The 60,948-nt window shown below is 41.1% G+C and overlaps 2 protein-coding genes across 4 annotated transcripts in view; one reads left to right on the top strand and one right to left on the bottom strand.

Moving 5' to 3' along the window:
- Positions 1-16,851: 16,851 nt before the first annotated feature.
- On the bottom strand, positions 16,852-44,537 carry gnaz (guanine nucleotide binding protein (G protein), alpha z polypeptide). 2 transcript variants are annotated; one of them, XM_034547489.1, is made up of 4 exons: positions 44,280-44,537; positions 41,026-41,206; positions 26,545-27,878; positions 16,852-18,299 (listed from the first exon to the last, which is right to left on the bottom strand). In XM_034547489.1, the coding sequence occupies exons 3-4, from the start codon at positions 27,265-27,267 to the stop codon at positions 17,955-17,957; spliced, it is 1,068 nt and encodes a 355-aa protein (XP_034403380.1). In that variant the 5' UTR covers positions 27,268-27,878; positions 41,026-41,206; positions 44,280-44,537; the 3' UTR covers positions 16,852-17,954. The 2 variants fall into 2 exon arrangements, with proteins under 2 accessions (XP_034403380.1, XP_034403379.1); XM_034547488.1 differs by lacking the exon at positions 41,026-41,206.
- Positions 44,538-51,711: 7,174 nt separating this feature from the next.
- Positions 51,712-60,948, top strand: part of sppl3 (signal peptide peptidase 3) — a 20,737-nt gene continuing 11,500 nt past the window's right edge. For both annotated transcript variants that reach the window (XM_034547462.1, XM_034547461.1), the window contains exon 1: positions 51,712-52,260. In XM_034547462.1, coding sequence (XP_034403353.1) covers positions 52,235-52,260 — 26 coding nt within the window. In that variant the 5' untranslated portion in view covers positions 51,712-52,234. The remainder of the gene's footprint in view (positions 52,261-60,948) is intronic.

Here is a 60,948-nt window from a genome sequence, read left to right as displayed (position 1 = left end):
GGCGGTTAAAAGTAATTGTTAAAAATTTGCTTAAAATAAAGTTTTTTTCCCATTGATTTGGTTGAAACGCAGGAGAAGCCTGTATAAGCGTAGAACAGAGTTCCGTTTATACCAATGGGCCCCTGTTAAATAATTTGCTTATTAAAAGTACACAGGAGAAGCCTGTATAAAATGTTGGACAGAGTCCCACTTATACTGATTGAGCCCCTAGTGATTCATTAGCATAAAATAACAAGTTTTTCCCATTTTTGACAGCTGAAGGCTGTATCATTTGCTTTGTGCTTGGCTGTGTGGACTGTACGTAATCGTTGTTCCATTTGCATAAAGTAACACATTTTTCCCATTTTTGTCTAAATTTACATTGTCCTAATTGCAGTGTACAACCTTATTCCCTCTAACCTATTATTGTCCAATTGCAGTGTATAACTTTTTTCCCTTCCTAACTTGAATATTTTTCCCAATCGCATCACACTTGCACGTTAGACACATAGTGTGAAAATATTTTATTTTTTAATTTATTCAAAAAAAAATAATTTTTAATTTTTTGGATAAATTTTAATCTGAAATTTTATTTTTCCTTCTACATTTACATTTCCTTATATAAAGCCAGTCAGTACCCATTCTCGGAAAATGTCGAGCCAACTTCAATCAAGACTCAGGTCGCTTGGATTGAAGACATCCTCTATGCTGCTATGAACCTGATAGTTCAAGCCAAAAGACTGAATAAGAAGCTGAGGAAATATGTTCAGCAATGTCATGCCGAGGGTTTACTTGACGTAACAACCCTGGAGGGGCCCACAGAAGACCAGAAGTTACTCTGATGAGAGTGCTTAAGCTGAAAGACAAACAGAAAGGAAAATTGGTTCACGTCCCGATCAGCAGACGTCACCAGAACCAATGAAGCCATTGTGTAGGCAAGACTGCCACGACATGGCATAGCAGTGAATGAAGACAACACTGCCCGGAGGTGCCAGGAAGAAGCAACACCCCGAAAGACCCCAAAGAAGAAACAAACAGGAATAAAGAGCTGTCAATGGAGACAGCCCCTGTACTTCTGCCATCAGCCCAGTTCCCACCCCTTCCATCTATCCCATAATATGTTAATACCCTCCCCCGTACGCCCACAGCCCACTTAAAAGAGAAGCTCCACACACCATGGCCCCAGTAGAGAGACTATTAGGAGGCAGTGTGGAGTTTGACTCCACAGAAAGCAGAACAGTCGCAGACCTGATGAACAAGGTCGCACAGCTGCAGAGGGCATTAGCTGGCCGAGAAAAGGGCAGAGAAAGGGATGCTAGACAAAGTCAGCAAAGAGAGGAGGAAGACAGGGACCTAATGAGAAGAGAATTATGGTGGAAGAAAGAGAGGGAAAGAAAGGCAGAGGAAGGTGAACTGTCACATGCAGAGCTGTCAGAACAGGGTAAAGACAACGTCAGTCCATCACATTACCATTAAGAAAGGCAGAGGAGGAAGCCCGGGAGAGGCGCCAAGTCATGACCTCCCCAATTCAGAGCGTCCCAATAGATACAAATAGGAGATAGGTCCCACCCAGATACCACTCCCTCGCTCATTAACGCCATCCCTAACCGAACAACAGGCGATGGACGCATATGGACTGCGTCCTGGTGGCACCCCACCTCCAGCTCAGAGCCCCCACCTCCAGCTCAGAGCCTCCATTCTAATCGCATGGCCAACTGCGACACCTCAGTGAAGAGGAGCCAAATCAAGGCCCCAGCCCCCTCCACCCCCATCTCAGAAGAAGAGGAGCCCTGCTTGACCTTTCCGGTCAATTAACTGTGCCTTGCAACTGGCGCAGAGGAGGAGACAGCCTCCAAGACAGCAGAGGAGGAGACAGCCTCCAGGGATCACGACAACACCTCCCGAGGAGAGCAAAGGAAGGCATAAGCTACAAGCCTCCACCACGACAGTCAGATGTCAGTGGCAGCAACAAGCCCAGTGTGCTGTGAAGAAGAAGAGGGAAATGCCAGATTCAGGCACCTATCATGACATTGAGCAATGGCACACCTCAATACAAGCCATATAATCCCAGAGATACTCCCAACATGGCCAACCTAGCCAGCATCAAGCTAAAGTCAGATGAAGAAGCCATGGTGTACCTGAAGACAGCAGCTGACGCCTGGGAATCAGCTACAGGCACCAGACATGACAGGAACCTGACATACCTGAACATGTGGAAGGCTGCTGTAATAGCAGGTCTCCCGGACAAGTTGAGTCGTGAGCAACATACGATGGGCATACAGATGCCACCTTTGAAGTGTGGAAGAAACACATCACACACCACATCACTCAGCACCACGAGGATGATGAAGAAGAAAAGGCAACCAAAGATGAGCTGTCAATGAGACTCCTGAAGCTACAGATAGCAAAAGAGGACACAGAGGCTGCTAAGCACGGCCCACAAGCGCGAAAGCAGATGGCTGCTGTTAGCAACCTCGTCGTCCAGATCCAGGAAGCAGTGGGCAAAGCCCTGGACCAATATAAAGAAGAGGAGAAAGACAGAGACAAGTCCAGAGGATCCAGAAGAGACAGGTGGCGAGAACCTTGTCGTATCTGTGACAGACTTGGGCACAGGGCTGAGGAATGTTACAGTCGCTCTGATGCAGCTAGAGGCAGAAGAAGCCCACAAAGAGGAGGATTTGGACGACACATTCCAAACCAGAACCAGATGCCTGCAAGAATAGTGCAGGATGAAGATTATGTGGATCTTCTATGAAGAGGCCCAGAGGGCCCGGCGCAGTGAATAATGGTTCCAAATGGGCGAGAACCTATCATCACCTGTGCCATAGTTGCCATGGATTATGACACAACATCCATATGTCATGCCAGAAGATCCCTACCGTTGCACCTACAACTACGCCGCCGCCTAAGAAGAAAAGGAGGGTGAAGCTGAAGTCATCAGAACAGAAGCCATAATTGTAGGAAAAGAAGGAGTTGCAGCTGAATGTTTACTGTCTGCAGACCAAAGAGACTGGTATGCACTGCGACCTGACTCTGCCCCTCACATCACACTACTGATCAGAGCAGGTCATGAAGCAAGAAACCTTGGCCCAATGATGGAGAGTCTCAAAAGAAAGGTGGATTCCAACCAAATCCCCATATCTGTCCCACACCCCCAATGGTGACTATTGGAGGATACAGCAACACTCGTATTCCAAGGGACAACTCCAACAACAACTTGACAGAAATCATGGAAGGGGACACTCAAATCATCCCTCCACTGATGAAATGTTGGAAGAAGTGCCACCACAAATATGGTCGAGAGGAGACTATGATGTTGGCCACACCACTCAACATAACGTGGTAATGACTTTGAAACCAGATCAAGACACGGTCTGGCGCTATCAATATCCGCTGCAACAAGAACAAAGAGATGGCATTCGAGAGACAATATGAAGCAGGCTTACTCATCGACGCAGAGTCCAACCGGAATACACAGATATTACCAGTCCAAAAATCCGGTAACAGAGGCTGGAGAATGGTTCATGACCTAAGAACCATCAACAAAGCCACAATTGCACAGAACATTCAAGTGCCAAACCCGTAATGCCACAAGGCTACAGAGATAGCCCGGGTTTGTTTAATGCAGCCCTGAAGCAAGACCTCAAAGACTTCATATTACCGGAAGACACAGTACTTGTACAGTACATGGATGATCTGCTGTTAAGCTGCACCAACTGCAGCAATTTGTCTTAGGGTGACGAAAGACCTTCTAACGCTGTTAACCAAAGCAGGTTATGAGGTGAAGCGCTCAAAGACTCAGATTGCAAAAATGCAGTGTCATTCCTGGGACAACTGATCTCAGCATACTCGTGCGCTCTGTCTGCGGGACAGAGGTCGGCCATTTTGAGTGCAGCTAAACCAAAGACAGTACAAGAGATGCTGTCATTCCTGGGCCTAACAGGCTACAGTCGACACTACGTTCCTGACTTCACGTCTCTCACACAGCCATTCAGAGACATAACTGAAGCAGGAAGCTGAAACATGGAAGCTCTGCTCACATGGACAAATGATGCAGAAGAGGCATTCGCAAAGTCCAAACAAGAAGTTGGCTAAGCCTCAAAGCTGTCTACACCTGACCACAACAGGCCCTTCCACCTTGATGTTTCTGAATCAAGCGGGATAGTGTCCGCTGTTTTGTTTCAGAAAAAGGAGGGAGGAGAGAGACCTGATGTACGACAGCTCGAAGTTAGACCACATCGAAAAGGTCAAAACAGGTTGCACAAGATTTGGCAGTCCTGAAAAGAGCAATTGAGAAAACTGCTCATGTTGTGATGTGTCTCGAGCTCAAGGTCAACACAGAACATGGAGTTCTTGCCTAGTTGACCTCAAGTGCATTCTCGATGACAAGATAAGATTTCAAAAGTCTTACAACAGCTACATATCAGTCTCATACGAGCCAAACGACATGGCCGATGGACTTAATGTGAAGATGGAAATATTGCCGCATACTCAGTCGTGCAGCAACAAGAGAAAAGACATTCAACCATTTCTGCGGAAATCATCGCACAGCCAGCATCTGCACAGCTAGCAGAAGTAGTGGCATTGACAAAAGCACAAAAGTCAATTGAAGCAATTACTGAGAGCCATCCTGCTACCACGACACGTAGCAGTGATGAAGTGTAAAGGACACCAGACCACAAAGACAAAAGTGGCAAAAGGCAACGAAGCCGCTGACCTCGCAGCAAAGAAGGAAGCAGGCTATGTGAAACAAAGGACAGACATAGCCGCACCGGAACTACCAAAACTCGGAATAGAAGACATCAAGCTCATGCAGAAAGAAGCAGAGCAGAGCAGAATCAGTGGGACACAATGGAGCCGTCCAAAAGAAAGGACTCTGGAGATCACACGATGGACATAGTGGCACCTGCAAGGATGTGTCAAGGACTCATCAGACAGGCACATGGTCCCTCTCACGTGAATCCCAAAAGAACAGAGGAGGAAGTTTCCATCCTCTGGTGGCATCCCCATATGACTGAGATGGTGAAACTCATCACCATGAATGTCCCACCTGCAATGATTTTAGTATGAAAAGACCATACAGATGTCCACAAGGAGAGTTCCTAGTGCCAGATGCTCCATTCAAAGAAATATGCATCGACTACACCGATATGGGTGCAGAAAACAGGAAGAGAGGTTTCAGATACCTACTCGTGATGATCGACAGATACACCAGATGGGTGGAAGCGATCCCCTGCAAGAAAGAAGACTCAAAGACAGTCTTAAAATGGCCGAAGAAGGAACTCATCCCGAGATATGAAGTTCCAAGGAGAATAGGGTCTGACCACGGCACACACTTTGCACACAAACACTTACAAGAGGTGGAAAGACACCTAGGAATTACACACGCACACGGAGCAGTCTATCACCCACAATCACAGGGTATAGTCGAGAGAGCTAATCGGACGATTAAGTCAAAGATAGCTGAAATATGTCATGGCACAAAATACCTAACTGCAAATATTTTTGAGAAGAAATGAGAGATTTCATTTTCTCTTTCAGTAGGTGTTCGAGCAAGAGAGGAGAGCCAGACTAATACCAGCTCGCAATCAGATCCTAGCAGGATTTGAAATAGTTAAAAGAACATAGAGTTGATCAATTACATATAATATAATCCGCAGAGATAAATAAATTAAGAGATAAATAATTTAAAATAGATGGGATTGGACGAGTAATTAAGACTCCGTTGGACAACAGAAGCGCATTTAATAGTTGATTCCTCCCACGGGTGAGAAGCTGTTCCTCACACGGAGTTCGAGATTGCTAATCTGATCCTTGATAATTTAGTTTAATGATTGCTAATCTGATCCTTGATAATTTAGTTCGAGATTGCTAATCTGATCCTTGATAATTTAGTTTGAGATTGCTAGTCCGAACCTGGATAATTCAGTTCCTTAAGAAATCATTTTTGAGATAATTTTTTAGAAGATTAAAAGAAACATAGAAATAGAATGACTACTTCTCAGACATGTTGGAGAATTGGTTCGGGAAATATGAAAATTATTTCCAAATATATTTCAGATATCCAACTTTAGTTAGAGCCGGCGCAGAAAGCCGCTCTGTGTGTTTTAATTCTCTCCCACAGCTACACTCTCCATCGTCGACCTTCATTGTGTACCTGGCTGCCTGCTGTGATGGACCTCACCAACAGATGTGCTGCCCACAGAGGAGTATCGTGCACCTTTAACACATTGATTCAAATTAAAAAAATCACAGAAGTATGATGATAATAAAATAAATATAGTGTTTGAACTTGCTGTTTTCCTTTTACTCGAGGAAATCGAGGAGATGAGCATGCAGAGAAAGGAGACCATGGAGGAGATGAGCATGCAGAGAAAGGAGACCATCAAGAAGATGAGAGTGCAGAGAAAGAAGATGCACATAGACATACGCACAGATAGACACGTATCTGATCACAACACTCCTAGACTTTAGTTACTTTGCAGAGCAGGGTCAAAAGGAGGGAGTGATATTGTTTTTTCTTCCACAGGTATTGATAATAAAGATTGTATTACAGTGATGTTTACAGTGCGGTGAAATAAAATCCAATACAAGTTGTTTATACTATGGAATAGTATAAAAGGAGGGACTGTTAGGTTGTAGTGGATTTTATACATATTTGCACATGTAGATAAGAGAAGTTTATGTTTTAAATTAATACATAAAGAAAGAGATGATAATTAATTTTAATTTTAATTTTATGAGGAATATTCTGGAGGAATGTATTATGAAACATAAGAGAGGATCACTGTTTTATTATTCTGTTTTAATGACAAATGTAATGATTAACTGTATGATGCATGAGAATGAATGAATGTTTTATTGTTTAGACAATAGTTAAAATGGATGCCGATTGAAACCTAATGTGTTGCTTTTATTCAGAAGGCAGGATAATAGGGTTTTATTGTGAAGGGGAACTTCCTGTCCTTGACCGGAAGAGTGAGCTTTGACCTCGCCTGTTTACTAATTGGCGTAGCGAGTAGAACTGCGGCATCCTTTGAACTGACCAATGGAACTAACCTTTAAGTGTGAATTCATTTGCATGACCATACTAACGACCGAGCATTTGTTCTGGGGACATGGTTCTACTGGTCTGGAGACTCGAGACAGCCCCGGTCTGTGGCTCCCTGGGAGCTGCACTCCGTCTGTGGAGAGTTCCTCCTTTCTGGCCCCACGATCGTGAACGCTACATGAGTATTATCTTTGCCATTAAATATTGTTAAACTTTAACTCGAATCCTGAATTTCCTGCGGCCACGGGACCCGGAGCTTTGAACACGAATCTTACAATGTGTATGCTGAGAGAATATGAAGAGTGTCCTCATATTCCATTTTGAGTAGTAATGAGAAATATTCAGAGTAGATCAGAAAGGGTTCCAAACAGTACCTCGCCCCTCTTAAACGCGAGAGAAACAATAATACATCCGTCTTTGACTTTGAAGCACTTCGTGATATTCTAAAGTTTTCTTCCTGTCAACAAATGACATGAAAGGAAGAGAAGCGCATCTATTAACAAATGTATTTTTCTGATATAACTTACAATGCTCTTATTGTTGTTAAATCTACTTGTTTTGATCCACTGCTGAAAATAGTCCCAAGAAATGCACTATTTACTGTTGTTTGAGCATCATTTACTAAATACTACACTGGCCAGCTGTTTAATTATTGAGCCTTTTTTAATCATGACTCGTTAAAAAACAATATTTACAAAATGAACGTCTTCGGTAGGAACCAGTGTGTTTATGGCTTATTGAGGAAACATATTGCTTGTGTGGGTCTTTATTTCCCGTGGGACTTGAATAGCAACCATACCATATCGTTAAAAATGGCAGCTGGTTGGAGTGAAGCACTGAGTCAGTTATTTTCAAATTGCAGGAAAGCACAGTTACCCAAACAGAAAGTAGAAGTAAGAAAAATTCATTTGATGATATCATTTCGAACAAGGCAATAACTCAAGGAAAACCATTATTTTGACAAGGACACCCATTATTAATGCAGAGCAACTTTTGCTTCGCAGCCTTAATTAACCCCTCCTTGAGCTTTTATTAGTAATACAAGGACTGCTTTTATGCACATGTTCCATATGTCAGTCATGAGAATGATTTACTAGGGGACCATAGCAAATCAGGGTCATGCCCATGGAAAAATGACACACCTGTTCACTCACTGAACAGCAGATGCATAGAGCCCCGCAGTCAGAAAGAGAAATGCAGAGTCGGTTTGTGCATAGCAGGCAGCACCGGAAATGACTCGTGGAGTTACTGAAGTCAGTATATTTTTACTCACTCTAATAATGCTACATTTCTGCCAACATTCAAGAAGTTACAGTAATTTCTACAGACTAATTACAAATGATGGCACGAAAGCCGCTATTAAAGAGCAGAATAAGTATTGCACTTAAATTCAGAGATAGCTGTTCATAAAATCACTTTGCCAACATTTTTTTTTCTTTTTACAGCATTCATTTATCAGAAGAAATGACTGGACTAAAATAAGCGTCAGAGTGAGGCTGAGAAGACACGGTACACCCATAGACTGTGGGTAAACCCAGTGGAAGTTGTGTGCTTTTTATTTGTACAACTACAGGTTAGAAAACAGCAAAAAGGACATTCAGCATCAGATACTGAACTGCCAACAACAAGGCCATGATGGGCAGATGACTTGACCAGAGATAACCACAGAAACTACTACGTACCCATTATCTTCTAACTTTATTGCAGAACATTACTAGGATTACATAACTTCATTTCATCAGGTTGTCTTTTTCAAAAGAGTCCTGGTAAAAAAAATAGATGACAACCATATAATCAAACGGGAGCATTTGCAATCAGAGACATTGCAATATCGTTCTAACTTAAATTTTTTAACGTGTTGTCGTCCCGGAAAGACACAGCCACAAACATGAGTGTGAGGTCACCTCTAAAGCTGCTCGTGTCTCAACCAAGGGGATGAAGTACAGGCGGGCCCCGGTTCTGGACCGCTTCTTGAATGTTGAGGCAGGAGATGTTGGTCGGTCACCAATAAGTAATGTTAATACCGACGTTCTTTAGGACTCTCAGCCCACACAATCTGTGAATAGCTCCAAATCAAAAAGCAGACTTTCAAATCATGATTGGAGCTTGGTTAACTTCATCAATTAAAGCCTAGAATAAAACACACCGGGATCTTACTCTGCTAGGGTTTTACCGTAAGTCATAGTTCTGGACCACCAACAAAGGCCACGTTTCTTATGAATGCAAATCAGTTTATGAGAATAACTATGAAATTTGAGAGCGGAGACAAATAAATGAATTTAAGAGAGACTTAATTTACTGTGAACTTACTGTGGAGAGTCTTTGACTACGAGGCCTCATCGTCACGTAATCGTATTTCAGGGGTTGGCTAGTGATGCCGAATATCCCCCCCGCAGTCTAGACACTGGTGGTGGTTGACGGATGAAGGGATGTGGAGCGGGACGTCTGCTGAGCTCAGCAGAAGGAACCTCGAGCGCTGGATGTGATGAAGATATGTTCGTACTGAAATGACCAAACTGGCAGCAGGGAGGAGAACAACTCTTTCCAGTTTGACAGCGGCGATAAGATTGGCTTTAGGGAGCAGAAGCGAGAGACTGAAAAGGGACTGAACTTCATTTTATTGTTCAGTAATTGCATTAAAAGTTAATCAATTTGCAGCATAATAGCTGTGATATAAAACATACTACTACCATAACGTTTAAAAATTACATTTATTTTATTTTAACATAGCATAGTGTGGCTTGGGGCCACCGCTGGTATTGTCATCACGTAGAAGGGCCACTTCAACGTTCAAGTCCGACTAGAAAGTGCAATATTTGTGAAAATGTACTTTTTTATTTTTACATTTCAAACATATCATCATCATACTTTAAAAAAAAATGCAACCAGCAGTTTCTATACATTTTATATTAGTTTTTAACAGTGCAAATATATTTCCCATTAATTATTTTTAATAACTTATTGAAACTAGCGAATCCCTGAATACATTTGTACTTTATTCTATTTCTTGCCACCTGGCAGCGCCTCTGCTCACACAGCTGAGCCTCATTGGCCCTCATCTAGGCCACAGTGGAAACCCAGAGCTTCAAGATGGGCATCACTAAGCCTGGACCTGTACTTGCATTTATTGAAGTGCAAAGTCGAGAACAGTTTCTCACAGATATGTGCTTCCAAAAAAGACACCTTTTTTGTCAGCTCAGGGAAGGATGGAGGTAATTCTCTCATAAATGGTCCAGTCATTTCTCCTTGTGCCGCTCTGAGTTTAGCTCTTAGATCGCGGTTGCACTGCAAGTCAATGAGTTCCATTTGCAACATACTTGGGACACTTTCCACATCCGCTGAGAAGGGGTCTGCAAACAGCTGGAAAGTGTCATGGCGTGCCTTGAAGTCAGCAAGACGCTAATCAAACTCCTGCAGTAGGTTTTCAATAGCACATAATCATCACCACTGAAGGCCGTGGGATCTGCATGTTGTGAAATAGCTGAGATGTTTTTGCAGAAATCTGAATTTTCCACAATTTCAGTTTCGTGGAGAAGGTTTTCACATTTTCATAAGCTGCTGTGATTATCTGACCAGGGCCCTGGAGCTTCACGTTAAGGATGTTTACTGTGTTATGTCCACTCGGAATGCAACGTCCATAACCCATCTTGGATCATCAAATTCAGAAACATCAGTTCTGCCATCTCCCATGAATTTATTAATTTCTGCTCTTAACTAAAGAAAATCCTTCAAGAATATCCCTTAAAGTGCACCACCATAAGTTGACTCAACTTCTTCTAAAAAGGCCCTGAACTGTCGGTGCTGTAAACTCCTGGACCTGATTGTAATTGATACATTTCAGGACAACAGACATGACGTGTTCATATTTCAAGCATTTGCTGCACAGTGCCTGTTGGTGTCTGATGCAGTGCAGAACGACTGCTGGAACTGCATTTTGCTCCTCTAACTTTCCAGCGCTATCAGTCTGGTTTTGTTTGCACCGGTCATAGAAGGGGCTCCATCCGTGGTAATGGCCACCAGTCTGTTCCACGGTCAACCAGTGGAATATATTCTTGTGTGGTGCGACCGTGCATTGGACACAAATTCTTCTGTCACTTTGAATTGCTCATTAATACCCCTTATGAATATGGCTAGCTGAGCATTGTCGGTATTGTCTGTGCTTTCGTCGAGTGCCACAGAGTATGCAGTGAAACCTCGGGCTCCATTTGTGGTAACTGATCATAAATGCTGCCCTCCGGTGAACGGCTTTCCTGCTTTGGCGATGAACTCACTCACCACATATAACTTGGCACAACTGCAGCCATCCTTCTTGGCCTTATGAAAAATACTTTGCTGAGACGTGAGTCCTTTCTGAAGCTGCGTGGCTCTCCTCTCGGTGCTTCTCATACTGTTCTCCATGTTTAGTCGAGTAATGGCGCTCGAGATTATAGTCCTTTAAGAAAAGCTACCTTTTCTTTGCATATCAGGCAAGTAACATTTCTATTAAACTCCACAAGTTCCATCTATCTTGAAACTGTCTGTGTTCATCATCCACTTTTTGGTTTGGAAAGAGAAATTTGTTGTTGTTCGAAGCCAAACAACCTACAAAGCCCAGCGTAACCTGCTCTCTACTTATCCAAAACTGCCCGATCATGTCTGGTCATCTTTGACCTTTGACATTATTTTGAGCCAATGGGTAGTTTTAAGGGGTAGTTTGAATTTATATGAAACAACAAAAATGTGCAGGCCATATAATATGATAATTTTGGTATTATGTAGCAGGCCATAGGTAGGGAGAGGGGGGCCGTAAATGGCCCGGGCACCGCCAGTTTGAGACCCCTGGTTTAGGGTGTTAGTTCATGTATTTGCATGGATCTGTATATTAAAGGTGTTTCTTAGTCGTCCACATTTGTATGTGTTTTTTTAAGTTACTATCAAAACATTGTGACTAGATGCACCAAGTGTTGGTCTGGGATGCTGTTGCAACATTAAGGGAATTGGCACACATTTGCGTTTTGTTGAACTTGAACCCTGATGATCATGTGGCTACCACTGAAATAAATAGATTTCTGACTGAAGTATATAAAGCCTGGTAAGACCGAGCCATAACCCTCTGCCTTATCTTTATATTTCTGGCTACATTTGCCGGCCATGTGCTATCACGTTCAACCTCTGCTGTTAAATAGTCACATGTATTTGCTTGCTTCAGCGCAGGAATGTTGGCCCAAAAGCACTGTGAGATGGAGTTGATCAATGCTAGGCCTCTCCAAAGGCCGGGTAAGGTAATCCCATGTTTTTATTACATCCAGGCCACAGCAGAGAGTACTGGTTCTAGTCTTTATAGCGGCGCAACAGTTACCTTGCAAGGCCTGCTGTTTATAATATGAAAAGAGCTTCTTGACCATAGAACCATAAGAGATCAAGAGGCACGAGGACTCGATGGAGAGGTGGTGGAGAAAGAGGTTATGTTCACTGTATATAGTAAACCCACCGAGGAAGGCTGGCACAAGAGAAGGGCTAACACGATGACAACAGATTTATGTACATTTAAACTGGCAGGGAACAGCAATAATAAGTTCATGTGGCCATTGATGTGAGCTGTTTATCCTCAAAGAAAATCACAAGCATAACATGCTTTCCTGTGGATTGTTAGATATCTTTATTATCCATGCTGCATATTGAATTGTATGTTGTTTAGTCAAATAATCAGTCCAGACAACTATAACTGGATTGCCACAACATTTTGTGCTGACATTTCTCGTCTTCAACCAACTCACTGGTTATGTTTTATTGCATTTTTAGCAAAGGCTTGTTGTACAGCTTCCTTTTATTAAACCACTAATCTGGACTCTCACATAACTTGCTTTAAAATAATTAGAATTAATTAGGGAGAGCCTAAGAAAGGCGTGACAGCAGTCGATGTCCAATGGGTCAGTTTAAGGTTGTGTGAGAAGAACAGTGGCTCTAAAGACAGATGGTTGTCAGCCAGATGTCCATTAAAGGGGTTGGCGATATCAGTCGAAAAGTAGAGCAGATCAACAGTGATAGTCCATGAGGGGGAGGTGGGGGGGAGGAGTGGGTTCAAGAGTGCAGGAGTTAAGTCTGATCATGGGACTTTTCTAAGACTAACCACTGACCACCGCTTCACCAGACTTTATCTTAAATAAGGAAGTATCAAAAAGCTCAAACTGGTAGAATAGATATCTGCACACTTAAATCTATGCAGAGCTCACTGTACTTTTAGCTTTCAGTCTACACAACCTTCTTCAGAGAGTACATAGTTCCCATGTGTTGAGGGAGACATTAAGCGCATGTTAAAGGGGTCAGAGGATGTCCCGGAGGATGAGCCTCGGCTGTAATCACTCTTTTTGTGAAGAGAAAAGAGGAGGAAGTAGTGCTGACACGAGAGGAGAGGATGGAGACAAGCTTCTGTGGGTCAGAAGCAGGAGGCTGGAAGTTACACATGGCAAGTTGTCCAGCAGGGAGAGGTGATGAGATTTAAAAACTCTGTTAAGAAAGCCAGACTTGTGAAATTTAGCTCCAGCTGCGCCTGGAGGCTTGACCATTTACTTCAACCAGGTGGTTTACAACCAAGGAGCAGGTGGGGGCAGATAGACAAGCTGAGAGGACAGGGGAGAAGGTCCAGAGCAGATAAGAGGGCAGGTATACATGCAGAGGACACTGAGGAGACAAAGGAAAGAGTCAGCTGGGAGGAGTAATAAGGGGGGAGCTGAGGACAGGTGGGAGCAGATAAATCACTTGATACACTTAGTGGTGTTGGAAAACCAGTTAAGGAGAAATGCTTAAGGAGGGGAGTGGAGAGGGAAATACAGTAAGTGATGGTCAGCAAGACACCAAGGGTCAAGAGAGGCTAGTGGCAAGGGCGTGTTCCTTTCGCTCTCTTTTTCTCCGAAATGTCTGAACGATTCAGGAGGCCTAGAAATAGACAGGGCCGTGGAACATGCCAGGGATATATATATATATATATATATATATATATATATATATATATATGTATTGTTTCAGATCTGTCATCATAGGGCCAAGCATTTCTATTTGTACCTTAGGTTGTTTGTGAACTACTTACATTTTTAGAAATGCCCTCAATCCCTTTTCCTCATTAGATATCAGATGTCTCAATACAGTTGACAAATCTGAATTTGGCATGGCCCCAGCTTCAATCTTACATCTATGGACAAAGCTCCTTTGACGTTTCCAAAATCTAAAAGTAAAGACAGAAGCATTTCTGTTCAGGGTTCTTAAATCTTATAGCAAACTCTCTGAGAAATGCTGATATTAAATTTGGCTCAATAGACCTGTCCATAGATCTGCTTGTGATTTGTAAAATGAACTTGACACAATCTTGTCACTTGGATCCCATGTCAGGACACATTGCATCATGCAGTATGACCAACAGTCTCATGTATCTTCTCTCCATTTCACCCAATTCCTCCATACAATATCTTATCACATCTGTCTGTCTGTTCGATCCATTTGAACAATTGATTGGCTGATTTACTCTCTTCGTCTCTCATGGAGCATTCTCAGTCTTATTCCTTCACCTCCCTTTAACTTAATATGTTACTATGGTTACTTTTATGCAATTTATGCTGGTCGAGTGCTTTTTTTTCTTATACTACAGCAAATCTCAATGAAACTCAGTTAATCTGTGTTGATTATACAAACTTCTTTGCATTGATAGGGTTTAGCCATTAGTGCCACAGTTTTATGGTATTCCAGTCGTATACATCGGAGTATATGTGTGCGCTTGGTCTCCATGATGTCCTCTCTATTCTGCATGTGAACAAGTTTTCAGCTGGTTTTCAGTGTATGTCTCTTTCACATGTAAAATGTTTTGTCAATACATTTGTATAATATGTATTCTGCAGGAAATACTGAGACTCTGAGGTATTTTAGTAAAATATAGTCATATTGCTCTTAGGAGGTCTTCCAGAGGATGTTAATATGTATTTGGTTCCCTTTTATTGTAGCTGTTTAATTTTAAAATATGACTTTAATCCCTCCCTAAGGAAGAGTTCTATACCTCCTTTGATTATTTTTTTTGCAGCTGTTCAGCCATTGAGTATCTTGTTTTTTATTGTTGGCACAGACTTCATCCACATGACAGTCACAAGGCATGATTTCATCTCCCTTCTCAATAGTGGATTTTATTTATGGTCATCTCTAAAACAGATTCCCACTGTTGCTTAAATCAATCCTTCAATGAAGACCATCATGACTCGAAGATGTTGTTCCCTCAGTGATGTACAGTATATATAAGATAAATACAAATAATTTAAAAAACCATCAGCCACACAGTACTTTAATGTTTTATGTATGGACCCCATAGTACTGACAGACTGAAAAACATCATCAACACTAAAATGGTGTTTAAAAATGAAAAAGATATTCATACCACATGAGTGTAACAAATAGATAACAGAGTGGCCTGCTTAGTAGAAACATCATCCTGTTACAGGCTTGTATTATTATATCGTTGTTATGCAGTGGTTGAGGTTTACCAAAACTTATCTGCATGAAGATTGCATTAAATGGAATCAAAATGGTTGGATAAGTGGGATATTTAACTTTTTAAAGATTAAAGATGGCAAAACCAAACTTTTATTTGGGGAAAGACTCATTAGTTGGGTCAGCTGAGGTTCATACACTAATTAGAGTGGAATCCGTCCGCTGTCACCTCATCACACATAGTCCGAGTTCATTCAGGAGTAATTTAATTGCATACTTTATGTCCGAATTATACTTGCCCCAGCGGCTTCATTGTATGGCGAGGACAATCACTTTTTACGTCATGATTTTGTACACTGATGATGTAAGCCAGGACTTTGGACAGTATGTCCTCTTCCAGGTTGCAAATCATTTGATGCAGTACAATTATGAAAGAATAAGAAAGATGAACAATCCCATCCCAAACACAATTAAAGCACTTTTGACACCACCCAAAAACACATTTACTACACCATGGAAATTTGCATAAGTTGTTTTATTCATAGTTATTGTCCTCTTTATACTTCTTTTTTAATTGTTTTGTCTTTTGTTGAAGTGGACATCCCATCAAGTCAAGCCCGAAGCCCTTAGCTGAGTTGTTTGCACATCACCCTCGGAACTGAAAAGAAAGGGTAAGAGGAGGAGTGGAGTGGGGTTTTCCTCCTTCTCTTTCTCTCGCGCTCTCTTTCTCTCATTTATAGCCCAACTCAACTTTTATTTTCATTTGTTTGAACAAAGAGTGTAACTTACAGTATATTTACACATCATACTCACTGGCTGTTTAACAATTTCCACTTAGATAATGCAAGGAAGATTGAACTTTCAAGATTTGCTTCTTAGATTTCATGTTTTTCTACAGTCTTGTTCTCCTTTGATCCACTTATTCCTCTGCTAACTTTGCATTTAGACTTTCTTTGACATTATTGTAATCATCATCACCACTACCATCATCAATCATATTTTTCATCATCATCATAACATCATATTTACCATTATTATATTGATATAACTCTTTTTTTATAGATTCCTCTCTGACAACTGTACAATCGTACACAGTGTTTGACTTATGTATATGTATATATGTATGTATATATATATAAGTATATATATATATACATATATATATACATACATATATACTTATATATGTATATATATATATATATATGTGTGTGTATATATATATATATATATATATATATATATATATATTTATATATTTGTATATAGATATATACATACAGTATATATGTATCCATATATTGTGTATATATATTTATATATACTTTTGGGAATATATTACTTAAACCTAAGAAAAGAGGAACATAATCCCAAAGAAAATATATTAGTATCCCAAAGTAACAAAATCATGCAAGTTTTAATGTATTTGTCCATAAAAAATAAACAAAAATGAACATAATCAATGGGATCTGGTTTTATTTACAAATTGATCTTGGCACTGTTTTTGTTGTCTCTTTGCTGAAAACTGGAATGATCATAAAGAATACTTTTGACTACCGAGCATAACACCCTCTTGGTATTTTAGTTCAGTGACCTGCTATAAAAGGCAGGTTTGAGAGACATATTCTTTTTTAAAACCACAAAATGAACGATAAAAGATAGAGAGGAAAGAACAACATTAGAGAGTTGACCAAGAGGGGAAAACAGAAATAGTGTATAGAAAATGTATTTCACTTCAGATTTACACTGTGGCAGTTTCCTCTTTTAGGCAGAAACCCTGTGACATCATGTCTACTGACATTTGTTTCCCCCCTCAGATATACAGGCTCTCCCCACGTCTCATCAGGTGCACTCACTGGTTATTGTTAGGGTGAAAACCCAATAGAGAACATTGATTCTGTCAAAAAATCTTCTTATAAAGCAGCATTAATTGACTGTCGCAAATAAAATGAAGGAGACAAAAGTAACTGAAAACCACCAGTACATACCTACTACCTCGGGTTTTGGCAGGCAGGGGCAGCTGACTAAAATTTCCAGTGTTGCCTTGTCAATCAAGTGCTTGATTGTTGATCAAAAGATCTTTTGTGTGAGCAAACATAAAGATGTGTGTGTGTGTGTGTGTGTGTGTGTGTGTGTGTGTGAGTGTGTGTGTGTGTGTGTGTGTGTGTGTATGTGTGTGCGTGTGTGTGTGTGTGTTTTTTGGGTGTCTCTGCATACTCATAATCAGTGCAAACACATTGGGTAAAAATCCCATCTCGACCATGGCCCATCAGCTCTTTTGTTTCAACTGAAACACATAAATCTACAGTATCGTCCATCCCTGACCATCTTACTACCTCCTTTCTTTTGCAGGTCTCTGTTACACCTCTTCAAAGCGATAAACTGTCAGGCAGACGGACACGCCTTTTTGTTTATCCAGCCTGGTGGCGGGCCGACTGCTGCCATGCGGCCCCCACCTCCCTACCAGAATCCGGTCCTAGCACAGCCCAATGTACTTGAGATTGTTCTGGATGATCACGTCCGTGACGGCGTCGAACACAAACTGGATGTTGCTGGTGTCAGTGGCACAGGTGAAGTGCGAATAAATCTCCTTGGTCTCCTTGTTGCGGTTGAGGTCCTCAAACTGCCGTTGCACATAGACAGCTGCCTCCTCATAGGTGTTCTGACCTTTGTAGTCAGGGAAGCACACTGTCAGAGGAATGCGTTTGATCTTCTCAGCCAACAGGTCCTTCTTGTTGAGGAAGAGGATGAGCGACGTGTTGGTGAACCAGTTGTTGTTGCAGATGGAGTCGAACAGGCGCAAGCTCTCGGCCATGCGGCTCTGTGTGGATGTGGAGAGAAAAGGGAAATAAAAAGAAGATCAGACCATTATTTCAGAAAAAGGAGGTATTTACTTTGAAGCATCAACCCCAACTCGCCCGGTCTATCACACAAGAAGGGTCCAAGAGAGAAAAGTAGACCCCCGTATGGCAAGAGTTGAGGGTGAAAACTGACTCACTGGCCAACGGTACGACTTCTCTGTGATGTCGACAGAGACTTGAGATGCAGACACATGAAGTCCTGCGTTTCAATTGTGATCAATCACAGAAAATGTGTGGCTTTACTCATTACAGATCAATCTTGATATTGGGAATAACTGAAAATGTGACAATAACTGTCTTATGTGAACATCTGAATGAATCACATGGAGGAAGATACTTATGTGTGTTCACCCTCAGGACAGACCGCCGTAACGTTCTCTTCCAGTGCACCGTAACTGCTCCGGCTCTATGATATTGTTTTATTCTTCATGAATTCATCTCAACAAAGGTCCTCCAAATTTCGATGCAGTATCATTTAAAGTCTGCGGGAACACATTAGGTGTTGCATTTTTGGGGGTTTTGTTTCACGATAATGGAAATCACCGAAGCGCACAGCTGCAAGAATGTGAAGCAAAACTCAAATATGAACCATGTGATTCCCACGAGGATTAAATCACACCCGTAACACTTTACCAGACTTGTATTAATTTTGTTATGGTATGTAACGTGTTGATCATTAATCTTTTTTTCATTTGATTCCACCGCAAGCAGAACAAGACATAACAAAAATGTATGGTTTTGGTATTGGTGCAATCTGTTGATTTTGGTTCCGAAGTGTGTGTTTGTATGTGTTGATTTGCATATATACGCTCATGTGACGGTGCCGGTATAAGAGGAAAATAAAGTTGATGGCATGTGGCTACTGGCCAGTAGCTTGTGACTGGGAGGTTGTCAGATGGAAGACTGCTGCTTGAAAGGTTACTGAAACAACGTGGTGCTCTGAGCAAATCACAAGATCTGCACAGCGTGAAAACAGATACTGAGGGAGTAGTGAAGGATTAGACCATCATAGTGTCAATTCTAAGTTATTCAGCGTTGTAAGTGCACTATTTTTTGGAAAATGAAGCCTACAGTTATGAGAAACCAAAGTTGCTCAAGTTAAAAACTCTATATTATTGGATTATTTATGTCCATTAAAACTTCCTCATTATAATAGATTGCACACAAACATGTTCTGCAGTCCCATTAAACACAATGACACAACACAGAAGGAACAAACTAAGGCTTTGTTCAATACAAATTGTACAAGAATGTGCTTGCAGATCCTCGTTCTGCACTAATATTTCTTCATTCATGTGTCTTTCTTTCTCTCACATGTTATTACCCTCACACTGAAACATAAGCTCTCCTTTCTGTATAAGTATGTTTGCCCGTTGACTATAGACTGGCCCCTAAACATTGAACACTACAGTCATGTCTGGCCGTTTGACCTCACTCCTCCTCTCTCCAGGGTGTGAAAACAAGCGCTCAGCTGCTACGGGAGTACGGCAGGAGACGGCAAGCTGCGCCCGGGAGTAGATGGTCTTTTCAGCAGGTTACTATGGCGCTCCTCCATTAAGACTTTCTTAATGGGGAGCAGGGAAGAGGGGGAGGGCGCCATCTAGGAGCACTAAAGCATGCAGACGCTTCTAACACAGACTTCTTTCCCCCTCACCTCTTCCTGTCAGAGTAGACCAGAGGCGCAGGCTTTAATTAAGCTTAAGTATTAATGAAGAAGTCATTGCTTTGTTTCCCATAAATACAAATCACTTAAGTGTATAGCCACCCCTTTGTAATTCATTAAGGCTCATTTTAAATGCCACAGTCTCACAAGAAGGAGTGCTTTGCTCTTTCTCTAGCGAGATGATCTTCTTCGTCATCCTGAAAATTATATTTTTCTCTCATTCTGTTTTCCATCTCTGTTTAATTATTAATATCTATGTGGCAGCAACACTGCTGGGTTTACGATTTCAAAGCAAACATTAAACACAGTTGTACACAATTGTACAAAATATTATTCTTGCACTAGAATCTCATCAAAATCACACTTTTGATGATCAGCACTGCACATTTGTCTGTTGTGGATGAAGGTAAATGTGAAAATACTGTTGCTGATTCTTAATTAATTTGTAATGTTGTGGAAAATACAATATCAGTTTCTATATCCGCTATCATCCAAACCTAAAAGGGTGACAAATAGCTTTGTTCTACTACCAGGCTAACATGTAGCATGCTGAGCATGAAGCACTAAATCTTCAGACTCAAGGTCATCTGAGAGCATTTTCATTATTATTGTTAGTAACATTTCAGGTCAATTGAATCTGGACAACATAGAATAAATAAATACAATAAACAACCTTTTGCTAATGTGAAAATATTGGCAAACGTTTTTTTCACAATCTCAATCCGTTTCCTGGAAAACTCTTTTTCAAAACGCCGTCATGCCATATGAAGCAATTCAGTTACATGATAGTAATACCTTTTGATAAGCCATTAGGCGGTTAAGATGCTGTAGCTGAGTGAGGGAGAGTGTTCCTGAATACATTTTGAGACACCAGTCTGACACCGCCCTCTGTTTCTGAAAGGACCTGATGTGATTTAAAGTCAGCCGGCGATCAGGGAAACTGTCATTTCACGTTCAGATCAGTTCATCAGTCGTCTTTGCTGAGGCTTTAAAGGATAAGTGCACATGACGTAAAATCACGTAACACTTGTGATTCATTTCCATTCGTCTTTCATGTGATGGGTAAATAATTCCTGTTTGGAGAGATTAATACAAAGATCATTGCGACAATAGTAATAGAGCTGACACTGCAGTCAGTGTCTGCCTTGATGTCTGGCTAACACCATCTTAAACAAGCGCTGTAACGCCACATCTCGGCTTTTCATTTTCAACTCACAAACACAGGACCCGCTGCAGTTGCTCAGCCTCAGCCACTGCATATAAATCTGCACTACACATTCATGATATTGCACCCACAAACACTCACGCAGGCACACAATACAAGCAAGCACATATACACCTCATATCTATTCTTTCCAGCGCCAATGTTTGTTGCAACCCCCCCACCCCCCTTCTCTCTCCTTCTTCCCTGCTCTCCCCTTCTCATCCTCCCTTCCCTAGTCACAGCTCACTGTCAACAGTGCAGGATTAGGAGCGTTTGACTGGCCTGTTGCTAAGCAACAGTAGCCAAGGCAACCGATTCATTGTGAAGACAGGGATGGGACAGGGAAAATGCATCAGGGAATGGGGTTGATGGGTAAATGTTATACTGTAATTATTATGGTGTGTCGTGTGAGCTGGTGCATTGAAACTGAAACGGCGTCGATCTCGTCCGATTGAGTTTGTTTTCTGCTCGCATGGCATTTTCTGGTCAGCTTTAAAGGGTTACATCACTAAGATGGTCACTGGACAGGCCGTCTTTAAAAAAATGACACCTTTTCCATCAAAGCAACGGTTTTCTATATATGTGACTGTTAATTTGTGATCACAGTACATATGCATGCAGATTAAAACTGATGAACCCTCAAAATTTGAGCTTTGCCTCTTTCCGGCGTGCCATTCAACGTCTATAATCGCTGTTCTCCTATTTTTCATTCAAACACAGCATTCTGCTACTGTGGCTCTTGCACTTGAATTAAAATTGATGAGTCACCTTTGTTCCAGAAAGTTGAATCGGTGACTTTTTTTTTTTACCGTTTCATCTCACCAAGGTTGTGCCATTGAACATTATTGGCTCAGTTGGGTTATGAGAGGTAAAGTAAAGTAAATCATACATATCTTTTCTGACAGGTTCATGTCAATCAATGTCTATGCTGTTCAACAGCTTCATTTAAAATGTATTCAACATGTCTACGTTTCTTCATGGAAGGTTTGAAGAAGGAAAACATTTTTTAGAAATGAGTACACATTTACACATAGATCAGCCTGCCTACTATTTAGCTCTAATTATCATTCTTGCTCTACGTTATTGTCAGTATCTGTTTTCTGGTACATTGAGAAACGTCTGTGTTTGGATCATGGTGGCTGAAATGTTTTTTTCCTATTCAGATAACTGTGTTAGAAGCATGTTTTATGCCTAAGAATTGTATTTTGTAAGTATTGTATAATAGTGTGTTTATTCCAAAGGAATAATATTATGTCTGTATATTTTTCTTTAATTTACTATACCACTGTAGCTTGTTAGTGTTCTTCTCTCTCTGCACCAGAATCAGGGTCAGTCCTTTGCCCTCACATTGCACTGGCCTTCATTCCTCTACTATTAACAGATTTTTAGCCCAATTTAATAGAAACCAAATTGGGTTTCACTGCTGTTATTTTCCCATGTTATATCATGTATATCATGTATATCATGTACAGTACACAGATACAAACACTCTTTTCTTCCTCACGTTGCAGATGTATTGAGCATGTAGAGGCTAGACATTGTGTAACAGCTGTTCAGCAGTGTGGTGTCAGCTGACGTGGTTATAGAAGCAGGAATTCACTGAGGAGCCTTCTGTAGATGTTGAAGGAACCACAGCAACATAACTGCACTTAATCCAGTAGCATTCAGATTAGGAGTACACTGGAAGTGAGATTTAGAGTTGCTGCTGCATTATGCGTCTGCCTGATGGTCCTGTAGTTGTATGAAGGTGTCCTTTCAAAGCGGATGCTAGTACAGCCTCTCTTTCACTGCTGTGGTGTGACTGCATTAGACTAAATACACACCCCATTCCCAGTGTGATATTCAATTTAAAATGTGAGTAGATCATCTCTCCAGGTCATACTTTAATAAGCTGTGCATCCTGATACACGTCTGCATATTTTCTCCCATATGCATGTTATATCCATCCATTGTATATTGTATATAACTGTAATTGTACTTGGGGGCATTAGGACACACACACCACAATGTAATTGCAAGTTATATAAGATATAGCCTACTATGTACAATTATTTCACATGTACCCTACAAAATGTTGATTTTTCCTCCATTATTGTCTTGATTATTTCAGGATGTGAGGTCAGGTGAGGCAGAGCCTTGTCATCATGAAAAGTAAAAAACAAATAATGATGAAATAAAATAAATAACTATTAATCCTTCTGTCCTGTTCAAACAGAGAGGAGAGAGTGAGGGCAGGCAGAGCTGTGCCTCACCTCAGATTGTGCAATCCCTCACAAACTGGGTTGAGCGCATGCCTTTTGCTTTCTCATTGTTTGTCACCAGTGTAATATTTTTAGACACTTTTATTGTATCCGTCCTTTCTTTCCATATAATAGGTTGTGTATATTACCTATGTTTAGAACATATTTAGTCTTGCTGATTGACATGAAACCGCAGTGAAAAAGCACAGAGGGGAGGCAGACAGTACCTCTGCCTCCATGAAGGGGGCGTGCGAGAGCCCACAAATCGGGTTTATGCTTGTTCTGCTGGAGCCCTTCTTCTTCTTCTTCTTCTTCTTCTTCTTCTTCTTCTTCTTCTTCTTCTTCTTCTTCTTCTTCTTCTTCTTCTTCTTCTTATATTTAGCTTTGACCGCAAAGATTCTATATCTAAGCTTAAAAGCACACAAAACATTTTCTTTATACATCCGCAGTCCACATCCGTAATTTTCGAGGGCTCCGCTTCTGAAACTCTCCCGGTGGTGGAGGACAGCGCAAAGCTGCGTTGGAGCCGGATCGTGGCGCACACGTTCCCGGTGGAATCAAATATGTACCTTACATATGTGAAGAATGCTGATGTGAAATATTAAAAAACAACCGGTAGTCAAAGTGCAAGCTGCCAATTGAATGGGGATTTAAGTTCCTCTATTGGGTTATTTGTAAATCTGAGTCTGAAAGTCAGTGCCTCATCAGCCACAAACCTCACCGCACGTCACTGTATTATTTAACAACACGTGTTTCTTTTAGTCTTGAAAGTCATGAATATTAGATTTGGCCTATATTGTGCTATTGCCATGGTGTCGAATCTGCACTTATTGATTTAGCATTTTATCTCATTGCTAAAAATACAAAAGCTAATAACAATATTAAGAAATTATAGAATAGGAAACAAGGTAGCCTTCCCCAGTGCCCATGCGTTGAAGAAAAACATTTTGGAAATGCAAAACCATCACTAGATTAACTCATAATATATTATTAGTTGCATATTTTCATCAATAATCTTGACAAGTACAACCATTCGATGTGGCTCAGTGTCCCCTCAGTCCTGGATTGGACGAATGCACTGAATAACATCAATTTAGTGATGAAGAATAACGCTTTGTGTGCTCATCGCGGTAGCCGTTGCAACAAAATACAAAATGCAACAATGTGATATCTAGAACACATCTAAATCTAAAATGTACAATATGTATTTGGATGGGAACACAAAGGCTTTTCTGTCAACGGGGTTCACTTGAATCAGATAGGGCAACATGTTACAGTCTGGCCTACAAAAATCATAGCTGGTATTAATGTTACTATGTCACAAGTTTGCCATCGTCCAACTGAAGAAAGCTCTGGTGTGTTCAAAGAGATATTTCGCTTCACGTGTTCAAACACATAAACTTGTTAAGGCAGTCATTAATTCAACCACAATCCAACTATTAACATTGTGTTCATAGTTGGTTCTACAGATGTATTTCTTTCTGGCACTTTTGATCCATTGCTTAATATTCTTCTCCAGTCTTAGAATAATTAGTTGTTTTTTTCTCTCACCTGTGAACTCCCATTGCTTCACAGTGCCTTCACAATCTGCTAATTCTCACAGGTACAGCCTCACACTTTATTCTGTGAACTCAATTAACACCATGCTGCATTTTTCTCCTCAGACTTTATTTTTAACGTGTAAAACTAATTGATTTCATGTTATAACCCAGCATGGTTGACTCCCTGTTTTATCCGGGTAACCCATGAGTTATCAGGCTCGTTCAGTTACAGGAATGACAAAGTTTCCTCTGTTCTCAAGGTATTTATTGTGTATAAAGAGGCTTACATAGATATTGGACTCTCTTCAGGAAAGAAATGAGATCATGCCTTTGAAGAAATAGGAAATAGCTGACCCCTCATAGCTGGTGTAGCTTAAATAAGTAAAATAGTATCTATTGTTGACCTTCCCTTATCAAAAAGGCAGTTAAACAAGCAATATATACCCAACTATTCCAAAACACTCAGATAACAAAACAGATATGTTAATCGTTAAAATTCCGCAACCATGAAGGGGAGATAAAAAATGTCCATTCATGCCCCGAGCCAAAAAACTTTGGATGAAGACCATCACATTTGGATAAGGCTTTCTAAATTGTTTATTAAAACAAAACTGAATGAACTGTAAAGGGATAGCATTAATGTTTTTTTAGGATGAGATGGACATGATGAAAACGGTGCAGAGTGGAACTAAATAGGGATTTTAGGAAAACTATCCTTTGCATTTATACCTTTTGCCTGTTACATTAGGAACGAGTAGCTGCTCAGCACTTATCGTAGCACTTACAGCAGTTAGTCTTTGCCGTAATGAATATCTACCCAACATGTTGAGAAGGTTTTTCTGGATTCTGTGGCAAATCAGGTAGCCCTCTCTCAAAAAGAAAATATTAACTCATGCAACCTTTGATCCCCAACTTTGGGTATATATTTCATTGAACGTTTTACGTAGTTGCATTCTGTAGCTGTAGACCTGAACTCAAAGTCCACTAAGTTTCTGTTTGTTTAGGTCTTTTTTTTTCTTTGAATGATAAGCTGTTCCGCAGTTTGGTGCTTTAGGAATCTTTCAGTCAGCGAAAGATTGTGCATTTGTTCCCACTAAAGTAAACATACGGTCATTTAAAATGAAAATGCAATGTACTTGACCTACTTAAAGAAACAATCATATTTTTTATTGCTAATTGGTGCATCTAAAATTGTGGAAGTTCTTTCCTTAAATGTGATTATGTTAATTAGAAGTAATCAAAGTAATTAAAATTGCCACTACCTGGAAAACCTGCAGGATTCAATCATTATCTTAATTAATTAATTGCTTTGACAGAAATCTAGAAACCAAGGTTATTGGTATCACATTTTTGAGAAATAATGGCTACCCTTCTACTCACGAATACTATGAAAGGTTAATAAGAGAGAGAATTTGTATAATTTGTGCTAATTGGGTTGATATCTGACCTCTGTGTTAGGGAGAGGGGCTGCAGTGTGCAAGCATGTGTTAGTACACGTGTGCATTAACATACATTTACTGTAAGAATGTGGGCCCTTTAAAAAAAGATTGTTCTTACCGTCTGGTTGTCCTCGTAGAGTTTGAGGTCATAGCCACTTAGCTCGACACAGAAAATGATTGCAGTCACGCCCTCAAAGCAGTGGATCCACTTCTTTCTCTCCGAACGCTGTCCGCCCACATCTACCATCTTGAAGGTGAGCTCCTTGAAGGTGAACTTGTTCTCCACAATGCCAGTGGTCATGTCGCGGGACCGTAGGATGTCCTCTACAGTTGGGATGAACTCAAGCGCAGAGATGCGGTCCAGATCATTCAGGTAGTAGGCAGTGTTGTCCTCTAAGTGGTACTCATTGGATCGTTGAAAGCACTCCTGGACCCCTGAGTCAGCCCACAGGCGCTTCATGACCCCCTGCAACTCTGTGGTGATCTCCCCTTTGCTCTCGGCTGGCCCTGTGAGGGCAAAGAGCTGCACAGCATCGTAGGCGCGATCAGCATTGTGAAACTCGATCTTGAGGGTGGTGAGCGCGCGGATGATGCGGGTGAGCGAGTCGATGGCATTGTACAGGATGAGGGGCTTGTATTCCTTGCAGGCCTCCAGGTTGAAGCCTCCACTGTGGATGATCTTCATCTGCTTGACAATGGTGCTCTTGCCCGAGTTGCTGGTTCCCAGCAACAGTAGCTTTATCTCACGCCGCTGCCGCTGACTCTCTGAGCGCAAGTGGCGATCGATTCGCCGTGAGCGCCGGGCCGCTTCCTTCTCCTCCGAGCTCTGACGGCATCCCATGGTCCTCCACCACGTGGTGAGCGCAAAGGAACTCGTGCTGCTGCTTGATGGGAAAGCAAATTATAACGAAGTGGTGACCTAAAAGGAGCTGGTGGAAGAGTTGGAGAGGGTTTTTACTAAAGTTAGGAACTTGCCAGTGGAGACAGAACTTCACAACAGACCAATTTAACACGAGACAGGAGAGCCACCACACTGAGGAGTGGCTCAGGAGTATTTCATTCTTTTTGTTCAGGGGCAGTCGCTGAGTCCTGCGTGGGCAGAACCCAGACTTGTGGGATGCCCACACAGCGCCTGGCACTGAGGGTTGGACTGCCTGCTGAAGCCAATGGAGCCGGGGTGCATAGCAGGGGCTCCCCCTGAGGAAAAGCTCTGGGAAATAGCTTGGGAAGGTTACGTATATCAGTACACAAATTGTTTGGGCTTGATGCGTGAGAATAGCAAAACCCCCTCACTCTCCTCCCACATGGCTCTTGTGGTACGTTGACTTTGTTTGGCTTCTGCAACCATCCACCTTAGTTCGATATTGGCCTGTTTTGTTTGATGTTCCTGTTCAAATCTTTTCTGCTTCTTCTCTGGTGTGATATCTCCCGAGCAACTGAAGGGCTGCGGTTCTGCCAACACATAAGACAAAAAAGAGAAGAGAAATGAATTGCACGTTCAAGTCAAGTAAGAGCTGTTTCAACACTTTCCATCACATAAATAATATATGTACATATTCAAAATATATTTCCAAGGTTTTGGAAAATATTCTTATTGGCTTTCTCTTATGCATTCGATTAATAGATGGAGCCAGGAGGCAGTTAGCCTAGCTTGGCATAGAAGCAGGAGGAAACAGTAAGCTTGGCTCCCTCCAATGATTAGTAATATCTTGACCTTCATCTTGAAACCAAAATCTGGGCCCACCGACTGAATCCAGCAACCCACACTCTGCATAGAAGTGCTTGCTGGATGGATAAACCAAAAAAATATTGTTTTTTCAATTGTGCCATTCAAACAAGTGAGCATTGGTGGTTCCAGTCTTTATGCTAATTGCCTCCTGGCTCTAGCTCAACATTATCACACTGACAAGACAGTAACACCATTTTTCAATTTCATGTCAAACAAAAGAAAACATATCACATGTAATCCTTTATCCATAAAATGTAAATTGACTGATTAGGAATGAAAGCCCATACAGTCACATGCATACGGACCTGCTCACTTCCCATTCAGCCATTGCCATGCTACCCTTGTTCCATGTACAATGCCTCTTGAGATTTCTGCTTCTAATAGTTACACCTCAACTCTCCCTCAGCAGTCCTGTGTAACCATGGACCCTGAGCCAAAGTAGATTTCAGCTCACCATGCCCATCCATTTAACACCACAGCACACACACAGACACCCATTATATACACAATCAAGGTCAAACAAACGCATATCAACAGAAGGAGAAAAACAAACTCCCCTATTTCAAAGGGAACGGGTGCAGGATTAACATGACACACGTGTTTCCTTGTAACCAATGGCATCTTCCTCTATTCACCCTACAATGCAGTGCTCCCAAAGCTGCTCAGCGCAACAGATCAGGTGAAATGCTTATTTACTACCGCAGTGGAAAAAAACAGTCTTGAGCCAGCAGGTGCCTCTCATGCTTTCATTCCCCGTAAAGCCCTCTTCTTCCTAATATCTGTGTTGTTATATTTACGATTCTATGCAGTTATCAGAAAAAGAGAAAATGTGGGTTTCACTCTGCTCCTACTTTGATATATACCCTGTTCACAAGGCCAAGTATTTCCTTTAATTGAACAAATACTGAATTTGAATTCAAAGAAAATACTGTCTGATAGGATATGATACATGTAAAGCAAAAACTAATTTAAGAGCAGTGAAAATCTGTGAGAATCTGTGATAAATAGATGCACATTGAAACAAGCTGCATCCTATTGGCTGAGTAACAAATGTGAAATCATACTGTGGCCTAGTTTGGTTGGCGAAACTATACTCTGCAGACCTGAGAGAGAGAGAGAGAGAGAGAGAGAGAGAGAGAGAGAGAGAGAGAGAGAGAGAGAGAGAGAGAGAGAGAGAGAGAGAGAGAGAGAAAGAATATTTCTCGGTGCTCAGTGAGTGAGGTCCACTCTTCAAATGACGGAGAGGACAAACAGAGCAGAACAAAGCCATAACAAAGCATCACAACACAAACAGAGTGCAGAGCATTGTTTCCTGGCTCCAGGCACCTGACTACCCTCTCAAAATGGCATAGCCAGCCAAACCGGTTAATGCACATCACTGATTTTGCCTATGAAAGACATTAATGTTGCGTGTGAAGTATTTTCAATTTGCTATTTCAGAAATATGCAACACTTGCATTTCCGCACTTTTTGAAGTCACACCACTTAGATAATTGCTAAGGAAGTAGTGTACCGGCAGTGCTAAATCAGTGTATACTATTATCAAATGAAATGTGTATTAATGATATTCCCCATGTTTTTACACTGGATAGAATAAAGCATGGTCTGTTGCTGACTGACACCCTAATAACTGGAGCATACCACATCAGGACAAAATGCCTGGAACTTCGAATAATAATTTTAAAAAGAGCAACAATTTATTAAGAAAGGGCCTACAGGATAAAAACATGCTTACTCTTTGTAACAAATTACATGTTTGAAGTTGAAATAGCTCTGAATGAAAGCAACGACAAATAATGTATCGTCTCGTTTGCACATGATGCCTACAGTTTTCATCATCTTTACTCATTAGGGTTTCATTTCCAGTAACCTGTGCTACGTTGGCTCCGGTACGAAGAAGAGGCGTTCCACTTTAAGAGTAAGTGAGTGGAGGTAGAGCCATGGGGGACACAGAGAGAGACCAGCATCTCAATGTATCATGAGGGCTGAGGTAATGTGATAGCCAAGATTAGACGGAGCTTGGTCACTCTCCTTCACAGCCTCTGCTGCACACGGTCCATCAGCTCTCCCTCCATCACTCTCCAGGTGCTTACCTCCTATTGTTAATTCTCCATGCTGCAAATAATTGCAATCCGGCTCTTTATTAGAGATGAGTACATGTAGTCACAGTGTATTTCTATTGCATAACTCTCTTCTTACCTGCTGTGGTTGTTGAGTCCACAGAAATCAAATTAAAATTGGGGTCAATCACATTAGGTTGAGTGGTGATTTTAATCCGTCAGACCCTTATTGTAATTGCTCACACACAAAATGTGTTTGAAGAAAAATGTAATATGTGGTATGGCATCGACAGATGCCAATAATTCACTCACAAAGATATACATCTTCCATTGATGATTAAACACATATGGAGGTACCAGTGTGTTTAAATGCTGTGGATATTTGTAGCCGCCTAACACCTGAGAGGATAAGAAAACCAGGTGGTTGAATATATTCAAACAACCACAAAAAAACAACGTTCAAAAAGAGGAAATGAAAGAGAAGGCAGGTACACCCTCATCTGTTTGCAGGCTCAGTGAACACATCACCAGGTAAATGGTGACAATAAACTTGGTTTTCCAGGTCAGTAGACATTGTTAAACATATATAGAGCATTCAATTGTATCTCATATCAGCTTTTTTAAAGAGCTACACAAGCATGTTAAATCCATGTGTTGTTGTTGAAAAGATTCGTGCTACTGGACGTCTCGGGCTCAAGGAACTTCAGGATTCGATGGGTTAAAGTTAACAATATTTAATGGCAAAAGTTAATAGACAATGAAACAAATGTCCACAGTCTAATACACTCACTCCAAAACTCCTCTGTGTGCATTAGTTTCTGTCTAGTCCGTTCAAGCCGAAAAGAAAAAGAGAACGTTCAACCCCAGTACAACTCCCTTTCTTTAGTCGCCAGTCACGGCTTTAACACCTTAAATGTTAGTAATTCGCTGGTCCTAAACAAAGCATCACTTTGGTTGGCTTAAGGCCATCTTCAAAGATGACGGGGTCAAACGCCACACTTCGGGTCAAGACGGAGAAGTTCCCCTTCAGAATAAAACCTCTTATCTTGCCTTCAGAATAAATGTGTTGGGTTCCCACCCCGTCTAAGCAATAAACTAGCATTCATTCTCATGCATCATACAGTTATCAATACATACAGTTACAATAATAAAACAGTGATCGTCTCTTATGCTTTATAATACATTCCTCTTAATATTCTTCATAATATTCCCTATTAATTATCATAACTTTCTTTATGTATTAATTTAAAACTTTACACTGTGAAATCAATCTCACCGTGTGCCACTGAAGACACATCATTTAAATCAATCAGACCACATATGATTTCAGAGAAGAAATGGAAAAAAAATGCATGTGAAGCTGTGGCGCAGTGGTGTTAAGCACTATGAGTCCCACTTGTGCTTAGGTGTGTTGAAGATGAGCAAATGCAGAAAGAATATTTTTTGTCTGAGAAAAGAAAGGGGGAAGGCACATGTCTCTTTTAGTCATGGGCAGGTGTGTGGTCAGCAGGCTTGCATTTCAAAAGGGATCAGATGAGGTGTTCAAGGGAGAATAACCCTTCCGTCGTCAGGCAGTAGGAGGCACTTCACAACATCTGCCGTCATAAATAACTGTTGTCTTCAGCAGGGGACCAGCAAGCGGTCATGTTTCTCATTTATTAACCAATTACCAATTTATATCAAGACCAATTTAAGCCAAATTGCCGATTAATCACAGCTAAGCAGGCCACGGTCTTGCCACGCATGTTGGGAAAGTGACTGAACATGACTCGGTTGAAACCTGTATGGCCGTGAATGTGTTACATTTTGGGCAAAATGGTCTGCAAGGCCTTATGACTCAACCCATACACAGTCATGGATGTTAAAACAAAAAAGGGCATTACACATTAAGGGGGAAAAAATGCTTTAAAGATAGTACACGTGGCAGCATATTCTTTCAATTTCAGGGTTTCCCAATAGCATTTCTGGGGGGCTTCTGGTGAAATGTATGCTCACACTGCAAGCCCTGTTTTTTCAAGACGGGACAGTAATAGGTGAGTACTACTGAGCAATCACAAGTCGTGGTACAAACTTACAAACTCCTAAACAAATAAACGAAAATGGCTAAGAAAAAGACCATAATTCCCGCCACTGCTAGTGTTCTGAATGCAACCTACGTTCAACTTTAAAGGTGAACATGATCAACTGAATGTGAAGAGGTTACAATGTTCCCCTTAATTCACATACATATATGTATTGTGTTGCAGATATATCTACTGTAATGAGCATGCTATAACCAAACAGCCCTGGCCCGTCCCGTCTGGTAATGCCACTTGTTCCTTCGAGAGACAATGGTGAGTCCAATCTGCCCTCAGTACAACGTGAGAGGACGAGGAAAAAGAGCTTCCCAGAGGACTTGTCCACAACACGTCCATGTTCCGTGTACATTTTGATATCATGCAGGCCGTGTCCGAACCACCGCAGCCGCCAACTCATCCTCCGTCCACCAGAGGCGCCGCAGTCCCCGGGTGGTGGGAAAGACGAAACAAAAAGACTCCCTCGTCCCTGCCACCCCGGGCTGAAGGTAAAAAACAAACTGCCAAAGTGTACTGTACAGCCTCGGTTAGTGCCACTAAGCACACCGATGACTCACGTAAACTAGAGGCCAATGCCACAAGTGAAAATGATAAGATAGCAGTGTTACTTTAAAGCACTCTCAGAGTTTGGCCAAATTTGGCCTATTCTTGCCTATTCTTGTCTTGCTGTTAGTAGTTGTTCGTTTTTATACCTGATGACTAAACTTAGATCGTATGGACCCAGTAGTAGAAGGGAAGAGCTGCATCTACGGTTAACTCCTGGTTCTACAGAGAAATTACAGAACGTTGTTCTTCTTCTGTGTCGCCAGTTAACTTTGCGTGTGTTTTCACAAACACTTCTTCTGTGACCAACAACGCTCTCTTCTTCAACATTGTTGGGAACAAAATGCAGACAAAAAGGGACAATTTGCATTGTGCAATATCTTGAGTGTCTTTGTCCTCATAATGTTTCTTGCCGTCTACTGGCAAAGCGCAGCAGCCAATGGCTCCATCACTCACTCACCTGGTAAGTAAGGGACAGACTTTCACATTTGTAGTCCTGACCCAGCCGATTCAGCATTGCCATTTAGATTATACAGAAAGGCATTTGTATTTATGGACAATTCATCTTTGACTATTCAGAACAGTACAGTGTTCCAGAAATGTGACCCTTGATGACTGAATGGTAATTCATATCCATATGTCCCATGGGTTAGCAGACCTACTGAACCGTATGTGTGCATCAACAGGCCAACAATTGTCTCGTAAACATATTATTATATAAATACGAATAATAAGCGCAATGTATCTCTAGCCTACTGTTGGATATTGGCATTGTTGGCACCCAGCAGTTAGGCTCCCTCCAGCAAACAAACATACAGTGCATGCACAGAAAACAAAACAGCTCACATGCTTTACAATCAGCTCATCCTTTCTCCTCCAAAGGCTGTTTTAGAGACTGGAAGGTTGCTACCTGCTTCTGACTAGCTTCCCCCTGATAGCCCAACAAAATGAGGTTACTGAAAGGCCTTAAGGCTGTCTGGTCGGTGTCCATATACAGTCATTTTTACTGGGATATAAGAGAGTGATTCTTACAATAATATCCAAAACCCCAGGAGTGAAACAGTAGCTAATCCCCTGATCTGCAATAAATCATGCTATTGTGTCAAGATTAAGCAGTTAGAGTAAAACTGCCATACTGAGTCATAGTCTTTTACAAATTGTATAAAAAACAAAGAGGCAAAGAAATCAGCACATAAAAAAAAGGGGACGAACAGTTGCCCAGCCGAACTAAGATGGCCTCTGAACGAGACAAAGGGTTCTGCTGAAACGTCATCAATCTATTTATGGCACGGAGGTAGTGAATAAGCAATGCATTAGTGATAAAGTCTGAGATGATCAATAGGAATGCTTTCCTCAACTACTGATGTATTCAACAGCTTATACAACCACCTCAAGAGCACACAGATAAGTAAGACTAGTATGGACAGATCTGACAGACTTTTACAGAAGTCAAGAATGGGAATGTAACAGTTGATGATTGAGTTGAAAAGGACGAAAATGAATACATGAAAAGATGTAACTCCGAAAGAGAGTATAACAGAAAATCGGGTCAACGGCTGTTGGGGAAGAAACTCTTTCAGATAGACATGGTTGTTGGTTTTATTTCCACACAGGGCAGTGATTTGTGTATGTTGTATGTATGTTTGTGTGTGTGTAGCATGGCCACTGTTTAACAAAAATATGTGCACAAAGTACGATGGTCGCCTGTTAGTGTTCCTTTTTCAGTGCCCACACTTCATGAACTCTCCATGAACTCTACTCATGTAAATCAAACTGTGCTCCTAACTTGATTAATAACTTAAAATCGAAAACTTTTTCATGCATTAATTAGCCACTGTAAACACTTGTTTAGCGGAAATGTGAAAAGTAGTGATGTTCATACAACAAAGTAAAAAGTGAGTGCATAAAGTCATGGACGTATTGCAGAATATTTGGCAATTTTTGGAAATGTTTAGAGGACTTGCATTAATTGCGGAAATAAAAACTGAATATAATTTCCTAAAACATCACCAGCCATATCCTCTCATGTAGCAATTCAAGATGTGCGCTGTCAGAGTCAGTGGACAGAAATGAAAAGGAGAACAGGGTGTTATCAGCATAGTGCCGGTGGGTGAAGTTATGGGACATTCAACCGTAAAGTTCAGGTTGTGATAACACAAGGGAATGAACATTTCATGAAAACACTGCCACATAGAATATTTTTGTTTATACGTGGTATGTTAGGTAGGAGGGCATGTGTTGGAAAGAATAATATTCCTTATCGTGTCAACTGAGGTCAGCACATTTTAGAATACGATTACATGTAAGAAGCCTCCATTAAAATGCCATTTCCATAAGACTGGATTTCTGGTCACCGTGAACATGTGTGAAAAGGATAAAGGAAAGCATCCTTTATCATCTCTGAGCAACGGAGGTGATGAGCCGCCTCCGTAATATGGTGTGACTGTAACGGCGAGATTGGAAGGGAAGTTGATGTATTATAAATGGCGAAATGAATACATAATGCATCCACGACATCTTATCAAGTCATTGGATTTTTGTCATAATCTGACAGGATGAAGGAGATAATTGTTTTACAACAGATGGTTTAAAATGTCACATATTGATCTCTAAATTGCCCATAGGTGTGAATGTGAGAGTGAATGGTTGTATGTCCCTACATGTGCCCTCGATGGACTGGCGGCCTGTCCAGGGTGTCCCCTGCCTTCGCCCTATGTCAGCTGGGATAGGCTCCAGCGCCCCGCGACCCTAATGAGGATAAGCGGTATTGAAAATGGATGGATGGATAATCAAAGAGAATAATAAGCCTATCATAAAAAAGGACACGGGTGGGGTCAGTGACAAAGTAGTAAGAGATTGCAATAATGAATTAATCTAAAAGTACAAGCCTTTCATTATAGAAAGAAAACATTCAATTTGAGGCTCAAGACATGAGTTTTCAATCTTTGCAGTGCTGAGCTAAATACTGGACCACAACGTATTTGTGGCTGATGGGCTGCGCATGACTCAAATCAAGTCTTAAGCTTAAACTCACTTTAGGCCTCATTTTTATCGAGGTAGATACCCAAAGGAAAGAAATATCTTGGAATTATAGTGTGTTGTAACATGACCCAGGTTTATAGTTTGCATGTGAACATTGTGTGGACATAATGATAATGGCCACTAAGAGATTTCACATTTTCCTGATAAACTGTGCACTGATACCATGAAGACGGCATATGATTTGTGTTTAGGTGTCGCCAACCTTTTTACCTCTGGGAGCTAGCTCTCGAAAGTGGTCGAGAGCTACCAGCTGTAAAGTCCCCTGGAAAGTTTCTGTGGACTTTGATGAAGTGATGGTTTATCTTTTACCGACTGACGCTATGAGTCAGTCAGTAAAAGATATATACTATCGCAAATGAGTCACACACACCTTTGTCCTTTCTCATCAAATTTCTGTACATTTTAGCATTTTATTGGGCTGGTTATTTTCTGTGGCCATTGTCTAACATGCCGGCAACATAACCACAGCAGCTAAACTCATTTAATTCAAAGTTATTTGGCCAATAATCATTATTTGTCAGAAGGAGGTGTCTGTGAACTTGATTGGGGGTGTTGACCAGTTTGATAGAGTGTAGTCTAAATGATGAACGTTAGAAATAGATCTTATGTTAGAGAAGGTAAAATGGACCTAATGTGTTAAAGAAAATGTGCATTTCTTATCTGTGATCATTTCACCAGTGTATCAAACTGGGATGGCCCAATTTCAATTAATTGTAGGGTGAGAGTACTACTATGTTTGTATTTTTTAAGCTGTGTGTTTGTCTGTTTTTGGGTCTTGTGCTGTTTTTTGTCTCTCTCTCTCTATCTTTTTGTGTTTAATCTAGATGATGATTATTTTTCTTAATTATATTGTGAGGATGGAGGAAGGGAGAGAGTGGAAGGCTTTACCATGGAAACATATACAATATGTGATTTGTATGAATTTTAAGACTGGAAATAATAAACTGGGGCTGCACGGTGTAGCACTGTCACCTCACAGCAACTGGGGCCCGGGTTCGGATCCCGGTCTCTGCAGTTCTTCTGTGTAGAGTTTGAATGTTGTGGGTTCCCTCCAGGTTCTCGGGCTTCCTCCCACAGTCCAAAGACATGCAGCTCAGGTTAATTGGGCTCTAAATTGCTGGAACACAACATATTTGTGATTGATGGGCTGGGTGAATGTGAGCATGAATGGTTGCCTGTTTATATATGCGACCTGTCCAGTCAGGGCGCCCCGCGACCCTGAATAGGATAAGCGCTAACTGATTTTTCATGTAGCATGTACATGTAGCAGCATTTAAAGCTATGATCCATAATGACAAGAACATGTCTCAACAAAACAATTATGCTAACTAATATGTTGATAAATACATTTACTTCTCATTTAACGCTGAACTTAAGGTGGAATCTTTGAATCTGAAATAGGAAAAAGATATTGAAATGTACCTTGTAAAAAGCAACATTGACAAATTACCTAGTTATACAACCCAATAATCCTCTTTTTATATACGATGTAAGTTAAGTATACAATGTAATCAGACTCTCTAGTTTTATCCTGACTCTATTTAGGCCTACTGCCTCAGAGTAGAGCTGCAAGGAGTCTTAAATCTGTTGTGCTAGAGCTACTGGAAGGAGTACTAGTGATGTGACCAGTCTGGCAAGGTTTCAGGAAGTCCTACGTTCAGCAGCTACTGTACACCATGGAAGCTTTTGATAAGATGGAGCTGGCTACTTTGGCGATTATAATCTAAATCTGTCAAAAATCCTTTTGCCACAATAAACGTGGGAACCATGAAGGGTTAAAAAAAGGGCAGTTGTCCTTTAATTCCTTCCAATATCCCTGATAATCTTTTTTTCACACTAGATGCTAACTAAGAACAAGTGGGTGACTTTCCAAGGGACAGAGAGAAGCTGTCCAGAAGGGCTTAGGTGGGTGATCTGCAGGGAACTCCACGTTTTTGTTTCCCTTTCCTGAATATAATAATAATAATAATAATAATGTACACTTTTATTAATCCCACAGTGGGGACATTTCTCTGCATTTGAGCCATCCTTAGTTATTAAGGAGCAGTGGGCTGCAGTGAAGCCACCGGGGAGCAACTTGTTCAGTGTCTTGCTCAAGGACACTTCAACATGCAACTATGGGGAGAGTGGGGATCGAACCGGGTACCTTGTGGTTACGGGAGGACCACTCGTCCCATGAGCTAGAGCCAACCGCCGACAATGTGGAATATGGGATAAAAGGCAGACAGTCAATGTCATGCTTCTAGCAGCAGAATGATCAATACAAGCCAAATACCAGTTGCCAGTTGCTAGCACAGATCCTGTCAATAATGTTATATCATGTGATGCTCCTGAAAAATGTACTGTGTAGCCTAATAATTGAAATACATGTTATTCTGTGCATCTCTCAGTGGAATTAAATAAATAAAGTCTTCCAACCTAGAAGGCCTGCGTCTATGTGATGAGTCAGAGCGTTGTGGTCTCCACATCCTACGTCAAAATCATTGGGATACAGGTCGCAGAGTGATCCTCAGTGCTTTTCAACAGTTTGTTGATGTATGTAGCCTTTGAGCCCTAAAGAACTGCGTCCGGACATGGCCTACTTTCCCTACAATAATCCAGTCTATTTTCCAACACTAATTTCTGTCTCTTTGTATGTCATTGATTCTGAAGAATAGCTAGTGAAAAATGTCTAAGCAAGGGACCATGTCACTTAGGTTGACCAAGAACACCTAGTTAACCACATTTACACAGTCAAGACACATTTAAATTGGCTGTCAAAGAGCCTCAAGAATGAGCCTGTCAGCAAAAGTGTGTCTACGAGAAGACTCCTGGGGGAATTTTGAAAGCCTCTAATGTCATATAGCACCTTCGCTTCATATGTCGGGAGACATTGTTTCTAATGGATTTTGAATTGATGTTGTCATTATAGTAAGGGACCATCAGAGGTTTTTTTCGTTTGTGTAGTAAAGCTGAAAGCTACATTAACTGGTATTAATCAGTACTTTTAATATGGTAGAGGTGGTTGAAATCATAGAGAATGATCCCCCTTCTCTGCAGCTTTACAGAGCTTTATAGCCTATTTTAGCAAATTGTTATGGTTCTGTGTCCTGCATATTTACTACAATTAGACAATGTAAACAACTAGCGGGTGAAGAGAGTCAAACAGCCCGCAAAGAAATGTTGGTGGGGACCAAAACGGAGCTAAGAAAGAGTGTTACTGGATTTGAGGCCTGTAAACACGACTCCAAACGAATGATCATGTCGCTCCGTGTCTACTGGCACTTTTTGTGTGCATTCTAGGGGCAAACATTTTACAATGCAACTTTAAGAGAAATGCTGTTCTTAGCTCAGGACATTTATAACATGCAGGAATGTGTGACACATTTCCTTTTTCCAGCGATGTGAATCTACCTATTCATTATGGATGCACCAAATCATCTGGGAGTTGAAGCTAAATATAATATAAGCTAGTAAATTGAATTGTCTGTAATTGGCTTTATTGAAAAAAGTATATAGTATTATAATCATCAAACCCAGTTATTGTAAACACCTATTTTATCTCTCATAATTGTTTGTTCAACATTTCGTGCTATCACTTCATGTAATCACCATCGACATGCCGTCCTGAATGCAGACTTCAGAGAAGGTTCCCTGTACTATACACATGTGAGGACACTACCGATTCATTATGAGAAACAATGCTGGCCTGTGTTCTCCTCTCTACTTGGATGCAACAGCCGGCTGTTTGAAGGCGGGGTCGGGGTCAGGCCCTCTGTATGCTAGATACTTTTTCGTGATAATGCTCCGCTTAACGTTTCTGATCTCAATAGCTGTGTTCCCCCTTTTCCAATCCAGCGTGTCACACACTGAGTCACAAGGCCGGCCAGCGACGACAATGGCATGTTTGTGCGCAGGCTGAGCTATGGGTAGGCTGTGTGATGCGAAGGGATAAGATGGCCCAAGTTGGACACTAGAGACTTGTGTGCATGTGCTCATGTACACGCAAATGTGAGTACACGTGTGAGTCTTTGGATATCTGTCTGCTCAGATCATTCGCTGCTGGTGCGCACAGATGTTTTTCTGCCTTCATACGTCTCTCACTTAGATCAAAACCATTCAGGTTAGTGCTGTACGCAGTCTAATCTTCATTCAAACACTCCAACGTAATATTAATTTGGGTCAGGGCAGATAAGATATACGCTTTTTGCGACAGAAGGAAGTTGTGCGTAACGGAGACTTTCTTGCTACAGCCTACAGACATATCTGCAGTTGGGGATTTGATAACTGGAACAGAAGAAGGTGAAATAACTACTGCAGCACATGCAACAGCCATTAAACCACATTATCGGCACTATAAAATAAATGCTGTAAGGGACAATGATGAAGTAGATACTAAAAGGAATAAGAGTAAAATATCTAACATATTGCAGCAGGGCGGTTGCCCATGAAGAGACTTTGCAAGATTTACACCAGATGATGAAATCACCATCCGAAAAAGGCCACACCTATATTTTAATTAAATTATGTATAATCTTGCTCTATTGCCAAGCCCTCTACTGATGCCAGCCAACAACTGAACAGTTATATGTTTACGGGATGAATGTGTGATTAGGGGAGAGATATGACAAAATGGCACCTGTTCAAACAGGAAAAGGCAATTACACTGCATGTTAAACACAGGAAATCAGAATTGATTATCTACAAGACCACAGTAGTGGACTGTAGAGGTCACTGACATGCACCACCAGCTTCACTCCACTTTCGGGCATTTTCTCGGAAAAGCAGACCGGCACGCCCTCATCAAAACAAGCTAATTGTTGTGCTATAAACGTTATGTCGTATCTAAGAAAGCCTGCAGTATTCACATAATACATGCAGGCTTAGACGTGCGTCCATACACTCCTTTCGTTTCTTTCAGTACAGACCCCCACCCCTCTCTCTTCTACCTCCTTGTTGTCATATGACCGCTGTTATGTGTGTGCAATGGAACACAACGTTGCTCTGTTAGTCCCCTCTGCTCTGCCCTCTCAGATTTGAGTGCTGTAAGTAAGGCCTTCTCACTCGCCGGCCTCAGGAAAACAGACAGGCCCCTGTATGTGACTAACAGCAAAGATTAGAAAAGAAGGCAAAGAGAGGGATGATTTGAGCGCAAAAAAAAGACAACTTACTCATTCACAGAGCCCCGCCCTGAGATTTTGTTTACTTCAGCTGACAGCCTTCCTCACTGATGCTTTCCTGTCAAGTCCATATTAGTCCCTTCTACATCTGTGTGTGTCGAAAAGACTTGGCTGTCAATCAGGGTGTCCTGGTCGTTTGTGTGGAGATGACACTTTGGCCAGGATTAAAGACCTAAAACAAACACAAATGCTGAGCCAGCTGAAACGAAGCAATGCCCGGTCGGAATATACAGAGTGACAAAGCAACTGAGAGATCTGAACTTTATGGGCACATAATTCCTCCATGGTTTAATGGCGTATCAGTCATCGCTTCTGCAAGATCACTTTCGATGTTAATTCCCACTACCACTAAAGCAAATGTAATTCTGGTACTTCCTCTCTGGGAGAAAAGTGACATTTTACATTAATCATTGTATTAAGTAGGATGCCAAGGGAACTATGTGTGGCCCCCTTGGTACTTAAGTGTAATAAAGCTGAGTTTAATTGTCCAAGTCGACTGTGTGCTCACCTAAAAGGTGTAAGATGGCTGAAAGTGCAACCGGACGGTGACATTGGCCTCCTCAGTGCTAGAGCTGCGACCTCAACAGCCACTGTCACTTTAAAACCAAGCCTGTCCCCGATGTCCCCTGCCATTATGTCACCAAGTGGAGTGGATGTAGCAAGTAACAAAGGAGGTGGAAGGAGGTCAACTCAGCATAGATTTTGTCACACATTTTTTGCCATGCATAAAGGCTGCTAGAATGGCACAGCACTGCATATTACCATTGGAACAAAAGAGAACAGAAACATCAGCTATTGATGCTGTTGGAAGAAGCTCCATGCTTACTTTATGGGGGGGTGTATTCCACTGGTTTAAGAATTCATGTTGAGGTTTGTGTAGTTGGTGAAAGAAAACACTTTATAAAAAATCAGACCAATTGTATTTCATCCAATATTATGTTCAGTATTATATTCAAACAGTCTGAATGAGGGTATGATGACATGTTTCAGTGTGTGTGTGTGTGTGTGTGTGTGTGTGTGTGTGTGTGTCTGTGCGTGTTTGTGTGTGTGTGTGTATGGAAGCATGTGATTAACCTTTATATTACCCACTGGACCTCGTCGTCCATCGTTTTAAAGCCAAGGTCGTTAGTGATCTCTGACATTTTTTGACAGCTTGCAGAAAACTGAAGATTCAACACTAATAATTAGGGTTGTTTGGAGGTTTTGTCACAGTTGATGTGACCATGGTTTGTCTTCTCGTGGTCACAACTGGACGAAATCAACAAAGTCACTATGAATTGTGGGTGAAAAACACGGCGACAGACTGTCTTGACTGTTGGTGTTGTTAGCATGCAAAACATTTATTGTTATGCACACGGTTCTGATTCTGTGATATTATAGGCCACTGTTTTTCTTCAAGTAATTTACATGAAAGCAACATGACGTGCATCTTGTTGAAATTGCATCATGAAGAACTAAGTATCTGCACATTTTGGTAACCGCCCTAAATCACAACTTGGACCCTTTGAAGTTTTAATGAAACCAACGCCGCACTGATTGCACTGACAACAATACATCACTTTATTGTGCTTTCAGTCATCTAGACTTGAAAAAACATATGGATGTTAATTTATTTGATTTCATCAATATATTGTCATTTGAGGTTAGAAAGAAATTAAGCATGATATAGATGCATTTCAGCTAATAGAGAAAGATATGGTGCTTCAAACTCTGCTTATCTGAATTCCATAATGTCAAACATTAATAACAAACAGTAAATTCAACTTGCAGCTACCCACAAAGGCGTATTCCAATCTGTCAGCATTACACTATGACAGCGATCAATATTCCTATCCAGTTTAATTGCGTATTTATCACAAACCTGAATCGGGCAACATGACACAGGTTCAGCAAAAGTATCAATCTATTCCTGATCCATGTTGGTATCAGTAGTGCTCAAGAGATAAGGGCATGGTGGAATGTATCCACCATCTTTGCCTTGATTCAAAGATGTCTCAGGTACTCGATGTGCTGCCGCTGGAACTATCACAGGCACATCCAGCGTTTTTTCTTTTTTCTTTCACATGCTTAGAAAAGCGCTGTCTCTCTCTACCGGCATGAAATGATCACGGTCTTTTCCCCCTCTCTTTCATCCAATCTGTTCCAAATATTCTCTTCCTTTCACTCTCACTCTTGCTCTGTGCTGCATCAACCTCCGCCCCTCTGCCCCATCTGCCTCCCTACTGTTAAACCCCCCAGCCCCTCGACCCCTCCCTGCACTGGTTCTCTCTCTCTCTCTCTCTCTCTCTCTCTCTCTCTCTCTCTCTCTCTCATGTAACACAAACACACATACAGTACGCACAAATACACATGCTCTCCTGATGCTTCACAAGCAATCCCAACCCCCATTGAACAAATACAGTCAAACTCTGTGAAAGATATGACAGATTATTGAAACAAAAAATGCCACAAATCGTAATGAACATGCTGTGCTCTCTCCCCACTTGCCCCCTCTCACCGTTAAGATTGTACATTCATAAACTGACACAAGTTAACCAAATAAATCCCAGCGGGAGATTATTAATGAATGGTGAGGTACATTTCACCCAAAGAACAGCAGACAGAAAGCTCCACTCCAATCCTACAATGTTCCTGTGCTGCTGTCAAGCTAAAATGTGCCCGCCTACCCCAGTGGCTGCGAGCTTCGCGGGATTTGTACACTTCACATAGCAAATATACATTCAATATCTCGTGAAGCCCATTGGGAGTACTGAATACCTGATAGTGTGCTTTTACTCTTTTCATTTCTTAGTTTATGGCCTGGACAGACACTCACATAGACATACGCACACACACACACGCATACACACACACACGCACGCACACACACACACACACACACACACACATCTTTGATGCATCCTTCACTTGTCCTACATACAGTAATTACATGAACTAAGCATCCGGATAAAAAACATTCCATATGGATCGAGGATGCTCTGGGGAGATGATGAGTCAAAATGCAAGCATAAGATAGAGCAGCGTCCGTTGGTTAGCAGGGTGGAGGAGGGGACTGGACAGGCTGCCTGCCTTGGTGCCATCTCTGAACATCACCTTCCCCATTTTATCAGGAAAACATACTCGCCCTCCACAGAACGACTGCAATGAAATGGCATCTTGCTCTTCCTCTGTGTCCAAACCAGACCAGCGTGGCGGTGATTACAAAAAAAGAAGCGTTGTGTCTGTTTGAGAATAGTCAGGCTTACCGTATTCACACGCCAGCATCCATTTACAAAGGATACTGCAGACAAGCCCTTACAGGGAGAGAACGGCTCTGTGCAATCCACCTTTAGTCCTCCTGCTTCATCTTCAAATCTTCCTCATATTCACAGGGTGACACACACTCAAGCACATTTCTCTCTCTCTCTCTCTTTCAGCACCCCTCTTTCTCTGTCTTATTAACGTCTGCGTTCTATATCCTCTCTCGTTTGCTCCAAGGCAGTTGAGACACTGCAGCGATGGGGGTGGAGGGCGTGTATATATGTGTGCGTGTGTTTGAGTGTGTCAGAGACAGAGAGGCAGAGAGAGGGAGTGCAGGACAGAAATGGAGGGAGGAGTCAGCAGGGATCGAGAGAGAAGGGGGAAATGGTCAGGATTAAATTATGAGAGTAACAGACAGAAAGAGAGAAACATGCTTTGATGGGGTTGCTACAGCACCCAGTGTATCATTATTTCATGCTATAAGGATAAAATATACATTGGCCATTATGAAATCTGAGCCCCTCCGGCTGGAATGGAGATGATACAGTGAATAGAACTGTTTCTTTAGGTATTAGATGGTTTGCTTACAGGCCAGCAGCAGGATTGGTTGTGTTTCATTGATGACTGAAAAAAAACCATACAAGATAGGGAGAGAGGAAAGAGGAGGAGGGGACTGGAGAGGAGAGAAGAGGAAGAGAGGGAAGGGGAGGGGAGAAATGACGACAAAGGAATGGGAGGGGGATTGGACGATGGTGTAATGTGCTGTTTCCGTGCCAACTGTTTCTGTGACAGTGGGACCACTTCCTTTATTGCTATTGGCTATAACCAAGAATTGATAGAGGCTCGGGCAAATGAGGCAGCACGCCATGGGGTGTGAACGGGTGTTTTTTTTTGTCATTTCTTACACTTCTTGTTCATCTCTGGGAACAACCCAAACATATTTGTGTTTTGTTTGACTGCAGCCACAGAGAAACCCTTGCACGCATGAACACATGGATAATGATCGCAGCGCTGGAGCATGATGTGAATTATTGCTTTGTCATCATGGATGCCACCAGTGTGTAAAAAGACTCCTCCCTTCCTCCTGACACACACAAACACGCTCTTCAACAGCGGGAAAAATCCCCAGATCAGATTGCTCAGGGTGTGTAGTGTAATGAAATTGTCCGGACATCAACCCTGGTGTCATGAACTGTGAGATAATTAATGGGCTATAGGCCAAAGCAAGCGCACATCTGGTGGGGGTGAGCAACTGTGCCTCTCTCTGACCTTTCATCCGGCCCTTTTAATCCGTTCTGGCAGGCAGGTGGTGTAATTGTCCCCATTCTTTCTCCCTGTCACTGTCTCCCTCACTATGATCATCAATTACCTTAAACAGACGCTCACTCTCAACATACAGTCACTTCCTCTTTAGTGGCCATTTCATATTGCAGAAATGTATCAGCTCTCGGTTTCGGCTTGGGAAGTGAACTCTCTAAACTTCTCAAAAAATGAGTTACAGAAACCTGCAGACAATAATGCATAATGTAAGTCAGGTGCATGTATCTGCAATCTGCCACAAAGCCACACTGGGATGACGCTCAGTACCTGTTCAGAGAAGATGACCCGTACAACATAGCCTTGGTTTTAAACTAGCTTGTTTCCACTTGGGCCCAATGGCTGATGTTTCATCTTCAAAATGTCAAACCTGTGGCGATCCACCTGACCACATCACACAGGAGATACCTCTCCAGGTGGGATATAAACATTATGTGTGTTTTGATGTTCTTGAATATGTCAATCAGTCCTGAATGGGAAAATCTATTAGGCTGATAGAAATACAAAGTAAGAATCAGTCAAGTTCCTGGTCACAGGCAATGATAATATGTCATTCTGTCATTTAACACCAACTTTGACTTTGGCTTTTTGGTAGCTAGCTCACCTGCTTATGTTTGTCTTCTGTTACTTTTAAAGATGCTATTGTCCGATGAAAAACACGTTTATAAATATTTTTTAACAACTAGCATCACAATCAAGACTCTAGTGCAACCTCTCAAGCAACATATCCCCCTAAATACTCTTGATTGTGATTGGTTCTGATATTTGCTGTAATAAAGAATGTGCTTCCTTCTTTTAAAATCTATTTCTAAAATAAAAATGTTAGTGAGCTTATAACATTGCACAAGCCTTCATATATTTTTACATTTAGATTACTATATGCTTCTCTTTTCTGTTTGCCAAACTGCAGCAGCTGTTCGCCAAACGAAGAACAAAAGATCTTATTTCCCCCCGTTAAGCAGTTCTACACTGGGTGCCTGTTAGTTTTAAAATTGATTTCAACATTTCACTATTAAAGCACAGCAGGCTTTGTCAGACTTAACACTTCATGCGCTGCAGCACAGCTCCGCCCTCTGGGAGAGCTTGGTTTGTAACCGAAGACAACTGAGCTCCCACAAGGTCATCTTATAATTCACTTCAAAAGACATGTTTTACACAAAACTCTTTTATTGAATTTGTTTGAGTGTACTTCTTTCTTTAGTTTCTCAAGGTGTTCTCTGCCAGTGCCTAATGACCCCTTCAACACTGTTCCATCCCTTTCACTCCCCATGAACCTCACTATCCCGTTTTGTCTCTCCCAGATTGTCTCTGTGCCTCTCCCAGCTTCCTGTCTCCCTAATCCTTAATCCTGTGGAAATCGGTCAGGCAGAATGAGCCAGCTTTGATCAGGCTCTCATATCAGGCGTGATAACAGTGTCAGCACACCCGGATCCCACAGAACCCTGGAGCCCAGGGGGAGAGCTTCAAACAGGCGTCCCCCCCCCCCCCCCCCCTGACTCTGCTTGAGAGGAAGGGGAAAAGAGAGGCTGCAGAGTTCCTGACTCAACTGCACGCTACAGATTCTGTCATTAGTCTCTCTTCCTTTTAATTTAGCGAACGTCGTGATTTAACACCATTTATCTGTGATGGCCCCTTTGCTTTCGGATAGACTTGTTCTGTATGAGTTAAACTTGCTGTGGGAAAAGCGATCGGCAGCCAGTGTAACGTCATTTGAGGCTGAGAACGGTGTGCAGCACAAGGATGTGAAAGTCACTTCTGTTTTTGCCAGCGGTGTCCTTGACAGTAAGCTGTGTCACTGGTGTTTTGGTCTTGTGATCCACAGCAAAGGGTTGATACCTGCCTGAGTGGAAGGCATGTCACAAAACACATGGTGAACTTGTGGCAGGAAAATGAGCTTTTCTTAAAGGTCAGCATTGCACAGAGGCCCTAACAAAGTCCGAACAAAATACACAAACTGGTTTGTGCCAAAACGATTTGTGCGTTATCCCACATTTGAATCCAAACATCCCACCCCGAAGATATGTTTGGAATGATCACTGCAATACAATAACTGAAACCAACCTGCTGCTTTCACTTCACTTCACATACAGTAAGTGTTTGAAGGTGGGAACATATGTAAAAAAACTGGTATTTACTGACTCGGAATGGATGCCATAAAGTATAAGAGTAAGTAATAATGCAGATATCCAAGTAACCAATGAATTTATCACTGCATTATTTTAGTAATGTGTTCTCTCTAAACTGTATAGGTGGTGCATATATTCTTAGAGGAAACTTTATCCTACATTGTTAGATTTGGAGTAATTCACTATGCGTATACTTGCAGAACCAACAGAAACGGTGCATAAAGGTTTTTGCTACTCACATGACCTGGAAGTTAGAGCTCTCTGCAGATCTACAACAATACTGACAGCCCACTCTCCCCATTAAACCAGTTCAGATGTGTTGGCTAATCAGGTAGACAACTGAAGCATCTGTCTGTGGGAAGGGCAACATGTAATGTGTTTAATGAGCTCCATTCCTCAACTGAAGACGAAAGAGGGCAAACGGAAAATATCTGTGTTCATAATTCTGTTCTATAAAATGTACATTTTGCTAACAAGACACAGTCCTGTACAAAGTACATCCAAGTAACTGATGTGGTACCTGCATCCATTACAGCACCAAATGGTTCATATAAAGATGACAATGGGAACATGGCAAGGATAGTACATTTCTGTAAGTGGAAATAAACTGTGGAAGATTGCACCACCTCTTCTGGACAACTCTTTCCTGTCCATGACTTGTTGTGGTCTCTGTGTCGCTTGTCCACCTTTCTCAAAGTAAAGGCTGACATCTACCGGCCAAAATGATGTACTACACTGAAGAGAGGGAATATTTGGTATTTGGACGCATTGTTGTGTTATTGAGCACAACACATTAAGTATGACAAATATGATTTATATGAATTAGAAAGTATTGAATTGAATGTTTAAGACAAATCCCTATCAAGTATACCTCAAATGAAGAAATAACAGAACTTTGAAAGTGAAAGCGATGGCAGTGATGGCCCAATGTGTGGCAAATGTAATATCCAAATTGTTGCTCATGTATTTACTTAATAATGGCTACACCTCTTTGCTAATCTTGAGTACTCACACAGCAGTGAGCCAGCTAATGTACTCATGTCTACGGTGTTTTAGTTACATTTACATTACACTAACATCTTTATGTATCCATTATGTATAGCTGACATCAATATAAAGCAAATTGAGTTTAAAAAATAAATGAATATATCTTATTTATAACCCATCTTTGATATTCTTCTCTTTGTCGAGTTGTGACTTCTAAAAATGTAGATAAATACTTCTTATAACAGATATAATCAACGGAGAACAGTGTTCTTCTCATATGATCACTTAATATGGTTATCATGTGTACTAAACTACATCATTTTGGTGTAAACTCGGTGGATGCTGCAGAAAAAAAGCCTTCTTTGCCATTGAATGAATAAACCTTTTGGTCAATGCTGCTGCTATGTCTTGTGGATATGAGATGTTGTTAGTGAGAACAGAATGCAATGTAATCTGTAAGAAAATCAGCTCTTTGCAGGATTTGGTAATCCCCACACTCTTTGGCTAGAGGGAATCCCGTTGACCCCGTTCTCAACCCTAATGCCATCTTTTTACAGGAAAGACACTGTCTGGTCTGGAATCAACTAAGCTCTTATAAGAAAGTTTCCTATTGTCAAGCATGATGATTCATTTACTGGGCTCGAATCAGTGTGTAAAACATACCTCCAATACACATATTTAACAGTGGAGATGGTGGAAAGGAAAAAACAAGGCTTTGCTGCACTTTTTCTTTGCAATATTAACTTAATCTGGACGGGAAATTAAAAGCTTTGCAATGCTATTCTTGCCTGCAGCCGTGTAATGGTCGACTTTCAATGAGGCGGATATTATTGCACGTCATTTATAGCACACTCATGGGTTCACATGGGCGGTTAATTTAACTGAACAGTTAGAATAGACATTGGCAGTAAGATGTGTCTACACCACACACACATGGCTATGGAATTTAGGTTCTTTATTTCTGGCTCTGGAAACAATGTCCTTTTGACCATACCATTGCCAACACTATCAGATCATGCTCCACTATGGCCAAGCACACATCACTGTGACTGTATGCTTCTTTTTTCATATTACATCTTTTTTTTATATTATTGATTGACATTGAACCAGTGTGGGCACTAACTGAGGGTCAGAGTGTTGCTAATCTACTCCTTACACACTTTGTATTTAAGAATATGTATCCTTCCTGTTCTTGTTCCATCAATCCATCTGAGCATCAGTTTGTGTATTTCTCCCTGACCAACCATGGCAACGTATCCCCAGAACAGATTAATTCTGTGAGTTTTGCTGTAGATATGCTAGTCCCCAGAATTAAATGACTCATAATGTTAGTTATCTTGATTGGTTACTGATTCCAATGACCTCAGAGTCTTTCAGTGGTGTTGCGTACTGATAAGGCTCCTTGAACAGAACAAGACAAAGAGTCTAGAGCTGTGCGAACGGGCTCAGTTAGGTGATAATGCTCATTATGAAAACACAAAAAACTGTTTGAGAGAACCAACAAATTATTGCACAATTTTGACATGTTGCAACAATGATTGCACTAGATGAAAGGTCGGGGATTACCAAGCTCAAAATGACCATGACTGTCTGCACCAAATGCATCTACCCCATAGTTTACTACAAATCCACAATGGCATTCTCATGGTGGCACTAGAGGAAACATTGGGGGATAATTAAAGTCTGGAGACTTCCCTGAAGACCATGGATGCCTGTACAAACTTTAATGGCAATCCATCGAGTGGTTGTTGAGATATATCAGTTTGGACCAAAGTTGAAACTGACTGATGAGTGACATTGCCATCCCTTGAGCCTCTAGCGTGGCTAATACAAATTGTGTGTTGTTTGTTCCATCCAACAGTTTTATATCGTGGGTTGTATATTGCAGCCTCTCGGGGTGTTACAATTGGCCAAAGTGGTGAATCATCATGTTTGTTCACACAAAAAGTCTCAGGCAGTGTTGATGAAAGTTTCACGAAGGGGAATTGTAATCTATCACTGGTACAAAATGGTAACAATAAGGACCTGACCCTTCGCTGAGGTTCTTTAGATATATGTAAATAATATGCAAGCCAGCACAGATTGACTGCAGTAATTGCCTAAAAAGCTCAACCACCCTGGAAAAGTTTTACACGTAAGGTCATATATCTAATTGTGATATATCTAGAGAGCAACAAATCTGCAAGAATTACAACACTGATCAGAGAATTCTCTTATGATCTGTTTCCAGTAGAAAAATGTGTCTTCTCCAATACTTGTTTCTGTTAATCATCTGCTAAAACCCAAACGATACAGTGTTAACTTTTTTTTTTGGCCACCATTGGAGCCAGCATTTTTGTAATGGATCCAAGGGGGCACCACATGTATTTGCTAATAAAAACATGAAAAAGAAAGAAATTAGTAAGGCCTACGGTATTTTCAGGACATTCTAATGTATTGCAATTTCGTAACACACATGCTGTTTTATAGGTAGTTAGTGTTTTCATCTTACTGTGTTTTATTAGGTATTATAGGCCTATATGCCTAATTTATATCTGATGTATGACTGTTTACTAGGGGCCTTAAACCCTGGAGCAAAACTGATAACAAAATAATAAATTGTTAAAGATAATTCTGTAAACCATTTATGTGACAGAAGCCATTGGGCGAGTCTTTCTTTGCAAAACTAACATTAAAAGGCCTAAAGCACATTTAGGCTAATTTATACCAGATCTTCGTTGTATATACCTTATATATAAACACATGTAATTTGTTCACAAAACGGGTTTTATGTTACCCTTTTCTCTAGTTATTTAAATCAGTATAATACAGAGGAGCTGTCCGTCAGTCAGTATTTTGTCAGTAATCCAAAATCACGTTTATGATCAAATTATTCGGCAATAATTTAAATATTTATAACCATGAATTTAATGTTCTAATCGTTTTAATGCTCGCGGCTTCAGTTGTAGGTGTATATAATAAGCTGCAATGCTGCCAGCTGAAGGGAAACCATTGCCAGCGTTTCCAGTGTGCAAAAGCGTTTCAGTGCACGTCCTACTTGTGTAGCTCTACAGCAGGGCGATTTTGCGCGTTCCCGTGACTCGCCATAGAAAACAAAGCTGAACGTCTCCCATAACAGCAAGGGGTGCAGACTTGAGGAATATCTGAATTTATTCTGGATACATCATGCTGAATATGGATTTACACTGGGTGTAGCATCGTTGGAGACCAAGCCTTCACGGCTGGGGTGACCACAGGACATTCGCGAAACTGACGAAAATAACATCAGTGGTTGTTTTTTTTTCTCGGGGTGCTTTGTCTTGTCCACCTAACGATAGCAAACCATCATTCCCATTTCAATTTGCAAGATATCCAGCTAGTGACTGCTAGCTGCCTGCCGGGATGTATCGTCATGTTGTCACCTAAAAGTAACTGCTAGGACGTTGGATTGTGAAAGGATACGCAGAAAACCTCTCCGAGGTCCCATCGGGTTGTCACCGGGACCTGAATCTGTGTTAGCCACAGTCGCGGAACCCACTGTTTTCGGCGATATGGCGGAGCAGGGCTACTCATCCTGGTGAGTGCGCACAGGCACCGCGCTACCGATTAGTAGTACCGTTAGTAGCTACCGTGCGTTAGCCGCCGCCGCTACGCGATATAGGTCACTAAACCAATACACTGTATTTCTCACAATTCACGGAAATGCTCTTCACACAAACTCCTTCTGGTGCATTTATCACCGTGCGGCGTGTACAATGTCACTAATCCCATTTCCCCCCTGCAGCTGTGATGTTGCTAACGGCTAACTGGTTAGCTAGCTGCGGCTAATCAGCTTCACCAGCTGACGCTATGCTAAGCTAGCTCCACTTATATTGTGAGCTAGCTGCCTAGCTAACTGCTTGATAAGCATATTCACCAGTCAGTGAAGGACCAGTTGGCTAACGTCGTCAGTGTAATGACACCGCATGCCGGCGTCAAGCCGAGTATTGCACAGCGGATTGGCGTTAGCCAATTTTGGATGGCTAGCATTCGTCGTCGATCCACTGCACACAATAACAAAGGTTCCGCCGTGGAGCTAAGCTAGCTCACTGGCATCGCAGTCGTGTCCAACAAATGCCAGTTTTGAGCGTGAGGTTGGCATTTGTGACACCCGATACAAATGATATGTACAGAAATATGAGGTGCACCGACTTGAAACAAGGTGAAGGTTTAATTTGAATGCTTGGTGAGGAATGGATGAAAGGAAGCCAGACGGAGATGAAGTGATCACTGAAATGCGTTACCCCATGAATTAATATGTCCTGACTTTAGTGAGGCCTAGTTAATAAAATGGGATAAATGATGCGTGTTTGATCCCAGCAACACGGGTTAAATGTTGGCACAACGCTTAGAGCAGCATCGTCTTATGTATCCAGTAGCAGGCGAGGTTCATTGAATGGTGGAGGTCCACATAAATGCTGTGTTTTGATCTTATGGGTTTTACCGAAATGTCGTTTAATGTCATTGTGATTATTTCCTGGAAATACCAGTGTTATTTCAAGTCTTCAATTAAATGTTATACCTTTTTTTTAAATTTGTATTAGTTTCAGATCCGGTAACCAAAGCTGTTTCTGCTATTGAGGTTAACATTGTGACTTTTATATTTTTTGACTGGCTAGTTTTCATAACAATCCTGTCATAAAGCTGCACTTTTGTGGACATTGCTTGCTGAATTTTCAAAAAAATAAAAATAAATGAATCCAACATTTTTGGAAAAGTCATGGACATTGACTTTAAAAGACCTGTATAATAGAGTGTCTGTGCTTCCGTTAAGATCCACTGAGAAAAATTTATACTGGTTGAACTAATACATAAATGTTTGGGTAGAGCATTAGATGTTACGTTGTTCTCTGTGTGGGACTACGACATGTTGTTCTTTTTTTTCACAGACGTTTCAGAGAATGTATGGGCATTAAACTTAGCCTCAACGGCAATGGGAAAGTCTTCGTAAAATGTATTTGTTAAAATGTATATGAACCTTGAGCGATGATTAAAGGTGGCAAAACAGCTGAAGCTTATATTCATGCTTCAATTTAGTTTTTGCTGTGCTACCAAATCGATAAGTCACACTTGCTTTTACCACTGCAGCCTGCAAAGTCAGTGAATGTGGTAAAATGATTGCCCAACTTTTTGCACTTTATGTCAAGATGCAGTGTCACATAATCGGTTGCATTATTTACTTACGTCCTTAAGTTACATTTATTTCAAAGTTATTCGGTTGTGAGCGAGTATGTATATTTGAAGGAACAATGTGTGACATTCGGTGCATTAATATAGCAACAAACAACTATTGCTATGTGAAGATATAGTGGGGTAATGTCTACCTGAGTCACTCTCACTCTGCGTGTGTTATCCTTGCTTCTTTTTCCTTTTGTTTGTTGACCCACGTGAGCGTGCCCCACTAGCTTCCCACTGCTCTCGTTTGGCGGTTACAGCTTATTACGCCGTCCCGACCGACATAGTCGTTGTAAAAGTGTAGTACCCACCCTCAGGTTCCCCCTCAGGTAAACACTGTTAGCTCTGTCAGCACTTTTGTGGTAGTGCTGTTGGGACAGTTAGCTACGAGCCACCGACTCCAGCGTTGCCATGTTGGGAGCCAACGGAAATGCTCCCCGTCTTGAATTATGTTCCTTCAAGACTGCAAAACTGCACATTTTCAAATGTTATCATTCTCATATCTATCAGTATGCAGGAGTGTAAAACCCTTGAAACACAGCATTTGGTGTGGTAAAAAAATGTTAATGCTGTTGCATCTAACTTCACCACTTCCGTATTACCTGATCAGTAGGTGGTCTTTTACCAACATCAGTGAGGTAAACCAACCTAAAGTTACATGATGTTCTGCTTTATTTTTCCTGTTTTTAAATGAACAGGTGGCAGTTTTATATCCTCAGCAAACATAAGTCCTTTGAAAATGTTACTTACATCTTAAGCCATTGAATGCATCCCCATGCTCCCATCCACTTGGAAGCAGAAAAGGTACAAACATCCAGGAAGTTGTGATGTACTGCTCACTTAAGTTCTGCTTTACGAGCATAAAAAAAAAAAAATGCATTTTTGAAACCATTACATTAAGCGATCATGGGCACAAACAATATAATTTGTTGTATGAGTGATACTTGGCTAAAGCAGGTTTTCGAAGATAAAGACTTAATGATGTTGCTTGTGCAGATGTTTGAATTGAATGCTGTGCTTTGCAGAATTTGCACATTCCGTGTGCACGTTTTATATTTATCAATCGCCTGCCTGGATGACTTGCCCAGAAGTAAACCACAGTCACACCTGTTTTTGTACACCTGGTTTTGTAGGTATCTTTTTTTGAGAACTTGCCAACTGTAGTTTGATAACATGTTCAACAGCCTTTATGGCTGCAAGTAACTTTGTTGCAGCTTGCCAAACCATCACTAGGTGGCTTTATGTTATCGTCACACTGGTACAGCTATTTGTTAATGGAGTTGTTTTCTCCTCCTTTCGCTTCCTCATTTTCAGTTGTGCAGCATGTCAGGTACCATGTGTTGTATGAGTAAGTAAGAGCGGACCTATGCAATTATCTTATAGTGTTTGATTAAACTTGTCCATCAAGGCAAATGACTAATGCAGTATGCCACTCTTTGTATTTCTATCTGGGAAACATTGATCAGTCTTGCACTTGTTGGTGCAATCACATGACCGCTTTTAATCTAGTTATTTGAAAGGTGAAAGAAGAAATTATCTTGAGTAGTAAGCCATTATGTCTGAACATTTCATTAACAACTTTTGCTGCAGCAATTGTTTTTGCCCAATTGTGGCTTTGCTTTCCTGATGCAACATGTTTGTTGGTAAAGTAGCAGACAACACTTCTTTCTTACACATTGGTAAACGAAGGCATCATCTTTTTTTCTCACTCATGAGACCAAAGGAGAAAAAACCATCATATAGTGAAACCCCTCTGCCCACACTTCCATCTGAAGTCTCTAGTATGAACAACTGAAAGTTAATTTCTGCCTCTAAATTTGTGTTTCCCACAAATGATGTAGATTAATCTTAGCTGAATATAGTTCTAATGTTGGTCAAGAACATGTCAAAAATAATGATGAATACTCACAAGAAGAAGGTTTAACAAGCAGTTTTATTTTAATTTTATAAAGGGCATGCATGGTTGATTGTTTATCAGCGAATTGATACATTGATTGTTTTAGCACTTGTGTGTCAGTGAATTTTGTGGATTGTACGGACGAATGATTTGTACGCTTTGCTGTCCATGTGTGGAGAACATCCTTTGATGTACATTAACACATGTGATCCTTACTTTTTAGTATCATAAGCAGAAGCCGAGCATATTACATGCCAAACTCATCCCTGCATCTTGTTTTTACTGTCTTGCAAAAATGTTTTACAAGCTAATCTGGGTTTTTGCAAGTGCAAGGTTATTCGCGAATGTGTCAATATATTTGCCATCAACAACAATAGTTTTTCTTCATCTGGAATTCCACACAGCCTTGTATTAGAGATGGGGAGTTTTAGAGAGAGATTGTTTGTGTTTTTTGCTGCCTGACATTAGTCATTACTGTTATTACCTCAGAATACTTACAAACCATAACTTGGTGTCATCCCCATCTGTAGAGGTTCTTCCTTAGTGTAAATCCAAACATACTGGATATTGTCCAGAAAGTATTATCACACAGATTTTTAGAAAGGTTTGTCAATCTTGTTTATTATTGATATCCAATAATATAAACATGCTATCATAACTGAAACCATTGCCTTTTTATTCATGAATGATAGAAATATCCTTCTTCAAGAAACATGGTTATTGAGATCTTATCCCGTAATCCTATTATTTAGACTCGGCACGGTACAATCTAGTTCAAGCTCTGACTTTTAAACAAAGGAAGTGATGTTGAACGTGAACATATTGACTTCAGCACATTCACTTTCGACTATGTCTTTACATGTAATTAACAGAAATATCTAGTGTAAATGAGCGTCTGTAGTCTTTGTCAATGAGAATATGTGGTACAGCAAAAAAGACAAATGGCAGCAAGCACTGTCACATCCTCACTTTAAGTCTCTCTCGACAGTATATTTTAACTATATTGACACAACTAATGCTGCTGTGTTCGGCTAAGAGCACCCATTGCTTTGTTACTGAACACCTGTTGCCTGCACCTTGAACAGAAATTTCACTTAAGATTAGCCGTCAGAATTTGAAACTCTAAATAGTTTTGATTTTGACATGCAGTCTGATGCATCTTGAGCCTGAAAATGTTCTGAAAATAAAATAATTAAATCTGGTCCTCCAGTCTTGAAATGTTTGACCTGCAGCTAATATAGATGTATATTCGCCCTAAATTGTCGTGATCCATCATTATGCAGGGAATACTTGCCCAACCCCCCACATGCCATTGTCATTCTTTTCTATTCATTTCTATGTTGAGACCTTATCAACACTCATTCAAACGAGGGGAAAATGCCACAGTATGGTGTAACACATACCAGAGCAGCAATGCGGGGGAGGTGTACTTATTTTTATAGAGGCAAATAGGTCATTGTTGATCACAAATTACATTATTGTACCTGAAGGATGTAACCCATTATATCCATAATTGGATGAGTAAGTGGAGGCAGATAAATGTTAATTCCCTGTAGGAGGTCCAGCGGCCACTTCAACCAGTGGCTACTGTAAACTGTATTCACTGAGTGTATAATAGTGCATGTTGAGTCAATATATATGCAGAATCTTTCACTTTGTTTCTCCATGCGTATAATCTGGTGAGAACTGAGTAAGATATTATTATTATTTTTAAATCCATGCCTCACGGGGCAGCATTTGTAAAAGTCTTCATTGTGGCCTGGTGACCCTTAATGGTCATGCATGCAACTGGCTTGATGGAGGACGGTATTGGAATTGTGTTATTGAAAACCTAGTCTGTCAGTGAACAAGGACGTCTTATGGCACTTTGGGCTGCCATCCAGCCCTCAACAGTCCGGGATTGTATTTTGTTTTTAAATGTTCCATTCATCTATCTCACCCATGTTCTACAGGCTGCTGTGCGCAGAATTCAGACGAACCAGTTCGATGCTAGAATATGAATTAGGTCTGTGGTAGATTAAACTAGCTGTCTATCTGCTGGCTGTGTTGACAGTGAGGCAGTGACATCATTAGGGTCTGTGTGTAGAAGCACAAGGCCAGTTTCTCAATCACTGCCTTAATGCTTAAGGCTAAATTGTTGGCAAAACATTTAACCTGTGTAGTTTAGTACTTACAAAAATGAAACGCACGCATGGTTTAGTGTTTGGTTCGGCTTTATTTGGGGTATAACGACCTTGTTGTATATGTTGAATCTGTAAATTGTGCTGCCGAGTGTGTTTATTAGTCATTTCGTAGAGGCCTGTATTGGATAAAACAAGACCAGGCCATGATGCAGTGTTGTCCCAGTGTCCCTTTTCCACAGTGAACTACATGTTTACCCCTCAGCTGCTAAACACCCTGTAGTCATTCCTGTACGACTGAATGAATGAAAGGAGAGGGGAGATTCTTGCTTTTTCCCCCCCTCAGCATCACAATGAAACCTGTGAATTCCTGCGTCACATACGCACCAGAATGAAAAACGATTTAGAGCACAGAGTCTTGTTGTGCCAGGGCTGTTGTCTCGGTCAGTACATGAAAGGAAACTAGTAGTGCAGCTCATCGATACTCATAACTGAAATAGTATTCACTGTATGCCAGCAGAAAATGGCACATTTGCAAATGCAATATTGTACAATATGTGTACAAAATCTACACGTGACAAATAGTGCCCTTTTATTAACTTGTTCGCATAGTATCTAAATGAAGTAACTTTTACTGACCAAACCAAAACGCATTCACTCATGCACGGCGACGTAATGTGTAACACAATGTGTTACAGACCATGATGCTGTGCATAACCAAGGTTTTCTATATGCTTGTTGTACTTTTCCTTGTGTAGGTATTTTGTGCATTTCCATCTTTTTTTTTTAGAACTTTATCTCGTAGTGTAACAAATATCCTGTTAAGCTCATTCAGTCAGAGATGGCCGGCCTCAACTTGTGACTGTTGTTCCTTTTTGCTAATGTGGTTTTCCTGTGCGCTGCATCTTTCATTATGATTTAAAAAGACTTTCCCTCTGCCACTTTGCACCCAGTGTGTAGCTTTGGCTCTCTTTCTTTCATTTATTATTCTTGATATAATAAATACTAAATTATTTATTATATAGTGAGCAGGAACAGTCACTTGTGTAGCCCAAACTATACAGAATGTATATGCACCTTACAGATGTGAGAGCTTCTGAAATCTGTTAAGGAGCCCTCAAATTAGTCTGGAGTTTCTAGGGAGTGTAAGATTTTACGATTGAAAAATATTTGTGTTGCTGTGTGAAGGACAAACTATGTAATTGTGACACTATTTAGTAATAACAATGACTTGTTATCGGCCAACATTCATCAATACAATATATCTGCAAGCCAATGTTGGCTGATATGTCTTGTGTAGTGTTGTACAAGGACACTTTGTATAAAATGTGATGCATAGCAATTTGGGATTGTTAGAAAATGTAATATATCTTGGCCCCAGTTATATTATGATTATTATGGAAATGGGGGTTGTTTTATAGTGATCATGATCTTTGGGGACAATCACTTGAAACACAGATCATTGGATCTATTTGAAGCCTTGTATTGTATTCAATGTGAGGCATTATTTATTTAGCTATTCTTAAAAACATGGTACAGGATGTAGTACAATTAAATGATGCGAAAGTATCATGAATTGACAACTGTTCATTTATTGTCAGGCATATTCCTCTCTCTCTCTCTCTCTCTCTCTCTCTCTCTCTCTCTCAAGTCCCTTTTATACAAAGATCCTGTCATTCTACTATAAAGAAGACCCCTCATCATTACACCCGCTTTGCTTTTTTACACTGGACCATACAATGCCAGCATAACGCTTCCTTACTTGTGCTTTTAGATAGCATGCCGACGTATTGTGTAACACAATGTGTAACACTACATAAATGTAGTATCTGCGTGTGCGTGGAGACCCGCAACGCCGGCTCTCCCTTTTACCCAGAAGGCGATTCGGCCCTGTGACTTCCTACGGTGCCGGATTAGAACAATGCCCCCCCCGTTCTCCCCATTCGGTGGCCGTACTGTTTATACAGAACAGCCAGGAGGAATTACGGCGCAACATTCCCGCCTTGAACAGGAAAAAAAAAAAAAAAGTCTTTAAAGACACAACTCTAGAACAATTGTCTTGTTTGTTTTGCATCATCTGATCCGTTCTTTTAATCAGGCTTTACAAACACCACCGATCGAACCGATCGGTTGGTGACCGATCGATTCATTTTTTGGGCACAATACTGAATTAAGACACTTGAATAAAATTACAATTTCAGACTCAGCCAATGATTGTTTATTCCAAAAATAGAAGGTTATCAGTGCTTTAGCCAGCCATGTGGATCTGCTGATGGCTAATATATTTCAGCGTTTGATGCATTGGTGCTTTTTAGGACCATGATGACATTTGGGGGGAGCTAACATGGGGATAACATTATTAGGGGTCACTGGTTGGTTTTTTAACTCCAGACTGCATTCCTCACACATGGCCAGAGAGTTTGACAGGAGACAGGCAGGTCAGCATGGGGGTCAAATCTGCACCTCTCGCGTGAAGCCACTTCACAATGCCAGCCTTGTCTTTGCCCCCAGAAAAGGCCTGCATTATGAGGTTGCATGTCAAGTCCACGCTACGTCAAGGCCCCAGATCATTGACATGGGAACAGTTTGGTGCTTAAATGCAGCATCAGCCTGCAAGCTACAAGCCTGATTACACTTGGGAATAATATCATTTTAGGATTAATTAGACATGTAATGTTTACAACCTCTTGTTTCGGAAAGCTCGGAAAATCTGTTTATTTGACTGATTAACATATGTGTGTGTATGTAGGCTGTATAAATAGGAAGTTTTAAAGCCATATTCATCTAGAAAGTACACTTTGTCTCTCCTGGACCAGAACAAAGATGCCACCATCTTCATTCTGAAGGGATACTTATTTTTAACAGCATCCCTTGGACAAGGACTTGCATTATGATGTCCTTCATCAGTTTCTGTTCATTTGGTCTAGTCTTTCACACAATACACAATAACAGATTGCAAGGGGATGATGTAAGTCAAGAGGAATTCAGATTATGTTTGGCTGGATGGCAGCAAGGCGAGGCCAGCTCTATAAAC

Source organism: Cyclopterus lumpus, chromosome 12 (genome assembly GCF_009769545.1).
Source record: "Cyclopterus lumpus isolate fCycLum1 chromosome 12, fCycLum1.pri, whole genome shotgun sequence".
NCBI lineage: Eukaryota > Metazoa > Chordata > Actinopteri > Perciformes > Cyclopteridae > Cyclopterus > Cyclopterus lumpus.
This window is presented reverse-complemented; position numbering and strand designations above follow the sequence as displayed.

What these genes read in the sequence shown, in the direction of transcription:
- gnaz (XM_034547489.1), bottom strand. Translation starts at nt 27,267, where the DNA reads ATGGGATGCCGTCAGAGCTCGGAGGAGAAGGAAGCGGCCCGGCGCTCA. An exon ending in TCTACGAGGACAACCAGACG is followed by an intron (nt 18,300 to 26,544) that starts GTAAGAACAATC and finishes ACATCCACACAG; the next exon opens with AGCCGCATGGCCGAGAGCTT.